This window comes from Camelina sativa, chromosome 1 (genome assembly GCF_030686135.1).
Source record: "Camelina sativa cultivar CO46 ecotype springtype chromosome 1, ASM3068613v1".
In the NCBI taxonomy this organism is placed as follows: Eukaryota; Viridiplantae; Streptophyta; class Magnoliopsida; order Brassicales; family Brassicaceae; genus Camelina; species Camelina sativa.
The window spans coordinates 15,797,401-15,857,245 of NC_141880.1; the positions used below are offsets into that span (position 1 = coordinate 15,797,401).

At 35.6% G+C, this 59,845-nt stretch overlaps 9 protein-coding genes, 1 long non-coding RNA gene and 4 pseudogenes across 20 annotated transcripts; 5 read left to right on the forward strand and 9 right to left on the reverse strand.

Annotated features, from left to right (window-relative positions):
• Positions 1-6,970: 6,970 nt before the first annotated feature.
• Positions 6,971-11,382, forward strand: LOC104792875 (MADS-box transcription factor ANR1-like). Of its 2 annotated transcripts, none has more exons than XM_087459679.1 (9): positions 6,971-7,087; positions 7,254-7,456; positions 8,261-8,339; positions 10,190-10,251; positions 10,383-10,482; positions 10,557-10,598; positions 10,688-10,771; positions 10,874-10,998; positions 11,098-11,382. In XM_087459679.1, exons 2-9 carry the CDS (start codon positions 7,272-7,274, stop codon positions 11,111-11,113), a joined length of 693 nt encoding a protein of 230 aa, XP_087315805.1. In that variant the 5' UTR covers positions 6,971-7,087; positions 7,254-7,271; the 3' UTR covers positions 11,114-11,382. The 2 variants fall into 2 exon arrangements, with proteins under 2 accessions (XP_087315805.1, XP_087315803.1); XM_087459677.1 differs by having other exon boundaries at positions 6,994-7,087; positions 7,239-7,456.
• Positions 11,383-12,030: 648 nt separating this feature from the next.
• On the reverse strand, positions 12,031-12,903 carry LOC147949977 (uncharacterized). Its single transcript, XM_087511667.1, has 2 exons — positions 12,468-12,903; positions 12,031-12,146 (listed from the first exon to the last, which is right to left on the reverse strand). The coding sequence occupies exons 1-2, from the start codon at positions 12,901-12,903 to the stop codon at positions 12,031-12,033; spliced, it is 552 nt and encodes a 183-aa protein (XP_087367793.1).
• A 7,537-nt stretch (positions 12,904-20,440) lies between these two features.
• On the reverse strand, positions 20,441-21,782 carry LOC109125094 (uncharacterized; annotated as a pseudogene).
• A 354-nt stretch (positions 21,783-22,136) lies between these two features.
• Positions 22,137-23,199, reverse strand: LOC147949978 (uncharacterized; annotated as a pseudogene).
• A 1,602-nt stretch (positions 23,200-24,801) lies between these two features.
• On the forward strand, positions 24,802-25,288 carry LOC109125873 (uncharacterized). The gene has a single exon (XM_019228599.2). The coding sequence runs from the start codon at positions 24,921-24,923 to the stop codon at positions 25,149-25,151; it is 231 nt and encodes a 76-aa protein (XP_019084144.1). The 5' UTR covers positions 24,802-24,920; the 3' UTR covers positions 25,152-25,288.
• A 1,031-nt stretch (positions 25,289-26,319) lies between these two features.
• On the forward strand, positions 26,320-30,918 carry LOC104792895 (putative protein S-acyltransferase 23). Of its 6 annotated transcripts, none has more exons than XM_087459684.1 (13): positions 26,320-26,759; positions 26,874-27,014; positions 27,179-27,291; positions 27,702-27,781; positions 28,087-28,250; positions 28,868-29,045; positions 29,136-29,235; positions 29,451-29,508; positions 29,791-29,865; positions 29,950-30,048; positions 30,176-30,254; positions 30,333-30,481; positions 30,568-30,918. In XM_087459684.1, the coding sequence occupies exons 1-13, from the start codon at positions 26,523-26,525 to the stop codon at positions 30,742-30,744; spliced, it is 1,650 nt and encodes a 549-aa protein (XP_087315810.1). In that variant the 5' UTR covers positions 26,320-26,522; the 3' UTR covers positions 30,745-30,918. The 6 variants fall into 6 exon arrangements, 5 of the variants coding, with proteins under 5 accessions (XP_087315810.1, XP_087315813.1, XP_087315818.1 ...); XM_087459687.1 differs by having other exon boundaries at positions 28,907-29,045; XM_087459692.1 differs by having other exon boundaries at positions 26,460-26,759; positions 28,087-28,224; positions 28,907-29,045.
• A 140-nt stretch (positions 30,919-31,058) lies between these two features.
• LOC104792910 (proline iminopeptidase-like) lies at positions 31,059-34,093 on the reverse strand. 2 transcript variants are annotated; one of them, XM_010519175.2, is made up of 11 exons: positions 33,852-34,093; positions 33,365-33,558; positions 33,161-33,259; positions 32,975-33,085; positions 32,830-32,892; positions 32,522-32,615; positions 32,235-32,332; positions 32,001-32,102; positions 31,792-31,905; positions 31,428-31,502; positions 31,059-31,339 (listed from the first exon to the last, which is right to left on the reverse strand). In XM_010519175.2, exons 1-11 carry the CDS (start codon positions 33,979-33,981, stop codon positions 31,247-31,249), a joined length of 1,173 nt encoding a protein of 390 aa, XP_010517477.2. In that variant the 5' UTR covers positions 33,982-34,093; the 3' UTR covers positions 31,059-31,246. The 2 variants fall into 2 exon arrangements, with proteins under 2 accessions (XP_010517477.2, XP_019084057.2); XM_019228512.2 differs by having other exon boundaries at positions 33,365-33,561; positions 33,852-34,054.
• Positions 34,094-34,438: 345 nt separating this feature from the next.
• Positions 34,439-36,034, reverse strand: LOC109127554 (putative F-box protein At3g51171; annotated as a pseudogene).
• Positions 36,035-37,888: 1,854 nt separating this feature from the next.
• On the forward strand, positions 37,889-38,405 carry LOC147949979 (uncharacterized). The gene is made up of 2 exons (XR_015562552.1): positions 37,889-38,001; positions 38,136-38,405. It is a non-coding gene; the product is annotated as an uncharacterized LOC147949979 (long non-coding RNA).
• Positions 38,348-41,051, reverse strand: LOC104792920 (LL-diaminopimelate aminotransferase, chloroplastic). The gene is made up of 9 exons (XM_087459715.1): positions 40,749-41,051; positions 40,568-40,644; positions 40,414-40,481; positions 40,209-40,325; positions 40,052-40,114; positions 39,623-39,727; positions 39,478-39,528; positions 39,072-39,392; positions 38,348-39,001 (listed from the first exon to the last, which is right to left on the reverse strand). The coding sequence occupies exons 1-9, from the start codon at positions 40,838-40,840 to the stop codon at positions 38,501-38,503; spliced, it is 1,395 nt and encodes a 464-aa protein (XP_087315841.1). The 5' UTR covers positions 40,841-41,051; the 3' UTR covers positions 38,348-38,500.
• Positions 41,052-41,651: 600 nt separating this feature from the next.
• LOC147949980 (F-box protein At2g14290 pseudogene) lies at positions 41,652-42,686 on the reverse strand (annotated as a pseudogene). Its single transcript, XR_015562550.1, has one exon. The product of XR_015562550.1 is annotated as an F-box protein At2g14290 pseudogene (transcript).
• Positions 42,687-43,250: 564 nt separating this feature from the next.
• LOC104792945 (uncharacterized) lies at positions 43,251-45,144 on the forward strand. 2 transcript variants are annotated; one of them, XM_087459730.1, is made up of 5 exons: positions 43,265-43,417; positions 43,683-43,885; positions 44,070-44,158; positions 44,362-44,635; positions 44,748-45,144. In XM_087459730.1, the coding sequence occupies exons 4-5, from the start codon at positions 44,388-44,390 to the stop codon at positions 44,995-44,997; spliced, it is 498 nt and encodes a 165-aa protein (XP_087315856.1). In that variant the 5' UTR covers positions 43,265-43,417; positions 43,683-43,885; positions 44,070-44,158; positions 44,362-44,387; the 3' UTR covers positions 44,998-45,144. The 2 variants fall into 2 exon arrangements, with proteins under 2 accessions (XP_010517523.2, XP_087315856.1); XM_010519221.3 differs by lacking the exon at positions 44,070-44,158 and having other exon boundaries at positions 43,251-43,417.
• Positions 45,145-45,926: 782 nt separating this feature from the next.
• On the reverse strand, positions 45,927-49,129 carry LOC104792954 (DUF21 domain-containing protein At2g14520). 2 transcript variants are annotated; one of them, XM_010519234.3, is made up of 11 exons: positions 48,560-49,129; positions 48,150-48,226; positions 47,971-48,054; positions 47,768-47,881; positions 47,541-47,627; positions 47,248-47,387; positions 47,078-47,165; positions 46,905-46,978; positions 46,677-46,801; positions 46,329-46,594; positions 45,927-46,231 (listed from the first exon to the last, which is right to left on the reverse strand). In XM_010519234.3, exons 1-11 carry the CDS (start codon positions 48,735-48,737, stop codon positions 46,187-46,189), a joined length of 1,278 nt encoding a protein of 425 aa, XP_010517536.1. In that variant the 5' UTR covers positions 48,738-49,129; the 3' UTR covers positions 45,927-46,186. The 2 variants fall into 2 exon arrangements, with proteins under 2 accessions (XP_010517536.1, XP_010517533.1); XM_010519231.3 differs by having other exon boundaries at positions 47,242-47,387; positions 48,560-49,091.
• A 306-nt stretch (positions 49,130-49,435) lies between these two features.
• LOC147949981 (uncharacterized) lies at positions 49,436-50,115 on the reverse strand. The gene is made up of 2 exons (XM_087511676.1): positions 49,791-50,115; positions 49,436-49,590 (listed from the first exon to the last, which is right to left on the reverse strand). Exons 1-2 carry the CDS (start codon positions 50,113-50,115, stop codon positions 49,436-49,438), a joined length of 480 nt encoding a protein of 159 aa, XP_087367802.1.
• Positions 50,116-59,845: the final 9,730 nt, after the last annotated feature.

Sequence of the window (59,845 nt, forward strand, 5' to 3'; positions counted from 1 at the left end):
TGTCGGTGCCCGAGTGGCCGGTGGTGCTAGGGTTCCGGGTGTGGGAATCCCAGCAGGTGGAGCCCCTATGGGAGGTGTGGACCTGGCGGGCTTGTTGAGACATATGTTGGAGCGGATACCAGGATTGGGTCCGGCTCAGGCTCAGCAAGTGCCACCAGTGGTGGCAGAGGAGCAGAAACTAGTGGCTGCGGATGTGAGAGCTCATGCTCGTTATTTGTCTATGCTGAAGGAGATGCATAAACTTGATACTGCGCGGTTTTCGGGTGGTTCGGATCCTATCGCTGCAGATGCATGGAGGACGAGTGTGGAACGTAACTTCCAGACTCTGAGATGTCCTGTGGAGTTTTGGGTGGATATAGGGGTCTACAATTTGGTTGGTGATGCTCAAGTGTAGTGGAGATCAGTGGCGGCTAGGAGAGTGCAGAGGGAGATGACTTGGGCTGACTTTGTGGAGGAGTTCAACCGCAAGTATTTTCTGAGAGAGGCACTAGACCGATTGGAGGTGCAGTTTCTTCAGCTATCTTAGGGGACTCGGTCAGTGCGGGAGCTGGACTTAGAGTTCAGTCGACTCCTGTCTTATGGAGGTCGGTGATGGAGTCTGAGGTGGCTCAGATCAGGAGGTTCATGAGGGCGCTTCGTGAGGACTTGAGGGTCCACTGCAGAGGGAGGAGTTATGCTACGAGGACGGAGCTGGTGGAGACTGCAGAGGAGATAGAGGATGACTTGAGGTCACAGGTAGTGGTGGTCAGTCCAGCGGTTCAGACAGAGCAGACTTTGGAGCAGAACATTCCGAGCAAGGGAAAAAATTCGGAGCAAAGGCATAAGAGGAAGCGGGAAGACACGTCAGGTATGCAGCAAGGTGGGCGAGGGTGCTTCGGATGTGGAAGCAGGAACCACAAGTTGGCAGACTGTCCAAAGAAAAGTGATCCACAAGAATATTGTCGATCGTGTTACCATTGTGGGGAGGAGGGGTACATTAGGCCTTTCTGTCCTAAGTGGAGGCAGATAATGGAGGGTGCGGCACAACCGAAGGGAGGACCGGGTGCTCAACCTGGAGTTTAGTTTGGCTTTTGTTTATTTTTATTTTCAGCTTTGTATTTTCGTTTGGAGTTGTAAACGTTTATTGCACTTGAGGTTTTAATAAAATGGAGTTATTTGGTTTTTGGAATTTGTGGACCTTGTGGAAAAGGAAATTGTTCGGGAGTTCTATAAATGGAAAGTTGCCATACATAGTTAGTTTCTAAAAATAGAAAGTTCTATGAATAGTTAGAACTTGTATATTAGTGGAGTGGGTGTTTGTAAACACCGAAGTGTTTGAGATGTTAGTAGGGAGGCCTGGGGGTGGCCATGGCAGTGGTGATATTCTTGGAGAGGATATGGTGTTGGTAGGACATTGAGATGTTCTACGCGGATCACGGGGGGTGGTCCGGGTTGGAGAAATGCTTATAGACGTTATGATCGTTTGCTAGAGGGATGGGGGGTCTTGAAAAACTCATGAGGAGATGGGGTTCTCCTGAGGGGACGGGGGGTTCCCTAGATACCGATAGCTCGAAGGACTGCGGTCCCGAGGGTGGCAGAGGAGATGGGGGTTCTCCTGAGGAGATGCGGGTTCTCCTGAGGAGATGCGGGTTCTCCTGATACCAAGATCTTGAGGGTGACGACCCGAGGGTGAGACGGTATGGCTGGAAGATAAGGGGTTTGAGAGTGTGATCGGTATGGCTTGAAGGTTACGACCTAAGAGCAGATGAGTTGGTGGCAAAAGTGTCAAGGACATGGGGATAAGAATGGTAACCGGATGTAGATTTCTGAGATTGATGGGGGTTCAATCTCAGGGTTACGGTGGAGATCAGATGCGGATCTCGGGGTTGATGGGGGTTTAATCTTGGAATTTCTGTGTGTTGATCGGGAGGGTCAGGTGTATGCTGGTCAGGGGGACCAGAGTGGTTATGATTGGGAGAGTATGGTTTGGATTGACCAGTGGGGGCAGGACTTTGTTGGTCGGCGGGGTCAGGATTGTGTGGACTAGTGTTGCCATGGTTGCGGCAGACCAGATGGTTGGATGGTACAACCCGTTGCGGCGGTGGTTTGATTAGTTTTGCGGATGGGTGGCAGTGTGTTCAGATTCGAGGACGAATCATTTGTTAAAAGTGGTTCGTGTAACGCCCGCAAACCAATTTCTGGGATTTTGGTTAGGGTGTCGATCAACACCACTTCTGGTGTCGGTCGACACCGTTTGCAGACAGTTTAATGGGTTTGATTTTAATCGTCCCGTTTGCGTGGTTGGTTTAGGGGAAGCCCTAAACTCGAGTTTAAAAGGGGAACTCGACTTATTTCGTCCTTTTAGCCGTTTTTGACAGAGAAGCAGAGAGAAGAAGGAGAAAACGTTTTTGAGAGAGATTTGTGAGATCCTTGGCTGTTCTTGAGAGATCTGTTACTGTGGAGTGAAGATCTTGTGCTAGGAACAAAGGAGAAGGCTTCTAATTGTTGGATACGTCGTGGTTAAGTCAGAATCTTCCTGCAAAAGAGTGAGTGCATGACCATGGCTTATCTAAGCCTGATAATCCTTTGTTTGATTGATTTGCTGTGTTTTGTGGTGTTTTCTTGCTTGTGGTGGTTGTGTTATGGTTGCTATAGGTTCTTGAAGCTTTTGGGTGAGTTTGGAGCGGATTGGAGATGATTGGAAATGGAGATTCGTCGATCGGCTTTGTATTGATGATGTATTGGTTTTGTATTATTAGTATGTTTCTGCTGTGCTTAATGGTTATTGCTGGTTTAATGATGAGTTGTGGTTTGGGGTGGTTAATTAAGTAGTATGAGATGCTTAATTATATATATTGTATTTATTAAAAAAAAAAAAAACGGGTCGGGTTGTTTCAGTTCGTATCTTTGTCTATGAAACGGCCTGACCCGTTTATTTTTTTTAATAATAGTAAATAATAAATAATAAATAAATAAAGTCAATTGGTGACAGCTTGTCCTGTGGAAAGGTTGTTAAAGGGTGAGGAACAGGGTTCGAGGAACGTCTGACGCAATAACCTATTGGTGGATTGGGATATCCACAATGATGGGTTAAGATCGATGTCCTGCAGGGCCATGTTGGGATCCGTTGGGACAGCTAGCAGTGAGGCTAGTGGGGTCCGCGAACAGTCCGTTGGGGCAACTAGCAGTGAGGCTAGTGGAGTCTATAGGACGGGTTGTTACAGTCTAGTAGTTAATTCTGCAATTTTTTTTTGTTTTTTTGAAAAATGCCCAAATACAATAATTGTGTTGACTGGTGAAATTTTAGCGTTATTGATAAAATATGAAGAAAAAACACGCCATGTTTTTTTATTGTACATTTTCAAAAATACTCACTTTCCCATGTTTTTTTTTAAAAATACCCATCCATGTTGACAATTTTTTAAACTACCCCTATTTATGTACAAAATGACCAAGTTACCCTTTCTTTAAATGACAACTAGAATCAAAAAAAAATCCCGCCAAAAATAAAAAAAATTCCCGCCAAAATTGAAAAATATTCCCGTCAAAAATTATTTTTTCCCGCCAAATTTTTTGAAATTTATACCTTTTAAAAACCTTGTAAACTCTTTTAAAACTCTTGTAAAATCGTTTACGAAGTGTTTAAAAATCTTTTTAAAACCTTATGAAAACCTTGTAAGAGCGTTTACAAGGTGTTTAAATACCTTGTAAACCTTTTACATAGTTTTAAAAACGTTTACAAGGTGTTTAATAAACTTTTAAAAACATTTTTAAAAACATTTTGAAAACCTTTTAAAAACCTTTTAAAAACTTTGTAAAATTTTTTTGGCGGGAAATTTTTTATAAAATTTTTTGGCGAGAACATATATTGGAAATTTTTTTGGCGGAAAAATTTTGTTTTTCTTTTTATTGAATAAAATATTTTTCATCTAAGGGTAAAATGGTCATTAAAAATAAAGAGTGACAAAAAATGACCAAATAAAGGGGTATTTTTTAAAATGTATATCAAAAAGGGTATTTTTAACAAATTCTCATTTTTTATTCACCATTCACGACTTAAATTTCACATAAAAACTTACAATATATTTAATAAAATGAGACAAACAGATAATCCTAAAACATCTTATGAAATGGGAAATAGGGAGTTTAGTCTAATTTTGCTATTATATTTATGTTTAAACTGCTTAAGAACATTATAAATAATTTTATCCTGCTTTTTATATTTACTTGTATAAGTATAAGCATTATCGGGCTTCAACTTCATAATCTAGTGTTAAATATATAGTAACCATGCACACTTTTTCTAATCTTTGAACGTGTATCATTTTTCTTTGGATAGACTCATTCATAATAAATATTAAGATACTCATCATTACTTTAAGTTAATGAATGTTTTTTTCACAAGTGAGTACAATTAAATGATTAATATATAGCCTTAAATAAATTTTGTAGTGTCTAAATTTATCATCTCCTTATAAATATTATTTGTCGACATCAAATTTGTAATATTGCATAAATGATGAAACATCGCTATATTACATGATAGAAATTTTCTATATTTGTATCTTTCTAAAATTATATGTTGAAATATTTTATAAAACTGATTTTAAAAATTATCACTTTCTATATAAATTAATACCTCTATAATTTAATAAGATGATAGAGTTATGAACTTTTCTTAACATATAGAGGTTTACTGTATTTCTATGATCTATAATGGAAACAAGCAAATTTTAACTCCTTTACGCGCAGAGTTGAAAGCTTTAATAGGTTGATAACCTACACAATACTAGCGTAAGAGTTCAGAGCCATATTGGATTTAGCTAGTGTTGGATTTCCTAATATATTGTTCAAAATTAGTAAAGATGGTGTCATATTTAGATGATTGGTCACAGACTCACAGTATTTTCAGATTGAAAGTATATTTATGGGTTTCTCTATTGTTTTGTGTTTATTTCACATTTCATACAATCTTAATGGTACGGCGGATTGTTTTGTTTGTAGTGCCTCTTTTTGTATTTAAACACTGTCATTCTGGTTTAGAAAAAAAAAAGATGGATCGGAAAAAACTAATTTTAGAACCGAATATGTGTTTAGAGTGTTGACTCTCAATCTTACATATGAATGATGAGTCTCGATGCAGCACGCCACCCATTAATATATACACTATATGAGTTGTTGGAAAACATATAAGGAGATCATGATCAAGTGGGTAGTAGAATATTACTACTATTATCCATCATTGGTATTACTAAGCCATGCTTTTTAAGGTAACCTTAAATTTGGATCTGGGACATAGAAAACGAGGTCTCAATAACAGCTTCTACATTTTCCTTTATTATCTTATGTTAGATTCTTCATCTATTTAAACTCCCACTTGCGTTGATCGTACCAGCGAACATTGGATCTAGATTCTTAATGTCTGTAATCAGCTTTGGTAAACAAATTTTCTCTTAATTTCACAATTTATATATATATGCTATTCGATTACTTATGCGGCTAGATAAAGTGGGAATATTTTTAGAATGCTTTAATCGAACTGGAAATCAAAAATTTACGATCATTCATGCCAGAAAAACTTAAATAAATTAAGAACCCTTCTGTTGTTATTAACTATATATAACATAAGTTCGAGAGATCTTCTAAGAAGTTCTTGTTTTTATAAATGCATCAATAACCACCCTAATGCATTGAAAACCACTTCAAAAATAACAAATATATAAGCAAGTACAATCACCCTCAACAATGAGTTACGTACAAAAAGAATTTGGAAATTACTGTTGCCAATACAGCAATACTTCAAGTTCACGAAGCTTTTGAACCTACTTTTCAATGTTGATGCTCATGTTACTGATATAACATTGAGCTAGTTACATGGTTAATATATATAATGGACTGAATGCAAAGAATAAAAACATCATAAATGTTATTAAATGGTACGTCATTTTGTCACTACATCCATATATTGCTTCTTGAAGAATGTCATCTTCAAAGAAAGGTTGAGTCACGGTAGTCATGCTTCATCAACAAATTTTTTAGCATTGCTACTCAAACAAATATCCTCCATCACTAACAACCAATCTAAATACAACAACTTTTGTAAAAATCGAAGAAAATATTAAAAGGTAAAAACAAAGAACAAAAAGTTAGATTATATTTTCGAATCGGACTAACTCTTGATTTATATTCATATATATACACTCAAATTTAATGTACAAATTCTAAAATCTACTCAATGTAATATGAACTTTACAAATGGAGGCAATAAGAAACTTTTGATAGCTCAAATTTTGACTCTTCCGTTAGTCAGTCAATATATATGTATATGCCACATTTTTCTATATCGTTTGAACTTAACTCAATGACCGAGGATTAAAGTTGAAGATAATATACATTAGTACATTACTTAATATAATAGTCCAAAACTGTCCTCTATCCGACTTTGTAAACCTCAGAAAAATCAAAACCAAAAAAAAGAAGATGATGCCATAAAGTAAAATAAATAATAAAAATAGTGGTGAAAGAGTTCCATCATCGGACGACAGTGCAAGTACAGCACCAGCTCTGCCAAAAGCCAAAAATACAAAAGACCTTACACATATATTGTCAAGTTTACAGAAAGATACTAGAACTGTTTAAAATAAACCCTCGGAGTATACAAAAGCATCTCTTTGAGATACACGTGTTGGTAATCTATTGATTGATTCAATACCACCTTGTATTAACGCCCCACGATTCGTGGTTGTGTACACCTGAGAGTCCAAGGATATTTTGAGCTTACGCGCTTGTGTCTACGCTTGACCGGTACTCGCTCTTCTCGTCGCGATCTTAGCTTACTTACGAGGTCAAAGGTTTGACTAAATCAGACTTGCGCTTAAAATAGCGAGTATAAAGATTTACCATACTCTCGCAAGTGGGTTTTTATTGAAACTACTCTTTGTAATAAAACCAGCAGTGGTTTTGTCTAAATCCGCTGTCTTGCCATATATACCACAAACAGAAACCACAGAAGACATCTTTTTGAGAAGGGAAAAAAAAAAAAAAAAAAAAAGAAGCTTCGCTTCTTCATCCTCTGCCTTCTTTCGATTTATTGCCAAACCCTGATCAAGTAAGTCAAATCTTCACGAATACATATGTGTACATTTAATCCAAGAAACTAGGAGGAATCTAAGAAAAAGTGGATAAATCTATAAGTCAAATCTTCTTTAGATCACCTTGACATTAAAGATGTGCATATTGTTTTATAAAATTTGATACAGTTTGTTTGGAATAAGTTTTTGAGGGAGGAGATCATGGGGAGAGGGAAGATAGTTATAAGAAGGATCGATAACTCGACAAGTAGACAAGTGACTTTCTCCAAAAGAAGGAGTGGTTTGCTTAAGAAGGCTAAAGAGTTATCGATCCTTTGTGATGCTGAAGTTGGTGTTATCATTTTCTCTAGCACCGGAAAGCTCTATGACTACGCAAGCAATTCAAGGTAATGAAACCCATATATCTTCTTCATCTATTTTTAGTACAAGTCAATGAAATTAAATATTTTGCATTTGCCTTGCTTGTTAGATTCTTCACGTCTCTTGTTTCGAAGACATGCGTGTATATACGATTGTCACTAATGATAATTTATCATCTTTACATATTAGTTTTTGTTGTTGTTGTTGTTCGTTTTTGTTTTGGTCTAAATATTATTTTCCTTGATAGGATTATATAGCATATGTTTAATCAGAAAGAGCTATTTTGGACGAAAATTTGATGTTTGTTTCTTGGTTCTTTGGAATTGATTTGAATGCAGAATATCACATATATGACCATGTGATGCTATTTGATAAATTTTGAAATGGAAATATTTTGTTTTTGGGTCAAACTTCATTTTTTTTTTTTTTTTGGTTTTCTTCCGTATAATGTAGAACGAAGAAATTTGATAATTAGTATATAAAATTACTTATCCCAATTTATGAATAGGCTAAGCATGTAAACTAATGTAAGTACATAAAGAAAATACATCATCCTTAACTTTTTTTAGAGCAATATACTAATATTACAAACATTTGTATGTACGAACTGCTGTTGTAGCATTTTGAGTGCTGAAACAATATTGGAATTCTAATACTTATCTCCATTACTGTATCTATCGCATATAATATATGAAATCAAAATTCACAAAATACAGTTAGAATTAATATCGAAAAAATTGAGTTAATTATCTTATTGTTGAGTGATTTTTAATATGTTAATGTATTATTAATTACATTGTTTTTCTTTACTTCTTTTCAAACCCGAATAGTATGAAAACTATCATTGAGAGATACAACAAAGTAAAAGAGGAGCAGCATCAACTACTGAATCATGCCTCAGAGATAAAGGTATTTCTATTAAGATTTTCAACTTTTTTTCTTTATATTATAATTTTCGCATTCCTCTTAGGTTTTTCAAATAGAATGATTTATTATTTTTTATAAAGAAAAGTATTTTAAATTAGTAATTTTAAAAAAATTAAATAGCATTATGAAAAAAGTACTAACCAATTCATTTTTGATGTACTAGTTGATGATTTCAAATGAGTAATTGAAAAAAAGATACTTTTAAATTTCTTTATTTTGTCTAAAATATTCCTAATATCATTTTAACTGTTTAGAAGAGACAACTACATAACTCTGATATTTTTTAAACGAAGAAATACAGAATAGTCTCTTCCAAATATAAAATCTAATATTAGTAAAACTATTATTTAGTATTTTTAAAAATTACTTAGAGGCTGTTACCATAATAAATAAATAGTAATAGATACATTTATATAATAACATATATATGTGACACCCAAAAAACATACATATATTTATATGTTATTCGAAATTTTGCTTCTCATACGGTTTGCAAATTGTTATGCCCAAGATTTCACTTTTACGTGGACATGCATTTCTCTTCAATCTCAGTCTCTTTTCCATATAATATATTTTTGTTAGTTTGTTGACACCATATTTTCTTTTGGTATAATTGCGAGTGTGTGTTTACGTACGTTTACACTCTCACGTACGGCATTCACTTACATGCATTCAACTGTGTAAGTTTTTTTTTTATGAGGATGTGCTTTCATAAAAATTTCACACGTACTATATAGAATTCCAAAATTTTAAAGCATTACGAAATTACCTCAACTGTAAACAGAAATTTTTCGTAAATATAAAATTGAATTAAGAGAATGTTAAATTTCTTACAAATGTTTTATATTTTGTTGGATCATATATTATAAATATCTTAAATGAAAGATTTGAAAAATATAAGTAAGCATGAATCAAAATCCGGGAATAAGTTGTTTGGCATAGGGTAATTGGTTAAAAATTTAATTTTACTTTCAAAGTATTTTTCAAAATAAGTTGTATATATACAATGTTTGTATTCAGTTGTAGTTGCCGTAGAAATTAATGCTTAAAATTCATTTTGTAAGAGTTCTATCTATCGCCGAACTTAATTATGAGTAATAATATGACGTTTAATTTGGGCTATGGAGAGTTGTGGTCCACAAATTAGTTAGAAGAAACGACACTGAGCGGTGTTTGGTTTGAGTATTTGGTTTGTTTTCCCAACATTGATGACAATAATTAATAGCACTGAGTGATGAACTGATATTTGTTTTTAGCACAACTACACCAATGCGCGTAAGAACTTTTTTTTACTGAGCTAAAAGGTTTTTGTACGTAAAATTTTACATTTACCTTAGCAATGCAATAATGAAAAAAACACTTTAAAAAATAACAGTAAGGTTATATAAATAATCTTTGAACAATTATATAACCTTTAATTGAACAGTGTGGAATACATGATTTCACCTCACACTAAAACCATGTTTGTTAGTTATCAATGCGGAAATTTAATTTATCCAATAGATTTAGAAAGAAAAAAATCATCTAATTGTTACCGGATATAATTATCTTGCATTTATATTTTGCTTTGCACGCTAAAGTTTTGTTTCAACAGCTTTCAATAAAATAGTGTGAATCTTTGAAACTTTTTTATTTGGTCAACCTAACTTTTCATATTTATGTACATCTAACTGTAAATACATTTACTATTTATTTGAATGAATGTTTTTTCTTTTGGGGTTTATATATGCACATAGTTGTTTGAGGCAAACTAAAAATAGACATTGTTATATGACCACTTTAACATATTCGTCTATATGCACATTTCATTACTTTTCTCTTTGTGTTACTAGTTTTGGCAAAGAGAGGTTGCAAGTTTGCAGCAGCAGCTCCAGTATCTACAGGAATGCCATAGGTAAAGGCTGTCCCATCTAAAAACAAAAAATTTATACCAATTTTAATTTTCAAAAACTATCACAAGAGTCTCTTGTTATAAATAATCATGCGTCACTCTAAATGCATTGCAAGATTTTTGATAATATGAAGGAAACTAGTTGGAGAAGAACTTTCTGGAATGAATGCTAATGACCTACAAAATCTTGAAGACCAGCTAGTAACAAGTCTTAAAGGAGTTCGTCTAAAAAAGGTATGGATTCATTTACTTTTCCAAATTAAGAAACATAGTTTGGACGTTGACTTAAAGTATTTTTCTTTGTGCAGGATCAACTTATGACAAATGAAATCAGAGAACTCAATCGTAAGGTCTGTAAGCTAAAGTAATCTAGATATGCATTCTTTTCTTTGATATTTTTTGTTCATTATCAAACTAACGATGTTCGATTATGTTACAGGGACAAATCATTCAAAAGGAGAATCAAGAGCTACAAAGTATGGTAGATATAATGCGTATGGAAAATATTAAATTGCAAAAGAAGGTGACGAATGCTTTTATTTAGATATAGAAAATATAAAACTCATTTACGTACGTAGAAACATGTATTCATATTAACCTAAACAAACACTTGTTGCGCCAACAGGTTCATGGAGCAATTGAAGGCAATTCAAGTTTAAATCCTATAATCAATGGAACCGAAACATGTGCACCACCGCAACTTCAACTCATACATATACAACCTCCAAAAGAAAAAACAATAAAACTAGGGTAAGCTTTCTCACACAACTCACTTCATTTTGAAACTTATTTAATTAAGCTTATATATAGTTCATAATCTTATTGAATATATATGAATATTTGAATCAGTCTACAACTTTCCTAGCAAAATATGTTGGACAACGAACGATACACAAAGAGGTTGTAGGTCATCTTCATTAACATCCAAGCTGGATCATTTTAATCTTGGTTTGTCATTCTGTTTACTATTTTGGAGTATGTACATGCCATTTCTCTCTTTGTAAAATTACTTGTCTATGTAGATCATAAAATAATGATGTGATGTGTGAGTGCGTAACATACTATATATACATCATTTTATTTTTTGTTTTCTTTTTCAAATTGGATACATTATAAAAACAAAATTCAGTAAAACTGACATTTTATTGTTTATCTAAGGCTAGATTTTAATTCTTATCGAGTTGTATTAGAGAATCACCGTTGGTAATCATCTCAAAGTGAGTTCTTAAATAATATTTTAATATAATAATATTATTTAATTTAAATTTTGTTTGTTTTTAAAATATCAACCACTTGTGATATATAGTGAAAGAGAGGTCTGAAACTGTTTATAAAAATCTAGCCTTTATAGAAATTTAGACAGAGATCTTAAGTTTCTCTCTCCTCACATTTTTCTTATTTTTTTTTTTTTTATTACTTTGACATCCAATAGTGGATAACCAATGAAAATAGTCTTATGATCCTTTACAACACTTAGGGTCTGAATGGTAACAATAGTCAAAGCGGAGCAGATACAGCAAACACAGCGGACAAAACAACATTAAAGCGGTTGGAGCGATCAGAGCGGACGAAGCGGTTGAAGTGGACCCAAAAGGCGGTTTTATGAGCCGAATGGTAAAAGGCAGACAAATTAGACTACTTTTATTCTATTCTAAATATTATTATAATTTAAAAAAAATATTTCCTTAATACAACATAATAAAAAGAGGAAAAATATGAAAAATTACAAACCCAAATATAAAATCAAATACTCTGGTTTTCCCATAACATAGTTGTGATAGTTTATCGGGTGTTCGCCATTTGTTGTCCATCTGCATTCTCTGCTTCATCAAGCTCATATGATGCATTGTCTTGATCCTCAGTTTGAGTTTCTGTAAAATCTTCCACAAAATCTGCATCTGTAAAATTTGAAATTCTAATAAAATTATGAAGACTCATTGTTGCAATAATAATTACTCTCTTTTTGATATCCATATCATATCTCAGAAAATCGGTTAAATTTATCCATTTATTCTTCCATACTCCAAAAGTGCGTTCAATGATAGATCAAAGAGATGCATGTGACCTATTAAACAATTCTTCCTTATTTCTCGGAGGGGGACCAATATAGAACTGTGACATGTGATATCTCACAACTCTATTTCGTGTTCACCTATAAGGAGCTAAAAATCTTTGATTATGAGGATATCCAGAATCAACTACATAATACTTGTGTCTACGTGGTAATGGAACTTCAGAGGCGCCATTTTGTGCAAGTGAAAGGACAGTTGTATCGTGACATGAACCCGGTGCTCCATTCCATACATATGTGAATAACATATTCATATCACAAATTTTCATTATGTTGATGCTTGCATAATCGAGTCTGTTCCAATACATGGCATGTAGCTCATGCTTTATTTTAACACACACATGAGTTCCCTCCATAGCTCCAACAAAACCACTGAAATATGGCCAATACCATCTATCAGCTTGTAGACGCTGTGGAATCCGGTGTAATTGTTGTGTTGTTGGTGTCTTGATGTAATCTGCGGCTAGAAGTTCTATAGCTTGCAACACTTCACCAAAATTTATATTCACGGTTTCTTGGTTTCTTCCAAATCGTAAGCCAACATCTCGTTGAACTTCATTATGTCCGCACACTCGTAGAAACATAGCGATACTCTCTTAAACACTTACATTCAGTGAAGGTTGTAATCCATAATTTTCTTTTAAAATAGTGCATAGTCCTGTGAAGGCAAAAAACGTCATTCTTAATAAATTGTAGACATGCAGCATGGTCATTTTGAATATGATTCCAAAGATTTTGCCACCCTAACCCTCCACCGGTTTGGTATGGTCCGAGGAAGAGATTGAGATGTTGATGCGTTTTTTTGTCCAGAAGTGTTAAATAGTCCAACTGCTCATGGTGTTTGAAACATTTGACCAGTTGGAGAATTATTGAGAAACCCTAGGCTCGGGGATCCTACTCATGGTCTTGCACTACAAGAAATGTAAGTATTAATAGCGCGTCATATCCGCTATGGTAGGATTCCATAGCGCTCTTACGGACGTTGTCTATACGCCCGTTATAAAAAGTATGAGAGTTTTAATAACGTTTTTCCTACCCGCTATATTTAGGTCTATTTAACATAGCGGTTTTAAAGTGCAATATATAAATATATAATAACGCTTTTTCTATGCAATATTAAATTTTATAATAGCATTTTTCCTATGCAATATAAAATTATATAATAACGTTTTACATGTGCAATTTTAAAAGTATAGAATAGCATTTTTATTTAGTAATTAAAATTATGAAAGTATATTATCATTATGCTATTATTTAGTGGTCTTTTATTCAAAATTAAAATTGAGAAAATCTGATAAAACACAAATTTTAAATAGTATCAAAATGTATTACAAAAGACCACTCACAACACAAAAGCAAAAAGGTTGAGCTTCAAAACAACACAATTGTAACAAGTTCTTGCATCACTTTAATTCAATCTTGTCATTAGGCCAAGCAACCGTTGTACCTATAGCATCAACAACACATTCCATTTCAGAATTTGGTCTCCACACTTTAGCATCTCCATTCTTTGACAAATCTACCCAAACCTTGCTAGCATTATGATCTAATGGGATGAAGTGTAGTCGATCATCTGGGTCAGATGAACAAACACGACCTTCTGCAACAATTTCTCCTGAACCGCTGCAATCGAACAAGATACATTTCTTTTGGGAACTTTTGGTGCTACTAGCGCTTTTACTTGTACCCTGGCGGACAAATTGTCAAATACATCCATCAGATATCTAGCAACGTCTTAAAAATGAAGGAAAAACAGAGTAAAAAGATATTAACCTCAGGTGATGATTTTGCTGAAACATCTGCTACTAATGTGTTGGCGTCGAATCCAATCTTATCAAGTGGCCATGCGATGGTCTCATTTAGAACATCACCAAGTACTGCCATATCAATACTTGGCCTCCACAAAAAATGCATCATGATGAATCACCTTGAGAACCTTAACAATTGCAGCATTAGGACCCAGAGTGATATGGTTAACCTTGTCAGTTGGTCAACTGAACAAATTACACCCTCACCAATAATTTCAGTTCCATTCCAAGCAAAGATGTTGCATTTATCATTTGTTTCATCGGATGCCTAGAGTCAATCATATATTAGTTATTATCCATAATGATATGAACAATATAAAATATGATATACTTCGAGAATTTACCTCAGGCTTATGTCCAGTTGTGGAGATGTTGTCTGAAGCCAAAATTACCCTTTCAGCTGGCCAAGGAATTTCAAGTCCGACAGCTTCAGCAATTGTGTAAAGCGTTTTGGTAGGCCTCCATACAAATGCATATGGATTTGTAGCAGTGTGAACAATAATAGCCGCCGCGTCCGGACCGAGTTGAATACGACCAATCCTATAGTTTGGGTCAGACGAGCAGAATTCCCTTCCCCCACAACAACTTCTGGCCCGCACCAAGCCAATATCTTTCACTTAATTCCTCCTTTGTTTGTGATTGAAACATTAGACTGAGCATCGAACTCTGCACCGGATGGCTAAAAAACAGAATTGGTTAATTAACCATTACCCATTATTGGCCATTATCAAAAAACAAGTGTGAAACTTACCCTTCTTCTAGATTGTAAACAACGAACTTCATTTTGCAATTCTTATCTTGCCCAGCATTTCATCTTGTGAAGCCTCAAGCTTCTGAACATGTGCGTCTCTAGCGTTAATATACTCCAGCTTGTTTAGACTAATCCCTCTGCCCATCCCTCTAACTCTTTCATATCTAGCTTTCCCTAAAACTTGACTGATATTGTCTTCCCTTAGGTAACCAAACCCATGACTTCTCCATTGTAAACATAACTCAGATCCTCCACCAAATATATAAAGTCAATTGATCAGACACTCAAATAACTAGCTAACATTACAGAACAACAATATAGAAAAACAGGGAGAAAGGATTCACAATCTTACAATTCAGAAAAAGTCTTCTTCGACAAAAGATGGATAGAATCTGTAAACACAAATTACAAAGGACATTCAGACAAAGAACATTCTGTAAATAACAAGGAAATTCAAACAAACAACGATTTCCAGTTGCAAAACCTAAAATCGATACAAAACCCAGAAATTTTAATCGAATATGGGTTATAACACCTAAACCCAAAAAAACTTATTCGGAAATGGGTTATTAGGAAGAACCCTAAATCGATACAAGAAACAAAGGGATCGACAACAGCTGAGAAATCACGGGGTACCTTAAGAACCGACGAAGAGAAGAAAACGACGGGATCGACAACAGCTGAGAAATCCACACGGTGACGACCACGATGTGCAGTGAGTGAGAGAGAGAGAGAGAGCGAGAGAGACTGAAAGATTTTTTATTAATTTTGCCCTAAGTGTTTTAGTTTTTAGTGTGAGGCCAAAAATTTTAACACGCGGGGAACAAAAAAAATGAAATCCCGGTTAAACATAAGATAACACAAAAAACACTCAGATGCAATTAAAAATAAGTACAGAGTAAAAAAAATCAAAAAAAAATCACACTTTCTAACCACACACACTTTTAATAGCATAACCAATACGCAACCGCTATTAAAAAGTAGTGTCTATCTATTTTACTGCGGAAAACAAAAAAAAAACCTATCTTTTAGTGTTATTAATACTCACATTTCTTGTAGTGTTGGTGTATAACGTATAAAGCCTAACCCTGGAGATCCAAAACATGATCCTAGAGAATATCGTCCAATCCCTATACTCGGAGATCCTACTTGCGATCTTGGAGATGCTCGTTGCTCAACATTTATTGGTGCCAAAAACTGTCGAAACCAATAGTAGGTGGATCAATTGATATACTTTGAGTTCTTTGGCTTGTATGCTTAGACATACTGCCTGTAGATGATGGATAAGATGATCGAGGTGTAGACGATCCACTCGGTGGGCGAGTGGTGCCTATATGTTCACCATGTCTTGTAAATCCTGTTAGAGACTCCATTAACAATATCCAGTAATTACGCCAAAAGAGATCAATTAATAGAAGTTGGAGGCATTTAATGTAGAAATCATTGTATCTTGGAATATCTAATGACTCAAGAATTTCGACCGGCTTTTCAAACTCGGTATAAAGGCACCAGAGCGTAGTCGTTCATAAGTATCCCTTTGAAAGTCTCTAATGGAGGACATTGTCTCTTGGATGGTAGATTCAAAATTTTGCCTTCTACGCTGTGCTCGTGTTCCTATAGGTCCCCTTGACCCAGTTCTTCGACTAGATGATGAGTCAGCTCTTTAATGTTGTCGCCCACTACGATCAGGTATCTGAATTGGTGACTGTGATTCAGTAGCATCATCTGAGAATTCATATGATGGTTGTGAATCATCATAAATGTTCACACGATACGTCTCCTCGTTTTGTTGAGTTTCTGGAACCTCATTTGGCTCTGAACCATCGTCGTTATCATCGTCATGTGACTGTTCATTTCTTATTTCAGCTCTTCTTTGTTGCACAGAATACTGATGCTGCGAACCCACATCTAATACAGCAAAGCAACGAGACTTGGTATCCCAATCTTTTGGTGGTTCTCGATTTAGACGTGCAAGTTTGCTAAACTCCTAAAATCAAAATTTTGTATAAGAATTCTATAAATTTTGAATCTTAATAATTATTAGAAAAAATAAGGACCTGTTCACAATCATTCCACCATCCATCTTCTGCAATAATCTTTCCCGTAATATTATCAACTGAAATTCCATTGTAATGTAGTAGTTGCTTCCAAAGCTTGAACTCTTTCTTCCATTGATCAATTTTATTTTTCATCGTTTCCCATACTAAACTTTCACCGTAGATTTCGTTGAACTTACGAACTATAAATGCTCTACCCGGTTGGCCAGGATCTTTAAACCTATATTGATTCATTCCTAATGCTTCATCGTATAGATTAAGTAGTGTTTTCTCTTCATCAGGAGACCACCAACATTCAGCTCTCTGCATATATATATATATATATATATATCATCAATTCTATTGTGTTGATTTTTAATATTAGATATGTCATATTTTGAAAAATTTTAACTCTAGTTTTTCATTTTATATATATTAACTTAACATATTATTAGACATATGCATCAGTTATTTAATATTATGTCATCAATATTTTAATTTATGAAATTGTAAACTAATTAAATATGAAAATTCACAATAATTAACTCATTTAAAAAAAATTAATATTGAAGCTAGATTTTTTTTTTTTGATCAAAGAGATGTTATCATTTCATTCAAGCAGAAAGTAACATCCATGATAAAGATAGTTTAAGGTACATCACATGGTAAGCTAAATCAAAGTATAGTGCAATAAAAGGACAAAGATAGATAGGGGCATTCGATGTGAAAAGCTTGAGAGCTGTGAACCACCTGCTTAGGAGCAATATGGAACTTGTGAGATCAAGACAAACCGATGCAGACTCCATGAGCAAGGCCAAGGAGTAGTGAGCCACTGTCTTGAGATTTCGAAGACTTGGCGGAGATGAAACTGGCTCGGCTGAGTTGCCAAAGGGTCGAGCAGGGGTGCTAAGGCTCTGATAACCGGTTACTACAAATGTAGTTGTTAGTCCAAGGTTGCTAGAACAGGACTTAAAGAGGTTGTGGTAACCATTCCTCCTTGGAGTGAGGTTCATAATGCCACTAGTCTTCAAGCTAATATGAGGGGACTTCAAAAAGTAGTTGAATATTGGTTTAAAGATCTTTGAGCTTAGGCAAGGTATAGGTAGAGAGTTGGTTGAAGCATCGGTAAACCCCATTCCTTAGAGGTGGGATCATAATGCCAAGCTTCCCCAAATTATCTCCTTCTAGAGGGTCATCCTTAAATGATTCTAGTAACAGGATTCTTAGCAAACTCTTGGACCAATAAAGCAACAGATGCTGATTAAGGTTCACTAGCAGTCTTCGCACTAGCGGTATCCTTAAGCTAAGCAACCATAGTCTAGAAAGGAGAAGAGTGGGATTCAGACTAGACCTAGTTACAAGTTGACACTAGAACAGTTGGGCTAACGGTAATATGTAGGGTAAAGGAACAGGGAGAGCCAGCAATAGAGATAAACCGATTGGTAGATCAACATCAATATCAAAGAGCTGCACTGCAAGCTTCCAAACCAAGCAAAAAAACTGGTCTTGACACAAGGAGGATTCCACCACAACCGAAGCATCTAGGGATTTGATACCGAGTGTAACTCAACTTGACCAAGCAGGATACAAAGATACTAATCGATTTGGTCTAATTATGCAATTAAGGTCATGGGGTCTAAGACAAATCCAGGTCAGGGATGACTTATACTTATAGTTTAACCATCGTAAACTATCTTCCAGGGTTTGAATATAAGATTGGGGAATAGACCTGGGATAGAGGATTACCGAGAGAGAAGCAGAGGCCACCAAGGAGGAGGGTTTCTTCGTCAAGTGGTTCACCGGTGCCGACGTCAATATAGAGCTTCCGTCCAGCTGCAGCCAAGCAAAGTACTTGGTGAGAGGATTTGGATCCGAGGAGCAGTAAGATGTGATAATTGACGGCTTAAGGGGGTGGTGAGATAGACGGAGACCGAGCCTAGGGGGACACTGGAGGATCTCTCGATCAATACCAAAGCAGTGAGGACTCGATGTAAAGGATTCACCGAGGGGAGTAGCCAGGTGCGGAGGCGGAAAGGATGGTTAAAGCTGATGCAACGGCGGAGATGAGATCTGGAATCTCAGCATATCTCCGGGAGGACTGAAACAGAAAGCGAGTAGACTACATAGAAAGAGGAGGCCACAGAGAAGAAAAAGCCAAGACCCAACGACGCCAATCGGATTCGGCGCCGCCGGGGGAGCAGATCTCGGTGGTTCTTTATATATTTTTTTAAAAGAACATGAATGTAACCTAAAACTAATATTGAAGCTAGATATGTCATATTTTTAATAAAAAGTGAAAATTTATTAATCTGTGTTAGTTATATTAATTAAAATATTTTTTGAACCATTAATCAATTATTTGAAAATATTTAAAAAAATTCTGAACTTATAAACTATTGATATATATAAATATTCACAATAGGCTACTAATTGGTAATTTTTTCTACTTAAATAGTTTAAAGCATATATGTATCACAAAATAATCTAACAAGCTTTAAGTTTTCTGAAAACAATTATCAAACAATATTTTTTATAGAAATTTATCTCGATTCGTGTAGAAGGTTGAGTTCCATTGTTTGTATTTCTTCTTCTAGAAGACATCACTATGATGAAGCAAAAAAAATATATTAAATCAATAAGTGAATATATAAGATAAATTTACATGATTTGAATATATATTATTTACCTTGATTAATGCTAGAACCTTTTTTTTATAATGATCAAGCTGAACAAACAATAAAGATTGTTTTGTGTATTTTCTAGTTTGTAGTGAAATTCTGTAGCAAAATATGAGAGTAAATGGTGGAAGCAGTTTGGTTCTTCCCGGTTATAAAGAGAAAATACAAGAAAAAATTAAATTCAAAAGAATTTTTTTTTGATTGGTCAGTCAAAAGGAGACCACTTTGCAGTGGACTCGTCCACTCCTCTTTTGTGCATGAACTGCTTCCAACTGCGGTCCCTCTATTTATCTGTCCACTTTTGCTTTTTCAAATTTTTTATACTTTTTTTTAAGTCTATTTTACTGAGGACAGAAGCTGAATGGTAAACAAAGTGTAGACAAAACCACAAACGGACAAAACCACTCGGTCTGTGGTAACCATTCACGATCTTAGACTATCTACAATGGTTACACATTTACAACACCAACTTTTTTTCTTTTAACACTCCACATCATCTTCTCTCTCTTCCACATCATTATGCAACACATACATAACTTTCACTCTCTACAATAGTTTTGTTAAATAAAAGTACATCACCTTACCCCACCATTTTTATTTCATATTTTTCATTTTTTTATGTTTCTATTTTTTGTGATTACATATTATTAATCACTGTTCATATCAAACTAAAATTAAGTAGTAAATATTAAATATTTATAAAATAATTTTTGTTTTAATAATTTTTGTTTTTTTATATATTATTTTTTAATTTTTTACAAATAATAAAACGAGAAATAAAAATAATCATTACTAAAACACATACAATGAACATAAATTTAAAATGCAATACAATAAGCACACAACAAGTAAGGAAACACTCATAACTTAATCAGTACAATAATCTCAACTCACAAACTTGAAAATCTTATTCACCACGGAATATTCCGAATTGTGCCTAGATGTGTTTGACTAAATATTCTTACAATTTGTGATGTACATTTGAATCACGCAACTTGGATCTAGCACGCACATGAATTGCAAATACGGGTAGCACTTCGGTCAAGAATGGTTGTTGTGTACTCGACTCACTTGCCTCAGATTGATCATAATCAGTCCAATGTTGAGCATATGTATCTCGTTCATCCTCAACAATCATATCATGCAATATGATACACGACCTCATAATGATAGCAAAATCGGTTATATCCCACATGCGAGATGGTTCGCGAATGATTTTAAATCGAACCTGCAACACTCCAGATTCACGTTCGATGTCCTTCCTACATGCCTCCTGGCGTTGTGCAAATAACTTGTCTGGTTCACTTTGAGGTAGCCTAATCGATTTGACAAAAGTATGATAAGAAGGATAGATACCATCAATATGATAATAAGCCATATTATATGCACGTTGGTTCACGAAGAAATTCACTCTTGGAGTATTTCCTTGTTCAACATCATCAAACACCGGTGAATGGTCCAGAACGTTTATATCGTTCAATGTGACTGGACATCCAAAAAAAGCATGCCAGATCCATATATCATGAGACGCAACTACTTCAAGAATAACAGTGGTGGTTCCCTTATCTCCTCTAGTAAATTGACCTTCCCACGCTGTAGGACAATTTTTTCATTCCCAGTGCATGCAATCAATACTCCCAATCATCCCTGGAAACCCTCGCATCTCACTAACACGTAAAATTCTCTGGAGGTCATCTTGAGTTGGGGCTCTGAGATCTTCGCAAGCACTTTAAAGCAGTAGTACCTCTAATTTTGATGTATTCATCCACCGTGTCAGCTGCCACACCATATGCTAACATTCGCATGGTCGTAGTCCATTTTGCTAATGGAGATATACCTTCTTTCTTGGCTGCGTCAGATCGTTGGGTGAAGTTGTTGTCGCTGCTTGATAGGACTCTAACGATCCGACGGAAAATATGTTTTCGCATCCAGAATCGCCAACGAAACATTGCATCGTCATATGTAGGTTCATTGGCAAAGTAGTCGTCAATTAGTCTTTGATTTGCTGATGCATAGTCTCTTTTGATGTAGTTTCTCTTGCTACGAGGTGGATAGTCTTCCTCTATTTTGTTTCGACGCTCCATAAACCGGTTGATGATATACCTTTCTTCAATTTCGGACTGCCTCTTGTAAGCTTCAATATCAAAAGGATATTCTGATGGATCCATTATGATTTTTTAGTAAGGTGAGATTTATGGTATTGGTACATCAATGGAAGAATGAGTTCCAATTTATAGAAAAATGGAACCAACGAATTGAATGGTTGGAGCCTTGGATTCGAATTGAGTGGTTCAAACCAAAAGTCACAGATAAGATAAGACTCTCTTTTTTTAAAGCTGAAAATCACGGATAAGATTATTAAAGCATAATATGACAATACAAATTATTAAAGGAGAAAGTGGCAAACACACGTTATTAAAGCATAATATGACAATACAAATTATTAAAGGAGAAAGTGACAAACACAAGTTATTAAAGCATGAAGTGACAAAATATAGATAACCACTTGACAATAATTAATTTCCATATAGATCTTGGCTCAATTTCTGCAACAGCTCTTTGCTCTTGTCTTCGATATTCTCCTTTTCAGTTAGCTTGATAAACATCTTCATCTTTTTAGCCTCAGTCTTTTCTTTAATCAATTAGTTTGCCTCATTTTGCATCATAGCTATTTTGTCCAACCGATCCAACTCTTGTGCCTTGAATTGTTTAAATTCATTCCACTCTTCGTTGACCACTTCTAAGGTTGCGCCTTTACCTTTCTTTTTAGCCTTTTTCTTAGCAGCATCTCTTCCCATTGGACGTGCACTAGATCCTACAGAGTTTGAGTCACTAGCATCACTCTCATGGGCTCTTTTAGATCCACTGCTTCCAGAACCAGTATTTCCTTCTACCTGACTACCATAACGTGGTTGATCACGTATAACAAGCCATTCTTTTATATATTTGAAACATCCTTTACCAGAACTTGAATATAATTCATGCACTTTCGCCAATACATCATCCTCCCACCACCTGCCTTGTTGCATACGTTTAGAGTTATCATAAGCGCCAATCCATTTGTTCACGCTTTTGTTCACGCTTCTCCATCACGCGGAGGATCAAATGAACAATGTTCATTACAATATTCAGCAATTTTACCCCAATATGACTTACCTTTTTGGTTTTTGCCAATAATGTTGGCTGTCCCAAATTTAATCCACCCACTTAACCAAATTTTGCTCAGTGGTCCATTTGGGACTTCTCCGACGAGCAGGAGTTGAATCCTCTGCATCTGGAATGGCTTCATGAATACCGATAATACCACCAAGAGCCATTTGTGTAGAAAACTCAGAAAAATCAGTTGCTCCAACATTCAAATTAGTTTCATTACCCGTTGGAGTAGAAGAATAAGGGGGTGCTTGAGATGGATAAGACATCATCGATCCATGATATAGACGATAGTTTGGAACAGCTGACAACATGAAGAAATTTGGTGGATAACCATAATTTGGGTGTTGGGTTGGTTGGGAGATTGATTTTGAAACTGATAATTGTTGGGATTTGGGTAGTTGAAAGAGTAATTAGAAGAATTTTTGATGTTAAAAGGGTTATTGTTTGGATCCATTTAGATAAAAGGATATTTAAAGCTAAAACAAAAGTTTATTGGAGACTATACTTTTTTTATTTTTCATCTAAGGACGGTTTTTTTTATGTGCCCAAATTAAATGAAAGTAGTCAATTTATAAAGACTACAAAAATTATAAATTTTTTATGTGCCCAAATTAAATTAAAGTAGTCAATTTATAAAGACTAAAAAAATTATAAATTTTGATATATTTATTTATAAACCTTATGAAATAATTGAAATTATATAATTGAGATGAAAAAAAAATATAGAAATCAAAGCAACCAATCAAAATACAACACTTGTCACACTTATCTTCTTCCTTTACTTTCAGAGTGTTGATATTTATCAACACAAAATTTGCCACATCAGTTACTTTTGATTTACCACAAATCATTGTAGTGGAAATATTTTTTTCAACAGTTGTAATATAGTTTACAACAAACCATTGTAACTAGTCTTAGTGATGTGATTTGTTTGATTGTTTCTGAAAGTTTGAATTCCTCTTGATAAATTGCTCATGAATATAATAGGGAGTGCAACCTACACGAACTATAAACAAAACCAAAATTGGACTTGGTTTAAGGTCAGTTTATAAGCTTTCCGTAGTTAGAAATTTTGAAAGTAAAAAAAAATCAAAAAAAAATTCATACTTTGTGCAAAAAGACACATTTTGAATATTTTAAATATTGAAACTCTCATGAATCAAAATGGTCTCTATAAAGATCATAAAAATCACAAGATAAAAATTTGATTTGATGAAAATGACAAATTTAAACTAAATTTCATTGTTTCTGAAAATGTTAATTTATCTCGATAAATTGCTCATGAATATAATAGGGAGTGAAACCTACACGAACAATAAATGAAACCAAAATTGGACGTGGTTTGAGATCAGTTTTTAAGTTTTCCGTAATGAAAAATTTTGAAAGTTAAAAAAATAAAAAAAAAATCCCTACTATGTACAAAAAGACATTTTGAATATCTTAGATATTGAAACACTCATGAATTAAAATGGTCTTTTTAAAAATTACAAAAATCACGAGATGAAAAATTGATTTGATGAAAATGATAAATTTAAACTAAATTTCTAAGCTAATTCATCTGCAAATTTGAAATTTAAGTAATTTATATTTTATACTAAAACTCTTAATTATTTAAAGATTTGTGAAATACTTTTTTTCCGCCGACATCACGGTGAGGGAGGGGGCCAGATAATAGAGATGATGGGGGGGGGGGGGGGGGATATTAAATTATTAATGAGAAATGGTTTTTTAGAACTGATTATTTTTTTCTGTTACAAATTATTTTGTTTTTTCTGGTGAGAACTTTATATTTATTTATGTTATTAGACAAAACCGAATAAAGTATTAATTTGTGAATGAAATCAGTGAAATGATTGAATGCATGTTTCATCTTATCCCTCATGGATATAAAAAAAATATCAGAGACGGTGTCGCCCATAGGTACTGCGTGTGCACCATCAGTTGGGAATTCTTTATATTAACTTTTTGATTCTTTCTTCCTAAACAATTCAGCGGCTCCCACAGAAAATTACTCTCATCCCTACCAATCTTTATTTTTATTTTTTTTGCATGTCTATCTGTTCCCACAACAATTTATTTAATAAATTGACCCATACATCATGCACTCTTGACTCTCCAAGCAAGCTTATCCAGTTATATTCTTGATTGTTTAAAGATCTTCTTATCCATCGATCAATGGCACCATCGGCTGCAATGCTCATACTCTCACATCCCCTAATTAGCCACAAAGCAACAAATCAGTATCCGTCGTCTCCCGCCGTCAAGTCGACACGTGTCTCCGGTATTCTTTTGCATTGGAAGGCGTCGGACGGTGAGGATCGTTCCACAGTTGGTCTCCGGCTCTTTGGTGATCAATATACACTAGAGAAGCGTTTCCAAGAGGCTCTTGAACTTAGCTGCTGGTAATTTGTACAAGATCTTGTAATCTTCTTTTTTTTTTTTTTTTTTCTTTCTTGGAAATGGAAGTTATGTAAAAATTTGATGTGGATTATGTATAATTAAAGGTAATTATGGAAAAATCAAACGACAACACTTATCTCAAATTGCATCTGGATGACCACGGTTACGGTTATCACTGTTACGGTTAATTAACCACCGGTTACAGTTAGAAATTTTGTTTAACCTTAACCATAACCGTTTAATAAACGGTTAAACAGTTACAGTTAAATACGGTTCCGGTTGAAACGGTTACGGTAATATATGGTTACAGTTATTTGATAATATAATATGGTTGATATTATTTGATGATATAATATAATTGATATTATTTATTTATAATTAATATGTTCTTTTAGTGTATTCATATTTCTTCATATCATATGATTCATATTAAATAAAAAATTATTATTATATTTTATTATCTTTTTGAAATGGTTACGGTTAATAAATTACGGTTTAACTATGCGGTTAACCAACGGTTTTGATATGGTTACGGTTAATTAACAGCTATGGTTAATATAATTTAACCATATATTTACGGTTAACAGTTACGGTTTTAAACCATTTATACAGTTACAGTCTGGTTATGGTTTGGATACGATCTGGTTACATTCCGAAATACGGTTACGGTTTAATTTTGGTCATACCTACGTGTAGCTTAGGAATGGTGAAAGACTCCTTAAACTTATTAAGACAACGAAGGCTACAATAAAACCCAATGGTGAGCAAAACAGAGCATGTGGAGGCAATATCCAAACCCAATCGGATTGACAAAGAGATTCATCTACAAACAAAAACCAAACCAAACCGAATTATTAATATTATTTTAATAATTTAGTTACCTAAAAAATCGAAAACCCATAAAAAAAACTTATAAAACCTCTATAAATTTATAATATGGGAAACACAATATTTTCTTAATTTATAAAATTATTAATTTATCGATATATTGATAGCTATCAATATATAGAGAGATTTGCCCAATTTTCTATTTTTTAAAAAAATCTATTTAAAATAAGGTTTTTTAATAGTTAATAACAAAAATTTTCTTACACATATATATTGATATTTTTACAATTTTTAGTATTAATTGTAGTTTTTTGTAATTAATTAATAGGTGTAGTTTGACTGTGGATGGAGTACTTATTAGTTTGAGGAATATTAAAAAAAAAAAGCAAATTTGAGGAATAGTCAAAGTCTAGTCTTGACAAGATCCAAGATCCACGACCCAAGATCCGAGATATACCCACCCTGATCGATCAGACGACCCGATTCGTTCATCTCTTTCTGAAGTCCTCACATTTCAATTCCTAAGTTCAGATCGTTGAGCAATCAATAATGGAGTCGTCGGAGGTCGAAGTGGTGCCTCTAGATTCAAACTCTCACCAAAGCCCTCCGGAGTCACCAACCATCACCGACGTATTCTCCGCCTCTGCTTACGGCGATCTCCACCAACTCAAGCGTTTCGTCGAACAAGATGGCTCTTCTGTTTCTATTCCCGATCCTAATGGCTACTACGCTCTTCAATGGGCTGCGCTCAACAATTCTCTCCACGTTGCTCGATATATCATGGAGGTACCGAGTTTTTTAAACTTAATTTTGAACTAGGATTCAACCAATATCGCGATTGAACTAGGTCTGTAGTGTTTCCAGTGTAGTGATGGATTTGTGATTTTGACATATTTGCAGCACGGTGGTGATGTTAATTCAGCTGATAATATACAGCAGACGCCATTGCATTGGGCTGCTGTTAAAGGTTGCATTGATGTTACAGACCTTTTACTGCAAAATGGAGCTCGAATTGAAGCTGCTGATGTCAATGGTTTCAGGGTATATCTTCTTTATTTTCATCCTTCAGTTTCTGTTTCCATGCTTAGTAATGTCATGCCGAATAGGTCACTCTAGTTACTACCGTTTGCTCATACAGTCACACCGACCACGAATAAAATTTTATTGTAAGCTATTCACTATCTTACAACATGTTTTCTGTGCAGGCAGTTCATGTTGCTGCACAATATGGACAGACAGCTTTCTTGAATCATATTATTGTGGACTACGCAGCTGATTATAATGCATTAGATAACGAAGGGAGGAGTCCACTCCATTGGTATGAGTACTGAAGAATGCTTCTAGTGTGTATATTGCCTTTAGCATTGCTCAGTTTATGCATGGAGTAGTTCTGGACATGATGTTTTTCCCCTTAGCATTGAGTTCTCAGTGGCTTTCTAAAGTTATTTCTCACTACTTGCCCATCACAGATGTTAGGAATTTGTTTTTCGGCTGCTTTGTAAACATCTAGTTTGAGTGTTTTGATGTTAGCCTTACAGAAAAATAATGATTTTTGCACATTATTTCTGTTCATAGAATCGAACATGTCAAAGACTTGATGTATTTTTTTCCATTGTATTTTGAGTATGTCTGATCATTGTTTACTTGCACTTGGTAGTTGGTACGCTGTTACTTGTCATTTGACAATTTAAGAAAGACTTTATATTTTTCCTTGTTTGTATGACTCAGGGCTGCTTACAATGGATTCACAGATACAGTCCGGTTACTTCTCTTCCGAGATGCATGTCAAAATAGACAAGATAACACAGGCAAATTGAAAACTCTCAATACTTTATTTTAACAGTATCTACTTGTCTGCTCTAAAATTAGTAAAGAATGGCTTTAAAACGGAAATTTTCCTCTACCTTATGATGTGTAAAGATAAGTGCAAAAATAAATATGACTTCCTGAACTCCATGCTTTGAGTGCTGGTAAATTTCTATATGTAGGGACTGTTATAGAATCCCGGACTGTTTTTTGACTCGCTAAAAGTGTAGAATGCTGATGCCCTGATGTATACTTTATCTCATTTTCAGAGATACAGAATTCTTACATTAGTCACTTTACTTGTCAGGCTGCACTCCTTTGCACTGGGCTGTAATTAAGGAAAATGTTGAGGCTTGTTCTCTGTTAGTTCATGCTGGAACCAAGGAGGAACTGACATTGAAAGATAATACAGGATCCACGCCACTTAAGCTTGCATCTGATAAAGGTCACAGGCAGCTCGCTCTTTTCCTTGTACGTAATTGTTTAGTGTTTCTTGCTACCCTTCTAACATCCTTAAAAGGAAGACATCTTGATTGTTCAGAATAAGGTTTTTGAAATTTGATTAACGAACCTCGCATTTTCTTGCTGATTTGCTCCTTGATACAAATTCTCCCTCTTATTTCATTTCCGTCACCATTAGTTGGACGGATATAGCTTGATAAGGTTATTAAGAAAATGTTTCAATCAATATAGCCTTTTAAAATTCTGTATTTACATAAATATGAAATAGCAATCGCATTCAACATATGAGAGTTTGATGTACCTATGGTTATAAGTGTACAGTTATTATATAAGCCTCAACGTTGTGATGTTTGCTTTTTCTTATGCAGCTTTGACTCAGATTGCGATACTATGCGTAACTGAATTGACTCTGACCTTCGGATATAGTGGAGCATCATTGTGATATAATTGTTTCCACTGTCTGTTTTAGGTCACACTTTAGTGCTCTCAGTATGATGGCTGTCTGGTTAGGGCCATAGTAGGTTTTAGAGTTCACAGTAAGAGAGATAGCTTGTTAAATTGTGGTACTGTTGTTCAAAGTTGTTTGCAGGGCTATTTGTTATGTTCTAACTGTTTCCATTTGATAGGTTGTGTTTCCTGAGAATCCAATTTCTGATATTTTTCAGTCGAAGGCAATGCGAACTCATAATAATAGTTTTGTGGACAAGATCTTCTGTGGAAAATTGGGAGAGAGTAGCTATGCTCCTATGTTGTTCAGCTTAATAGTCATTCTTATGGTCCTCTTCAGCACATCCATTATTTCAGGTGAATAATCCATACAACAAAGTAGTGTGTGTTGAGTATCTTACTAATGAATTATATATTTTAGTCCTGAAATTTTGCGTTTATGTGTAGCTTCTAATCTCCCAAAGATAACTGCTATGGTTGGTTTGTGGGCATGTTTCGGTCTTTCATGTGGCGTTTGCGCACTGATAACTTTCTATCGTGTTAGCAGGTATCCTTATTAGTTATCTTCAATGTTATCTGAAATTTTTGAACATGTGTATTTCTGTTTGGTGTAGTTATTTAATGAGTTGCGAGATATAGCATTACTTCTTCATTAAGAAATGAGGAGGTAGACATATGATTCTGTAACTACTTGTGACTCTGAGAGACGTGTTTGTGGTGTATTGGTCTTGGAGTGATAAATCAGTCATCTGTTTTGTACAGCAAAGATCCTGGGTACGTTAAAAGAACCAATAAAGCTGACAGCCAACACACTGCCCATGTAAGTTAAACTTCCTTCTCATGTTTCCCATGGTTAGAGAAATGTAAACATTCTGATTGAACTGTTGATCTGATCAACTGTTTTAGCAGTTTGGCATGCATTCTATATTCGGTTTATGCATACACATACCAAATCAGTATCAGTATGCAGTTGTTCAAGCCTCTCGTCTTAAACATGCTAATTTATGCCTGATTTAAGCACACACCAATTGTAAATCAATCGAACAGTATAGGTGTTCTTCTGAAAAGTTTTTTTTCACATATTATCTTCTGATGGTTTCAGGACCCTTTGATTGGTATCAATTTCAACAGCCCCTCATGGAAAGGAAACTGGTCCCAGCTCTGCCCTACTTGCAAGGTTCTTCCTCAGAAACCCGTTTTTTAATGTGAAACCCAACATTTTTTTTTCTTTTTCTGACCAGAGTTATCACACTTTCCTCAGATAATTAGACCAGTGCGATCTAAACACTGCCCCACATGTAAGCGCTGCGTTGAGCAGTTTGACCATCACTGCCCCTGGATTTCCAACTGTGTTGGTAAGGTAAGAGTTCTTTGCATGGCGAATCTCTCTCACTTTTTGTTATGGAAATTATTTGGCAATATCTCACTTGTGACATGAAAGCACCCTGTTATGCATATATTTCGGTTAACGATTATTCATCTCGCAGAAGAATAAACGCGACTTCTTAGTCTTTGTGATCATGGGAGCTTTGACATCATTCGTTGGTGGTACAACTGCTGTTCAAAGTATGTGACTGAAACAACTCTCCCTAGAAATCCTACCATTATATTTTGCTAATTATAAAGCATCTATTTCTGCTACAGGATTATGGAGAGGTATCCCACAGATACACCCCAGAGAATCATGGATTCAACATATAGTCATTGAACATTACGATGCTGCCGTGTTTCTCTTTTTCGACTTACTCATTTTCATTGCAACAATGACGTTGACAATCACACAGGCTTATATGGTCCGGAAATCTCAACTGAAGTAAAGAATATGCTCTCCTTCCCCCTGTGCAAATGATTGTATAACAGTTATTGTTGTCTGCTGCAGATAACTCGGAATATTACAACCAACGAATTATGGAACGCTAAAAGATTCAGTTATTTGCGGGGACCTGACGGAAGATTCTACAACCCTTATAACCACGGCTGGCGAAGAAACTGCACCGATTTTTTGGTTCATGGCTACACCAGGGACGACGAAGTTGCCCCGTCTTCAATTCTCTGAAGTTACATCTATTCATCTCATTGTTGCATGCGCAAACCATCTGATTCAATTTACTGTGTATAGATATCTCCTCTTTGATTCATATGTTGCAAAGGGTGTGCAAGTTTATTCTCCTTTTCTTCAAATCTTACACTGTAATATTTTTTGCTTTATGACTTGCCAGTTTCACCAAAACGCTACTCAACCCATTTAATCTTGGATTCTCTTTGTTAGGCTTTTAACAACGCAATGTTTTAAGGTATAACCAAACCAGATTAGTTTCCAAATTCCAAGTAACATTCATCATCCCGGTCCGGGTTTTAAAACACTGCAGCTGTGTCAATTCGTTTTTCTTTTGGGTAAAAACATCTGTGAAAATAACATTTGGTTCACGTTCACAACAAACTCTGCGAATGCCCATGCTTATGTGAATGTAATGTTAACTTTCAGAAACAAACTTGAAAATATGACAATAGGTCCCAACGAAATGAACAAAATGAGCAGCTTCATTCCATCATATGCTTCAACCCATAAGTGCTTTCATCTTTTCATTGGCAGCCACAAGTTCCGCTGCTATTCCTGGCTCATTTGCCGAGTGCCCAGCATCATCAACAATCTGCAGACCATGTGTCGTGTTACACCAACAAGCAAAAACAAACTTGGAAAAGATCTTCAAGAAAACATCGAAAAGACTTCAAGCTTACCTTGAGGTCTGCCTCTGGCCATGTTTTGTGCAGATCCCAAGCAGACATCATAGGACAGCATACGTCATACCTTCCCTGTCCATTGTAATAATCCAAACCCAGTCTCAATCCCATAATATATATATATATATATATATATATATATATAAAAAGTCTATATCCAAATCCAAGTTAAACTGATGCTTCTTAAAACCTACACAAACATATCACCATTAACAACATGAGACATGCAAGGCCGTGGATCATACAATCCTGTTGTCTGTGTTTACTCTTTCTATTACCTATATCGTTTACACAACTCGGCCTCACTGGATCAATCTCCAAACCAATGAAATCCACAATTTCCAATTTATGAAGGATGTACCTGAACGATGGTGGTCTTAATATGTCGAATTTTATCAACATTGTCTAGCAAGTATGAGTCCGATGGAAAGAAACCCTTGTTAACAAAGTAGTGATTTTCAATCCTTGCAAACGCCTGCAGAGCAAAGTGTCAACAGTTAAGAAATCAGTTTGAAGATTTTACAAGACCAAATGAATCAAGATAAGATTGGAACACTCTTAGAAACTAACCAATGAAAACTTATCATCTTCTGCCTTTTGAATGTTGTCATTATTCGGAAGAAGATAAGCAGTCGTCATTTCCCATTTGGTCCAAGCTCTTGCAGCTGCATACTATAAGACGCATAAATTTGTCAGTCCGCGCACACTCTTTCGGCTAAAACAATCCAATTTCCTTCAACAGCCAAAAAGAATAATAATGTTCAAAGCATTTTCTCGTGTAACAGTTGTAAGATCTCGACTCACTTGAGTTTCCATATCATCAGAGTCCAGTCTCTTGTGATATGCGTCCACAAGGCTACCTCTCTCATTTTCTGGAATCAGATCTCTGAACTCCTCCCAAGCTTAAAAAAACAGAGAAACAAAAACTCATCAAAAAAGAGAAATAATAAGAAGCTCTTGAGCCAAAATCTACTACTGCTGTATTTGCACATAAAACTCTAGTCCCAATATCACTAAAGCTTTATATAAAAACGTCTATAAAAGCAGACAATAGTAATCAGTAACTCCAGGAATACAAGAAAGAGAATTACCATCAGGGTATATAGCAGCAGCACCACCTTCGTAAAACCAATCAATCTCCTTTTTTCGCAACAGAAAAATCCCTCTAAGGACCAAACCAGTAACCTTGCACCAAAGAGTAAACATATAGATATATCTGTCAAGTTATGAATTAAAATACCAAAAGAAACTACTTACTTCATAATTCCATCTATTCAGATCACAATCCAATCAATCAATAACCTATTGTTCTTGTTCCATCTATTATGCAAACTAGATTCCCAACAAAGTAGAATAATATATCTCAGATGTTGTAGAATGTAAACATAACGATTTGCACCTTGTCAGGGTGAGACTGGCTGTATGCAAGTGCTAGAGTGCTTCCCCAAGATCCACCAAAAACCTGCACAAAACAGAGAAAATTAAGATACACATTTGTTCCATCCCAACAACAAGAAGCATATATTTGGAAGAAACTTCTTTACCTGCCATTCTGGAATTTTCAAATGTTCTCTCAGTTTTTCAATGTCATTCACAAGGTCCCATGTAGTGTTTTCCTCCAAGCAAGCATGTGGGGTACTCTTTCCTGCACCTCTCTAGAAGAAAACTTAGGGGTGAATATATATATACAAGTTGGAAAAAATGTAGTGTAGTGTCCAAAAGAGACCAACCTGGTCAAACAGAATAATCCGGTAGAACTCAGGATCGAAGAATCTCCTATTATTAGGAGAAGTCCCTCCTCCAGGCCCTCCGTGAAGAAAAACAACTGGCTGCAAGATGTAAATTCTCACAATTACAATGCAAAAAAAAAGTTAGAAACCTAAAAGACCAAAGAGACAAAGAGAGAGAGAGCTACAGAACATAATGACACGTACGTGTCCATCGGGTTTTCCTGATTGCTCGAAGTAGAGCGTGTGAACATCTGAAACCTTTAAATATCCAGTGCTGTATGGCTCAATGGGAGAATAAAGGGTTCTCGACTTGTTCACCACCAAATCCTCTGCTTCAGGTTCCATTAAATCACTCTTCAACACCTCACTCTTACTGCAACAACTAATCTTGCCCTTTCCTACTAAATTATCAAAGAAAGAAAGCTCAATTCAGATGATGCTGGATGGTTACTACTACTACTACTAATTGACAATTTATTTTAATTTGAGTTGCAAAAAATTGAAACTTTTAACATTAAATTGAAAACTAGAAAACTCCAATATTCCCTTTATATATTCCAAGGCATAATAAACTTGTAAAAAATTAAACGAAATCATACAAAATCTATATAGAGATAAATACAGAACACTCGATATAAGTAAGAGAAACCCTAGGAGCTATGATTAAGGATCATGCGAATGGTAGATAAACCTGGGAATGGGAGATTGAGATTGTTGTTATGGTTTTGTGGAAAGAAATTAACACAGAAGCAAGAAGAGGGCGTAAAGGTCGATGGAAGTAAGTAACTGTGCCTGTGAGGGATGATAAGCCCAAATCTCATATTTATCTCAACTTTTGCATATTTTTCGACTATTTTTTTTTTGGTAGGGAAAAAATACTGTGAGTTGATGACGTAAATGAAAGATTAAACTTTTTCTATTATTTAAAGTTATGTTTGTTTTCGTCAGATAAAAAAACAAAATGACCGTAACTGCACAGTAAAGCTAAAACCAAAACAGCAAGATAGAAACAAAAACACAATAAGCACTTAATAATGATGTCGAGAAGGTTCTCCAAGCAATAGAGGATCAAAACAATCTTATTCCGACACCAATACCATTACGCAGCTGCAGCGAGAAGATCCATAAGCCATGAAGGTTCTCCTAAAGCCAAATTAGACCGAAGTCTTCCATCCTGTGTCACAATCTTTGCAATAGCTACCGCCACTTTATTTGCTAAGCCTGCCACTGTTTGGCACTCTCATGATACAAAACTAACCAAGAAACGATGAATAGCGCCTAAACAGCACAAAACCGGGGCCAATCATGGGGTGAATTAACAGCCACCACCACCATATGACTGTCAATAGCGACTACCACCTTCTCAATGTGCAGGTTCTGTAACGCTTCAAACGTCCACATAATACATTGTAAACCCGCTCTCACAGTCGAATCTTTTCGAGAAAAACCATCTCTAGCATGGTAAACCACCTGCCTCTGCGCATCTCTGACCAACCACGCACCTCCATCCATAGAAGAACTATTAATCCAAGAAAGAGCAACATTACACTTTAAGTTTCCCGACAATGGTTTACACCATCTCTTCTCCAGCTTTCGATTCGTCTTACACCAAGCTGAGTCCATGTTGTCAAGGGTCTGCTGCGCCTCTTGCCAGAGCAGAGCATCTTTTTGTGCTTTCATAACCATCTCCCTCACATCTCCTTGTTTGCTTTGGAAAATAAAATTGTTTTTGTATTTCCACACTGCCCACAACACCCAAGTAATAGCCAACCTTGTCTCTTCAGGGAGCCAATGATCATGGGTAACTCCGTAAATATGCTCACAATTCTTCTCTATATCATTCTTAGAAAAACCGTCCAGTGATGGAGGGATGTTATGAGGCCGGCTCTGAGACTGGTATGGGAAGGACAAAACAAGACCAGGAATCATGACAACCACCCTGTTACCACAAGTACTATGCTACAGAAATCGAAAATAGTACACATGTTGATAGATAAACGTCGAAAAGAATTTTCTTAGAATATATTAAACACTTAACCAAGGTTTTTAATAAAAAGATGAACATTTCTTGTCTTATTACATCTCCTTAACAAGGATAACCTATTTTCAGTGAAAGCTTGGAGGACAAGATGATCAAATGTATCAAACGTCCGACACGGAGCGAGACACAAGGGTTTCAATATTTCCCTCGAGAAATCAAAGCATCCGATAAAAATGTCACCAGTACCCCGTCGAACATAGCACGTAGCCAATTGAGATTTCCGTTCAAGGGCACACTATATCGTTTCACGTGGGTTAATGGCCGGTCCTCGTCAGGTGTATCAATAAACTTGAATGTATGAGACGCACACTCGTAGATCGCAACTCTCTGGTGGTGGATTCTTTTGACATCACGGGACACAGAAAATACCCCAATATCTTGTAAACCTTTTCGGGTCTAGTATTATCATATCCTACGCCACAAGGCCAGAAACCTTTATCCTTGTGGTCGACCCATTTGATCTGTCTCAACCACGGATTCCAAAGCGCTGTCCCTGTTGGACAAATCCCATTATTACAAAACAAGAACCCATCGCAAGAAGTGATGGTGACATCATTAAAATTCAATTCCTGGTAAGGAATACCAGATGAGGATAGCTCATGCAACTTAATCGTTGGGTCAGCTCCATCGAGACCGATGATTTCTATGGAATAAATGTTGGAATTTGACAGGAAGATGAAATGAGGACGGGCACGAGCGAAGTGGTTCTTGACGAAACTCTTTTCAGACAAAAGAACATTCCACCCTTTGCAAACTGATCTTAACTGAAGAAGAGATTGAGGTGGAATTCGAGACAATATATCTTCCTCAACCTCCCATGGAAGAAGCGCCATTTTAAGGTTTTTGAATTCATTTTTTTAGGGGAAGCCAACCTTATCCGCCATGTGTCGCTGCCCCGAAGGAGATTAGTGTCCGCTCATGTGTCGCGACGCCGTGATGCCTATCCACTACCAACTGCTTCCACCACCAACCTAAGGAACCTATATAAACCCGTCTCCTTTTCATTTGTTTCCTCACACCAAAACCAAACAGAAAATCCTTAATGGGCGAGAGTGTGAGTGAGTATCTAGGGAGATTGGAGGGAGTTTGGTCGAGGGTCTAGGAGTCTTAGTCGTTAGGCTAAAATAAATTCTCGAAGCGTGTAGGGTAGTACATGGGTTTATTTATTTAATTAGTTAATTATTTCTTTAATTAATTATTTTAGTTATTTATTTATTTATTAGTTTAGAGTGAGGTTAGGATTTTAAACTTAGAATAATAGGGGGTATTATTCTTGGGTTATTTGCTTGCGTTATTGCATTGTTTGATTGCTTGCATTGTGTAATGCTTGCAATGTTGTTATGCTGCTTATGTGAATGTCTGATATAGCGATGCGATGGAATAGTCGTGATGCTGGACGGTTAGTCGCATTGTCGTTATACTGTCTGATGGCTATATTGTTGATTATATGCTTGCATTATTATTATGTTGCTTGATTATTTGGTAGATATAGTTTAGTGATGGTGTAGCCGTGATGCTGGACGGTTAGTCGCATTGCCGTTATGCTATCTAATGACTATATTATTGATTGTTTGGTAGATATAGTATAGTGATGGTATAACTGTGATGCTGGACGGTTAGTCGCATTAACGTTATGCTGTCCGACTGCTATATTATTGCTTGCCTGCATGTTAGTTAGTATCATTTAGATTGCATTAGGCGAATCATGAGGATCCCGTCGTCAGTTGTGCGTTGCGTGTAACTCTGTAACGTAATGTCTTACGAAGGTTCGGAGCGGGTCATGCCCGGCCGGACGCTACATGACGATGTAGTATGAAGGAATGTATATCCTCTGTAGACTTTGTGTCTAGGGGTGGGGGCATTGCCTTAAGATATCATGGATTCGATAGGGGCCCAACTTAGGAGATAGATGTTGCATGTTTAGTTATCTTGTTTGCGTATACTCGTTGTAGTATACTTGTTTGCTGTGTGCATTGCTTGTTGCGTGTTGCGTGTTGATTGTTATTTTGGGTTTTGGGGTTGGGGAATACTAACAGTAGAGATCCCGGTCTTGCTGAGTAATAATAGATTACTCAGGATGCTACCCAATTTGTTTTACAGGTAACCGTAGTGGGGAGACCTTAGGGGTTGAAAGGATGTTAGGCCAACCTGTGTAGATTTCCTTGCCTTTGTAAAGTAATAGTTTTCTTTATATATTATATATTACTCGATTTAACATTATCAATAAAGCGATGTTTTTCTAAAACCCCGTGTCTCCCAATGATATTTATTAGTCTAGTCCGGACAAATCACAACTCCCGATTCGCGGTACGGGTTGCAAAGCCTTAGGCCATGATTCGCGAGGAACGGGCATCTGCGGTTGGACGGCTTGGGCGATCGGATGCGTTCCGGGAACCTCGGTCGGCCGGCTGCGGGCGTCCTATATGTGATGTTCTCGATCTGTTCTTGGCCTAGAATGGGTCGGGGTGTTACAGTAATACTACATTTACTATTCAAATTCTAGTACTAATTAAAATTTCATAACATTTCCATTTTTTGGTAATAGTACCCATATTCAATAAGTCAAATCTAGAAATAATAAAACTTTTAACATTTTGATAAATATACTAACAAAATCTTCAAGAGTTTGTGATCAAACCATCACCTAAAATTGACTACAAAAAGATATAAAATGCAACAACCAAATTCACTATTGAAAGCAAAAAAAAAATATATATATCATAACAAAAATTTACTTACATAATGAAAACCATTTCTTTCAAACTTCTGCTATTGGTTTCTCTTCTACTCGCTGTCTTTTGTAAGTATACATACCGTACATATAATATCATTTTAAAACAAACCAAAAGAATTTTACATAAGTTAATTTACTTATATCTTAACTTTATTTATTTTATAAGATCATTTCGTTGTATTTGTTTTGTATGTTTGAAGGGCAAAATATTGCGGTCAAATATCATTGTTTAACGAATGAAGATTGCATGAAGCTTTGTCAATGTTATGAAGCGTATTGTGACATAAGATTCAATACTTGTATTTTTGGAAAAAATGATATGGGTCCGAGAGATGTCAGTTCTTCTGAACATCCTTGTATTCAAGGACATAAAAGTTGTGACGGTGGAGAATCTCCACCACGACGATTGAAATTATAATGAAAAAAAAAATGCATGTATACTTTTAAATAGACATTATTTGTTAAAGGAATGAAGAGTCTCATATCCAACAAATTTTATTAAAAATCTACAACTTTAGCTTGATTGATTTTAAATTCTTAATAGATTGGGATGATTAATGTTTCCTCATTTGTAGAGCTGTCTGAATCTTCTGCATGCCTCTAATATGTTGTCTCTGTGTCCAAAGGCACTAACACGAACAAACCCTTCACCTCCTGGTCCGAACCCACTCCCAGGCGTTGTAACCACATGTGTCTTCTCTAGAATCTCTGAGAACACATCCCATGAACTCTGTTTCGGGAACTCTACCCAAACATACGGTGCATTCCTCCCTCCATACACATTGTAGCCTAGCGAAGTGAATGTGTCGATGATTATGTTGGTGTTTTCCTTATAGAATCCAATCACTTTGCGCATTGCCTCAAGCCCTTCAGGGGAGAGGCAAGCAAGTCCACCAGCTTGGGAGAGGTTAGAGGCACCGTTGAAGCTGGTACAGACTATACGATTGAAGTCTTTAGCAACGGGGAATCCATCAGAGTACAGCAGTTGTTTTGGGATCACAGTCCAACCAAGTCTCACTCCAGTAAAACCTGCATATTTGCTGAAAGAAGATGTCTCAATCGCCACCTGCATTCCCAATCAAGAGTCGGTTTAGTGACATAACCATAACTAACATACATCAAAATCACAGCTTTACCTCCTCAGCTCCGGGGATTTCATAGATGGAGTGCGGGTTGTCATCAGACATGTACATTGCATATGCAGAATCATACACTATAATTGATCCGTTCTTCTTTGCAAACTGAACCAACTGTGTTAGTTGCTCTCTTGTGGCAGCAGCACCAGTAGGATTGTTTGGGGAACAGAAAAATATTATATCCGTTCGACCAACAGTGGATAAGTCAGGAAAGAAACCATTCTCTGGAGTGCATCTCATGTACTCGATGTTCTTATACTTTTGGACATCGGTATTAAATTGCCCTGTCTGACCCATAATAACACTAGAGTCGACATAAGCCTGTGTATCAAAATTGAAAAGTGAATCAACATTTAAAGATAGTAGAAAATTAACAGAATTTTGCTTCATGTTTCGTTAGATTTACCGGGTACGAAGGATCCTGGACAGCAATTGTAACATTGGAACCAAACATAACCTGAACAAAGTGGTATCAAGACACAACCGGTCAGTTTCTAATAAAAATGTTCTTATCTTGAATTTTGATCAGAAAGCAATACACAAAAACAAACCTGGAGACGTGATATGTCACATTTAGCACCATCAGAGACAAAAATGTCATCATCCCCTATGGTTAGGCCACCGTAGAACGTTTTAGCAATTGCAGATCGCAGTGGCTGTTCAAACCAAAAGTTTCAGTTAGTTACAAGATTCACCAAATGATGCAACATGAAACAGGATTCTCATCTCCTGTTTCACTACAGAAACAGTTTGCAGAATAGAATGCATTACACAGAAGAAATGCAAAAGCTTAACAATATTCATGGACTTATCAAGACCCAGATCATACAGTTAACACTGCTTAGGAGCTTCATGGTTCAATTCAACACATTTGACATATCCACTTGAGCTCAAATCCCAAGCTAGTACAACTATACATATAATAAATCTTCCACTGACAAATAAGAATGGACTAAAGTAGCAACGAAGACTGCACTGACCTTTGCACCTTGTTCAGCACCATAACCACTGTAACCCTCTATTGTGGACAACTCATGAGCTTTCTACAAAAAACAAAACCAAAATTGACTTCTAAATTAAACAATGCAATATTAGTGAACTAAAAAAGGAAGAGAAAAAGAGATTAAAAAAATGTACTTTTGCAATAGCAGAAGTAATGACTTCAGGAATGGGCTCAGTAGTGTCACCTATTCCAAGACTTATAATTTGTGCATCTGGGTATTTCACCAAATGTGCAGATCTTCTTCTAGCAATCTGTTTGCAAAACTCAGTGACACACAATGTCACAACAACATTTGTCCGAAAAAAAAAACCAAATAAACAGAATCCGATTATGACAAACCTCTGGAAAAAGATACCCAGCTTGGAGTTTGGACATGTTTGAATTCCTTGAAACACTTGTTTTGTACTCTGTAGATGATAAAATCAAAACAGAGGTTAGACCCAATTAGCAAAGCTCAAAGCTTTTTTCTTATGGTTTTGGAAGAGATTCACACCAATCTTTTCTGATTGAGAAGCCTCGCATTTGATCGAACTGGCCCTTTTAGCCATTGGAAGAGATGCATTTCGAGGTCTGCAGGCGGAATAACACAAATCAGATGGCTCTCTAACTCTAATCAGGACATTGAATTCATCATCAAAGTAAAAGAGGAGCAAGAGAGAGAGCGAGAGGAGTACCTGGCATGTAGATATGAAGGTACTAATAAGAATGTGGAAGAAGAAGATGATGATGAAATCATTGGAGAAGAGAGCTGATTGGTCAACGACATTTTTGTTTTCGCCTCTGACAAAAAAAAAAAGAGATTTCAAAATCTGAAGAGGTAACGCGACACAGTGTCGCAGAGTCGTGTCTTTAAGTTTTTTATGTGGTGTGAGTGGAAGATGATAAATTAGGGTTCGAGCTGGTCCGAGAGTGAAACAAACCAGTTTTTTTTTTTGTCCAACCGGTTTAACCGGATCGACAATTCTCATTGATCCAGCCTATCACAGTAAGTAAAGGATTTGTTAGCATCTTTTTTTATTTTATTTTTTTTATTTATTTTTTTTTTTGATTTGTTAGCATCTTATTATTATGTTAACTTGTCTCTCTTTTTTAAAGGATTCTGTTTTTTTTACTCGGGTTAACGTGTGTCATCAAAGTAGGACAACCCAACTTTGCTAGCGAATACTTCATATCTAAAAGGTTATGGTTCGTTTACATTTTTTTTTGGTGTGGTGAAGAAGAAACATGATAGAACGTACTTTCTTGAGTATCTGTTATTGGGTGATACCGGGTTAATCATATCATCTCCTCTCTATCTTGTGTTATTTTTTTTGTTCAGTTTACCATTTGCGGTGACCAAACAGAAGTTGATCCCACTTCTAAATGCGTGACTATTTATATTATTATTAGATGTTAATATGGAGTATACCGTAAAATATTTTTTAATAATCATTACGAAAAAATATATATTATATTTTTTGTTTGTTTTAATATTTTTTATTAATATTTAGATTTTATAATTTTAAATGAATTATACTTTTTGTGTTTGGTACCAATTATGATTATACCATTTTTTGTTAACTTATTTGATATTAGACTAAAATATTTTGTGTATAATAAACCAACTTGTAAAAAACTATATAACAATATCTATGTGTAAACTATAAAACTATATAACAATATCTATGTATGAAATGTTTTATCATTGTAAAATCCAAGTCAAGAAGCAGAGTCTCATCACCTAAAGAATCAACCTCTTCTTGCGGATTGTAGTCTATATCCTTACAGATGGAGAAGCTTACAATGTTAGTGTTTTCAAGGATGCTCTTGACCAGCAAAACCTCTCCTCTTCTTGTAACCGCAATGCTACAGTCTTGAGTGGAAGAAAACAGTTGGAATGGTTCAAACTTGTTAACATCCTCGTAACCTTGTTGTTTAGACAAATCTAGGATCCGAATGTAGCTAAGCTGCGTGCGCATGTAAAGACGGTAACCAAAGAGTACCGCATCGGTTAAGCCTTCTAACCTCCATGGTACACCGCAATGCAGCGGGATTTTAGTGTAATGATCATCACCTTTTTTGCAAAAGCCAACATTACCGCTAGGGAAGTTGAAGAACAAGACTACAACGTACTCTGCCGTCTTCTCGTCTACCCACAAAAGACCCCTTAAGTCTTCGGATTCCTCTTTATCTAAGAGAGACTCTTCTAGATGGGGAAGATCGATCCTAGTCTCGCTAAACACATCGATTATATAGAGATTGAATCGAGAATCTATCACTAGAAACCATTTACCTGAGTTTGCAAGGAATCGATTCCCTGAAAAGTCTCTCTTTGTTCTGTAAGTTCTTTCTTCTTCTTCTGGACTGAACAGCAGCACAGAACCAGAACCATCTTCTTCGTCTTCGTCGTCTTCAGGAAACAGCAACAGCCATGGAGATCTGATTTTCTTGGGAACTGTTAGCTTCGAACTCAAATTCCAGTTCCAACACACGAGCTTGGCGCGGTGGAAATCAGTAAAGCTTAGTCGATTGTAAATTGATTCCAGCAAATCAGGAGGGAGCTCCGACCAGGTACGAGGATTTTGAGTTCCCATGGTCTTGATTGGTCAACAACAAGTTTGGAGTTTGTACGTTCCTCAGTATCTTTTTGTAGTTGTGCGTTTTTTTGTCGGCTTGCTGTCTCCTTATCTTTTTTGTTTGCGTGTTGTCCTTCTTTGACTAAGTATTGTCGTGTTGAAAATCTGACATTATTTTAATTTGTTTTTTCACATGTAGTTTCAGAATTTTCATAAGTAATAAATTTATCATTTCCAAGCTAGCTTTATACACGTTCAACTCTTTACTATTTTTTTTTTTTTTTGATCAAACCTCTTTACTAATTATATAAAATATAAAAATATACTCTAATATTTTTACTGAGTAATTGAAAATTTATTACACACTTAATTTGTAGTTATAATGCCACGTAAAATTGTAAATACAAATTAAATTAATATAAAATAATTTACATTTATGTTTTATCTAAACATTTTTTTTTTACATTTGTTGTTGTAAATGCAAATTAATCGAAAGTCATTAAAATTTTCTATTTTTAATTATAGACATGTATTAAAAAGTATATTCGTGGTAAATAACTTTTTGGTATTTTAAATTTTCTTCTTTGTTAAAAAAAGAAAAGTTATATTTTAAATGTTCTTTACATATTTTATTTAAGAAAACTGTCTCTGAACCGACAAATCAAATTGAACTAATAAGGTCCGGTTTGCTAAAGAAGCTTTCTCGGTGTTCGATTCAAATCGACTCGCCAACCACAATTCTTGCCTTCGAGAAATCTTCGCGACCCTGTGAAGCTTTGATTCGTCAGGTATTTTGATTATACTTCAAATTTATTGCCTTTTAGTCCACAATTCTCAAGCAATTAGGTTACTTGTGAAACCCTAGTTTTAGAAATCTCTGTTTTTTTTTTATGATTCTTGCTCTCGAATCGAAAGATCAAGTTTTGTGGTGGGAAAGCTTTAGAATTCTTGAATTGGACTCTCATTAGCTGTTGACTCGTTTGTTTTTGGATATGCCCATAATGATTAAGGTGAGAATATACGCTGAAACGGTGTGTATTCTTGTGATTACAGAGATTTAGGGAGGGGGTTTTGTGTGGAGTTTAGAATGGATCTGGAAACTGAGAATCGAATAGCTTCAATTCTATTAAGGGAAGCAGCAGAATTGAGAAGACAAGCTGAGAAAGATGGTGTTAGAGCATATCTTGAGAAGCCTAATGTAAGGCATCGACCTAACTCAAGGTTTCTCAAAGCCACTGTTCTTAGTGTTCAGCAATGTATGCTTCTTTATTAACCCTTTCTTCATTTTATTTCCGTTACATAATATGTTCGGTTCTAGTTTAAAGTTATATTTTTTCTTCAAATTCTATCTTATGTGAACATACATTGGAAAGTATAGATTGAAACCAAATAACTCAAGTCATTGGAGACTGTTTAATCTATCTATCCAATCTGCATCAGTGTACCCTTTTGGCATTTTTGTTTCTTTGAAGCAGCAGCAATAGCTGCGGTTTCGGATGGGATTAGGTTCTTTGTTGGTTAATGAGAAGGTTGGTAACATGTGACATTTTTGGTGGTGGTTTATGGTTTAATTATCTATCCTCCGTAATAGTTTTTTTGACTTGTTCACTAGTTTTTGGTTTGCTGGAAAACCAAACATATCTGTGATAGTTTCATTTCTCGTTTACTAGAGTTTGTAAACTTATCTAGTTTACTTTTTAACTCTTACGTGTTCTGTTCCTTGACCGTACAGCAAACAAAGCGGTAGAAACAAATGAGATGTGGAGGGTTCGGAAGAATGAGATTGAGCTAGAAGATGATGTAAGACTCAAGAGGAAAGAAAGAGAGGAAAGCAGTAGTAGCCACATGAAGCAGAATGGTAGTTTCCTGAAAAGGAGTCTGGATAAGAGATGCAGCTCGGGTGATGAGAAAAAGGTTACGTGTACATCATCAAACAAGAGTTGGTATTCAGAAGATGATGATGAAGGCTTACGAGATGATGAAATTATGGCTTTTCTCCAATCACGGTATGTCCTTTCACAGTCAACCTAGCAGCATTTTCTTTCATCTTTGAGTTTGCTAGCCTATCCTCCTCATTCTTTTTCATGTATCTTAAAACGTCTTCTTAATCTCCGACAGGAAAAAACGTGGCAGAGGCTCTGTCGGTCCTATGATGGATGAAACAGGCCCTTATCTTCCCGCCAAGAAGGGACAGTTGCAAAGTTCCGATACAGGAGAACGAAAGGTAGTTCTAGGCCCAGTGAGACCACCTTCACTGAGACAAGACTCAGAGATTGAGCATGGTCAGAGAACAAGAAAGGAGGATACGAAGAAGCATAGTAAAAAGGACAAGAAAAAGGAAAAGAAGAGAAAACGAGACAGGCACTAAGAAAGGTATTCGCATGATGTTCCTTGTGGGAGATATTTGTAGGATGAAATCTTTGTTCCTTTTGGTCCGCGAAAAATTTATAGATGGTTGTGATCCCCTGTGATATATATTAACTGTACGATGAAATTATTATATATTTCATACAAAGTGGAACGCCCCTATGTCATAGAATGCGAAGTAAGATCATTTGAGAGTCCAGCAAGTGTTTTCAAACAAACATTATAATAGTGAACAAGTATCTCTTTGGTTCGTCGCTTACAAAGAAGCTCTCTTCAATTCATTCTACGATACGTCTTTTAAAGCCTTTGTATACTCTCTTTGGCTTGAAAGGAATCGGTGAAGACATGGTAACATCGTTAACCCTCCCTCCCTCGACTCTCATCAAGAACATTGATTGGATAGAAACAAATGACTAGTGACTAGATGCAGCAAAAGGTTTGTGCGAAACATCTATCAACTCGAGAATTGGTTAAAGCAAGGTTGAGAGTACAACTACAAATATGTAAAAATATTATTTGATAAACTGGAATAGAAGGTCTCACAATGTTGTCATGGTCTTGGATATTATTGATAAGCTTTCTCAAAGAGAAGATGACACAAGGAAAAAGTCTCAGTCAAGTCCCAGGAAGAAACCATAGAGCATCCTTGAGCTTCATGTTGGAGAGCCTGGAGAAGCGTTTGAGGGTCTTGGTTGCAAGGTTGAACACACAGATTTCAATGTCTAAAGTCCTCATATGGAAACGGTGACAGGCGGACTCATGACTGGTGAAATAGATGGAGTTTGGTTCGAGACCAGGCACCGTTGTATGCATTCCAAGAAGCAAGGCCTCCTCACCTAGAGAGATCACCTCAATGTAACGCTGATTCATGTCACGGAAGCTCCTATGTCTTCTCTGGGCAAGGAAACTCTCGTTTGAAAAATTACAAACTTTTCTTTTCTTTCCGATATCTAACATATATTAACAGTTCATGCTAGTAATATCTTTCTACATGTTGTACGAACAATTTGTAGATAAGGAAATAAACTATACCTAAGAAGCAGTGTTATTACATGACATATGATCTGACTTTTATATATATGACTCTTTCGAAGCAAAACTTGTCCCATGGAAACTGGATCTTCTGAGCTATATAGCACCGTGTGTATATGGTTCAGACAACTAATATTGAGCACTCGAAGTTGTGGCTGTCATGAGTCTTCAAAATGATGATCCGTCTCATCGAATATCTCTTCCTACAATCACATTCACAAACAAATGACAACTGAATTGAAATAAAACAAGAGGAAAACGCCATAAGAATTAAAGAGGTAATAGTTTGTTACTACTTGCCTGCAAAAGTTCTTCAATGACATCTTCCATGGTAATGATACCAACAGCTTCTTCCTCCTCAGCTAGCTTTGGTAGCGGATGTTCGTTAAATTGCAAAATGTCAGCGTTATTATCTTTGGACCACCTCTTGCTCGTCGACCCTGCTTTAAACGAATTTGCTCGGTTTGGAAAACTTTTCCATTTCTGAAGTGATCTCCTTCTTGTTAACTTTTTTTCCGGTTGGGATCTCTCATTATCCACATCCACTCTGACTTCATTTAGAGTCCCTATTCAAAGTAGAGAGGAAGTTATTAATCCATGTAAGAGATTTTCATCCCATTGTAACTCCCACAAAGAAAAACCAGTTACCGTTTGCAGCATCATTACTGGGTAATGGGTGGATTTTGTCACACTGTCTCACAACCACAGCCATGTGGCTGTGTCCTTTCTGAAACTCGTTCAATATATCATATAGAGGTAAGGTTTCTGGAACTCTGGAGTGCATTGGAGAAAAACAAGAACAAGCAATCAAAAGCATATTCAACAAGTCTTCAGTCGTTTACATTTGGCAATCCATATTCTAATTGGTAAAGTTACCTTGGGATTCTTCGTATCGTCACATTTTTTACTTGTATTTCTTCATCAGGGTTGATAGTCAATAAGTTCTTCACCTGATGATAAATTGAAGAGCCGTTAGTGGCAAATACAGGTGGACAATAATGTACTAAGATTCTTCAACTGCTTGAATGTATCGTGAGATGGAGATTGACCAAAACAAGTCCAATTATGTTGGTATGTTGCTCATAGTATACTGGAACCCTGCTATGACCTTTCTCAAGAATCAAATTCATCAAATCCCTGATGAAGGACAAAAGAAACTAAGTTTAGAATGACTCGGAGAATTAAGGAATCTATGCAGGGGGTTGGAACGAACCAAGACCTGTCTAGTTTTGCATTGATGTCAATCACAAAAGTTTCAGAAACTGGTGTCATTGCATCTTTAGCCATTTTACCAGATAGTTCAAGAGCTCCAGCAATGATTGTTGTTTCATCATGTGTTAATTCTCCACCTTTTCCAGCCTGAAAGAATTGGGATGCTAAGTTATTCAGCTGACAACATAATGCAAAAAAGCATAAATAGAAACATGTCATCTTGAAGGTCAGGTAAACACATGGGGACAGACAGTTGCACACAACTCATAATTTGAGACATAAGAGATACCGAAGACATGCCTCATTTCCATGCAAATCCACAAGTGTTTTCAGTTCAGCTCTGCGGAAAAGGGCTACACGACCATGACCAAGTAGAAAGTCCAGCAGCTGAAATATGTACAGTAAAAAAAAAAAAGGAGCAAAGACTGTATCAGGACAAAGACTCAATGTCCAGGGCAATCACTCTTGGGACCCTCCTGCATAACTAAAAAGCTCAACATGGGAGATTCGGGTGTGCAATCAATCACCTTACTAATCGGCCATGCAACTGGTAAGCAGATCCAGACTAGGACACGGACAAACGGAGCCACTGTTGAACCAATTGCCAAACCATGACGAGAACAGACCGACTGAGGTATAATCTGCAGATGGGAGTTAAGTCAACAATCAATTGTATCCATCATATACAGTGAAAATATTCAGGTAAATGATAAGTAAAACCAGAGCTCACCTCACCAAAGAGAAGAATTAGTGTCACTGAAATCAGAATGGCACCCCAAGCCGTCACAAGAGCGTCAAGGAAAATAGGAAGCGTCTGAAAACCAAAAGTTACAATAAGTAAATACAAGAACATACAAGAACCCAATAAGTAAGTACAATCCCCCAAATTCAAGTACTAATACTCTATACCTCCATAGCAGCTGCATTGCAAATCAGTAAAGTGCAAAGCAAAAGATGCTGATTTTTCACAACTGGCAATATCTTTGCTGCATCAAAAGCACAAACCCACTTGCAAATCATTAAGATAATGAAACAAGACATTCTAATTTATCAAACAACCATGAAACAAAGTCATTGATGTTGTAATCCAAAACTAAACATGCCAATATTAATCTTCAATACTAAATCCACAAGTTACAATTTAATATTCCTAGAAAACAATCTAAACCCAAATTATGAAGTTAATTAAAATAATTAAATCAGAGAGACTCGTGACATTTACCAAACCAACAACACATGCGAGAGATTCTGATTCCCTTTAATAATTCCAAAATTAAAGCAAAAGAAAAAAACTTTTTTTAGTTGAGAATCAAAATTACCAGCATGTATACGATCTGTGGGAGTACCGGATTTAGCAAGAACCTCAAGATCAACGAGACTCATAGACATAAGACCCAAGGTAAGACCAGACATTAGTCCAGCGAACAAGACTAGTAACACTATCACAACTATGTGTATAAAGAAGTTGGTCTCGCAGCATTCATACTCAACAGCCATAGTTTCACCCAAAGAAAAAGAACCCAGAAATTGAAAACCCTAATCTTACGTCAACATCCTTCGAAATCACGTACGGACAAAAATACACCGTTTCGAAATTAAGCTAAGAATGATAGTTGAAATCAGAATGAGATGAGCTCTGATTGTTCAGAAAGATTGTGATTTGTGACACAAGAAACACAAAAAAAAAAGAAAAAAAAAACAGAGATTACGAAGAGAGAGATCTGAGTAAATTGTAGAGTGAGTGGAAGACGAAAAGGTGATGAAGAAGACACTTAAGAAAAAAAAAAAACACATTTTTTCTTGACGAAACTTGGAGGAGATGGTTTGCGTGGCGAAAGACTAAACTGCCCACGCGATGTTAAAGCAAACGTGTTTTTTCGGGGAAGGGTGTTTTTTCGGGGAAGGGTGTTTTTAGTCATTTAGCTGATTCTTTTACTTAGGATCTTAATGGCAACAAGTCAAAGCGGAACGAACACGGATACAGCGGACAAAACAGCATTAAAGCGATCGGAATGGACAAAGCGGTTGAAGTGGATCCAAAAGACGGTTTTATGAATTGAATGGTAAAAGACGGACAAATTAGACTACTTTTATTCTATTTTTCAAATATGATTATAATTTTTTTTTTTTAAAAATTTCTTAATACAACATAATAAAAGATGAAAATATAAAAAATTACAAACCCAAATATAAAATCAAATACTCTGGTTTTCCCATAACATAGTTGCGATAGTTTCTCGAATGTTCGTCATGTGTTGTTCATCTGCATTCTCTGCTTCATCAAGCTCATAAGATGCATTGTCTTGATCCTCAGTTTGAGTTTCTGTAAAATCTTCCACAAAATCTGCATCTGTAAAATTTGAAACTCTAATAAAATTATGAAGACCATTGTTGCAATAATTACTCTCTTTTGGATATTCATATCATATCTCAGAAAATCGGTTAAAATTCTCCATTTCTTCTTCCACACCCCAAAAGTGTGTTCAATGATAGATCGAAGAGATGCATGAGACCTATTAAACAATTCTTCCTTATTTCTCGGAGGAGGACCAGTATAGAACTGTGACATGTGATATCTCACAACTCTATTTCGTGTTGACCTATAAGGAGCTAAAAATCCTTGCTTATTAGGATACCCATAGTCAACTACATAACACTTGTGTGTAGGTGGTAATGGAAATTCAGAATCGCCATTTTGTGCAAGTGAAAGGACAGCTGTATCGTGACATGAACCTGGTGCTTCATTCCATACATATGTGAATAGCATATTCATATCATAAATTGTCATTATATTGATGCTTGCATAGTCGTGTCTGTTCCAATACATGGCTTTTAGTTCAGGCTTGACTTTAACACACACATGAGTTCCGTCCATAGCTCCAACAAAACCACTGAAATATGGCCAATATCATCTATCAGCTTGTAGACGCTGTGGAATCCGGTTTAATTGTTGTGTTGTTGGTGTCTTGATGTAATCAGCCTCTAGAAGTTCTATAGCTTGCAACACTTCACCAAATTTTCTATTCATGGTTTCTTGGTTTCGTCCAAATCATAAGCCAACATCTCATTGAAATTCATTGTGTCCGCACACTCGTAGAAACATAGCTGTACTCTCTTCAACACTCACATTCAGCGAATGTTGTAATCCATAATTTTCTTTTAAAATAGTGCATAGTCCTGCGAAGGCAGCAAATAAAATTCTTAATAATTGTAGACATGCAACATGGTCATTTTGAATACGATTCCAAAGATTTTGCCACCCTAACCCTCCACCGGTTTTGTATGGTCCTTTGTGAAAATTTTGTTCATAATAATCCAATGTTGGATTTATTAAAAGATCTTCTATTTGCTCATTTTCCAAAGTCCATAACTCGAACCGTTCTACTTCAAAAAGCCTGAAATAACATTAAAATCACATAAGTCACCTGATTTCTTTTTAATTATCACAAATACCATATAAAAAACAACATATTAATAAAACATAAGTGCAAACTGACATAAATATCATAATTTTTTTTTCAAACATAATTGTCACATAAATAAATTACTCTTCATCATTTTCGCTCATGTCATTATCAAATAAGTTTTGTCGAGGAAGAGGTTGAGATGTCGATGCGTTGTTTTGTCCAAAAGTGTTAAACAGTCCCAATGGTCCTGGTGTTTGAAACATTTGACCAGTTGGTGAATTATTGAGAAACCCTAGGCTTGGGGATCCTACTCGTGGTCTTGGTGTATAACGTGTAAAGCCTAACCCTGGAGATCCAAAACTTGATACTGGAGAATATCGACCAATCCCTATACTCGGAGATCCTACTTGTGATCTTGGAGATGCTCATTGCTCAACATTTAGTGGTGCCAAAAACTGTCGAAAACCAGTAGTAGGTGGATCAATTGATGTACTTGGAGTTCTTTGGCTTGTATGCGTAGACATACTGTCTGCTGATGATGGATCAGATGATCGAGGTGTAGACGATCCACTTGGTGGGCGAGTGGTTCCTATATGTTCACCATGTCTTGTAAATCATGTTAGAGACTCCATTAACAATATCCTATCCTCATAGGTCTGAAACCGAGTTGATGACATCCAGTAATTACGCCAAAAGAGATCAGTCTTCAGAAGTTGGAGGCATTGAATGTAGAAATCATTGTATCTTGGAATATCTAATGACTCAAGTTACTCGACCGCCTTTTCAAACCCGGTATAATCTTCGCGGTCAAAGGCACCAGGGCGTAGTCGTTCATAGGTTTCCCTTTGAAAGTCTCTAATGGACGATATTGTCTCTTGGATGGTTGCTTCAAAATTTTACCTTCTACACGGTGCTCGTGTTCCGCTAGGTCCCCTTGACCCAGTTCTTCGGCTAGATGATGGGTCAGCTCTTGAATGTTGTCGCCCACTACGATCAAGTATCTGAATTGGTGACTGTGATTCGGTAGCCATACGTGAGAATTCATATGATGATTGTGAATCATCATAAATGTTCACATGATACGTCTCCTCGTTTTGTTGAGTTTATGGAACCTCATTTGGCTCTGAACCATCATCGTTATCACCGTCATGCGACTTTTCATTTCAAATTTGAGCTCTTCTTTGTCGCACAGAATACTGATGCTGCGAACCCACATCTAAGACAACAAAGTAACGAGACTTGGTTTCCCAATCTATTGGTGGTTCTCGGTTCAGACGTGCAAGTTTGCTAAACTCCTAAAATTAAAATTTTGTATAAGAAAATTTTCTATAAATTTTTAATCTTAATAATTATTGGAAAAAATAAGGACCTGTTCAGAATCATTCCACCATCCATCTTCTGCCATAATCTGCCCCGTAATATTATCAACTGAAATTTATTTTTAAATTTAATATTGAAGCTAGATATGTCATATTTTTAATAAAAATGAAAATTTATTAATCCTTATTAGTTATATTTATTATAATATTTTTTTGAACCATTAATCAATTATTTGACAATATTTTAAAATTCTAAACTGAGTAAAAAAAAGAATCTAAACTTATAAAATATTGATACATAAATATTCACAATAGGCTAGTATAAAGTATTTATCTATCAAAAAATAAGCTAACAAGCTTTAGGTTTCTGAAAAAAATATTACACAATTTTTTTTTATAGAAATTTACCCGTATTCGTGTAGAAGATTGAGATATAGTGTTTGTATTTCTTTTCCTAGAAGACATCACTATAATGAAGCAAAAAAAAAACAGTTAATCAATAAGTGAATATATAAGATAAACTTACATGATTTGAATAAATATTTATTTACCTTGGTGAATGCTAGAACTTTTTTCTATAGTAACAAGCTGAACAAACAATAAAAATGTTGAGAGGATTTTTTTTCTGTATTTTTCAGTTTGTAGTGAAATTCTGTTGGAAAACATGAGAGTGGATGGTGTAAGTTTGGTTCCTCCCGGTTATAAAGACCAAATATGAGAAAAAATAAATTCAAAAGAAAAAAGAAAAAATTTGATTAGTTGTCAAAAAACAGATTACATTTCTGTGGACAGGACCACTCCTCTTGTGTGTATGGACTGCTCCCAACTGCGTTCCTTCTCTTTTTTTGTCCGCTTTTACTTTTTTTTTTTTTTAATTTTTTTTTTAGTCTACTTTATTGTGGTCCGAAACTGAATGGTAAATAAACTATGGACAAAACCACAAACGGACAAAACCGTGGGGTTCATGGTAACCATTCACTACCTTAGTCAGATTATTTAGCAATGAGTTTTTTGACATTTTTTTAGTACAAGTTAGAGATTTGATATTTTGGTGTATTCGAGTACAATGTGATAAGGTTGTGATTGTGATTTGGTGGAATAATCTATATATACATTTTTGGAGACATTTATGAAATTAATTCTGAAGTTCAAACTTATTTACAAGTATGCCATTGACATTAATTATTAATTTAATAAAAATTTGTAAAACTTTGGTTTGTTCAAAGTACTCTCTCTTACAAAGGCCCAAGCCCATTGATATCCTAAATATTTTTGGATCCGATATTTTTCCAGATCTTACCTATTTAGTCGGTTGAGACCAAAATAAATAAATAAATCAACTTTCCCAATTATAGAAGAAGAAGACATGACCCATATATCTCTCTATAACCAAAAAATATTATTTAATTTCATTTGCTCATTGCTAACATATCTATATACACATATGTATCATAATAATAACAAAGGAAAACATTAGTATGGATCAACTGAAAGTTTTAAACGTCTAAAATTAAAAGGATTATATGCACAACAAAACTGTATATTCCAAAGTTTCTAATTATAAATAGATTAAACAAACTAAAATACAAGTGTCACAATATAGTATACACATATAATTTTAAAAATTCTAAATAATTTCAAATACTATTATCTATACATTGCAAACCAAATAGACATGTCAAAAAAATCTGTATATTTTATACTACATAAAATTTAATTAACAATATGATATCCTAACTTCACTATAACACGATACACCACAAACATACTACTTATGCACTACATAATATACACTACTAGAACACATTCAAATTCCTACCGCAAATTTCAAAGGAAAATGGAAGAAAACACGTGGTTTCTCACAATGAATTTGTTTTAAGAGGAAAACAACTTAAAAAGAACTCTCTCTCAAGAAATCGGATCTAAGCTAAAGAACAAAAGGAATTGAAATCTCTTGGAAAATAAGCTAGAGTTATGCTCAAGAACAAAGAAGAAGTAGGGTTATTTTATTATTGTTGGATGATTTACAAAGAGAGGGATACCCCTTTATTTATATGCTGTCCAAAGTTGTCTCTTCGCTCTGGAATTGCGTTTGATGAACCCACTAAGTATAGGATGGTGCTCGGCAACCTCCAATATTTAGCGTTTACACAGCCGGACATTGCTTCTGCGCTAAATAAGCTGTCACAATTCATGCATAGACCGAGTGATCTGCATTGGCACGCTGCAAAACGAATACTCCATTATTTGGACGGAACTGACTCACACGGCATTCTTCTTCGTCCTAACACACCACTTACTCTACATGCGTTTTCAGACGCAGACTGGGCCGACGACAATGACGATATGGTGTCCACAAATGCTTATCTCACCTACCTCGGATCCGCTCCAATTGCCTGGTCTTCCAAGAAACAGAAGGGGGTTGCTAGATCGTCTACTGAGGCTGAGTATAGGGCGGTGGCTAACACAACTGTGGAACTACGATGGCTCATTGCGTTGCTAACGGAACTTGGTGTCCGCTTACCAGCACCTCATGTGATCTACTGTGATAATGTTGGAGCTACATACCTTTGCGCCAACCCCATGTTTCATTCGCGGATGAAACATATTATTCGGCACCTTTGAGTTGGTTGATAGAGACACCTTGATTCTAAAAACAATGAAGCCTCCAAGTAGACATCTGGATCGTTCTTCCCAATGAATTGTGGAATTTTAAACTTCATTCCTCCAATGTCGTCATTGTTTCTTTGTCTGACTTCTCGCACACGTCTATGTCTCCTTTGGCCTCCTTGAGATGAGTTCCCACTACGACTGTAGTATTCGTCAGATCCTTCATCTCTTGGTAGTCTTAACTGTTCTCCTACTCCCCTCGGTTGATTAGACAAATTTTGTGGTTGCCTTTGATGTGCTTCTGCTTGAACTTCATATATCCTCTCATAGACGGCATTCATATCAACCCTCATCAACTGCTGCATTTCTCCCAACAACGCTTCCATTTGGATATTTTGAACTCCCCCCGGTTGTTCTACTTCATGATTGCTATTTTCTCTGTCAGCCATATTAAAGAAACCTGCAAAATGAACAAACTCGTTAAAAGTAAAAGTTCCTCACAAGTGTTTACTCTCAAGTGTTTCACTCACAAGTGTTTACTCTCAACTCTCAAAATATGTTCTAGTGACTCTCAAAGGTTCTGATAGAACATAAACCAATCAAACCCAATGTATTTTCCAAAACAATTGAAACAGAATCAAACTCAACGAGACACCAAAAGATAAAATAGAACAGATTGATAAAAGTAGATTTAAAAAAAAAAATAGAACAAAACTATTTATTTTCTCTTTTTTTTTTTTTTTTTTTCTTCTTTTGCTTTTTTTACTAAATAAAATAAAATAGAAATAGAAGATGAAAAGATAAAAATAAAGAAGATGGAAAGATAGAAAGATGATAGATAGAAGATGAAAAGATAGAAAATGATAGGATGATAAAATACCAAACTCAAAGGTGTGCTCTGATACCACTTGATATGATCCTCCCAAGGATTCGACACCTTTGAGTTGGTTAATAGAGACACCTTTATTCTAAAGACGATGAAGCCTCAAGAATAAGGATGGTGGAACGAAAGGTCACACAAGAGTTGCGGAAAGACTCTTGAAATACCGGTTTGATCTTTAAGCCTCGCACCAAAAAGATCGGATCTCCCAGCCTCGCACCAAAGAGATCGGGGTTTTGACTATTGGAATCACACCAAGTAGTCGTTTTGATTGTTGGAATCACACCAAGCAATCGGTTTTGTTCACATAGAACAGAAGAGAATCACTCTCAAAAAGAAAAGGTTTTTGATAAAAAGTTGGATGATTATTTCATTGATCTTACATAGTTTATATAGGAAAGAAATTTGGTAACAAAGCCATGTACTAATTATTCTTGAAGACTAAAACATTAAAGATAGATAGTTGAATGAAGATTCAACTCTAGGTGTTTCCCTTCCCAAGGTGACTCTTGAACTTTATTTTCGTCACTCCTCTTGGACCACAAAATAAAAGGATTATTTTGGGCTTTCTTGGACTTGAATTAGGCTCAAAGTGGGCTGGACTTGATAGGTATCATCCCCGAAAGGTTTTCCCATGCTCTCTTTGACCATAAGCTCTTGAATAAGCCCATTTAGTGCATTCCTTAGCTGCTTTGCTTTTGCTCTAGTCATTGGTCCTTCAGGTACAAGCAGTGATTCCTCCGCAACAAGCTCCTCTGGTTCAAGCTCAACTACACATTCATCAGGTTCAAGTTCTACTACAAGCTTTTTCCTCATTAGCTCCATCCATGATCACATCATCTTGACTACCATTTTATTTGCGAACATGTGCAATCTGGTGCTCTACGAGTGTCTCATGTCTCTACCAAGGACCAGCTAGCGGATGCACTCACCAAACCACTCCCAAAGGCCAGATTTCTTGAGTTGTTTAACAAAATTGGAGTGACAGAAGTCCCTCCATCTTGAGGGGGAATGTAGTATGTATATATGTAAAGGTTACAATAGTCATTAGTATAACCCTAGAGTCTCATGTACTATCTACATATAGTGTAATCTCAAGCTAACAAGCCTTCATTCTTATACTGGTTACATAAGAGTTTGACTTATAGTAGTAAAGTAGTAACTACTTGTCTTCAAAAAATAAGAGGGGGTGCGTACTCATGAGAGAGAGTTGTTCTGGCATCATTTATGTTGTCTCTAATCTCTCTGTTTCTTTTGACTGAAGTGCCGACTCGTCGTCATACTCCTTCCGTTCCTCCGTACGTCTTCTCCTTTTGTTACATAATTTGGTATCTTTCTTCAGTTGATCCTTCGATTTCTTGCTTACTTCGGGTTTGCACCTTATGTTTGGGTTAAGTCTTACCTATATGTTCCATCATTCTAGCTTAGGGTTTTGACTTACTTTACTTGTTCGATTCACCAAAAAAGGATTTAGATTTAACTTGTGGTGTTGGTTCATTGCTTGACTGCTATTATTTTTGTTTATATAGAGTGTGTGTAAGTTTGTTTTTCATGTGTGTTATAGTGTTGTGGCCTCTGGTTGTTTTTGTTAAGAAGCATCCCGGCATTGCCCTACCCATCCCCACTCTCTGCATTTCATGATCATATTCAACAATTTCAGGTATACGCTTCACTTTTTTCCTCTTTTTTTTCTCATGGTCAGCGAATACATCTGTGCAAAAGTATATATATATTTGGAAATATTAGTGATTATGCGCGTGTATACTTCTAATATATGTAAATCATTTATTTTATTTATATATGGACGAGACATAAGAAAAAATAGGGATGAAAATATATATATATATATATATATATATATATATATATATATTCTAGATAAAAAAATAATATAATGGATTTAGATGGTATATCAAATTAACTACTGAATAAAAAATTACAAAATAAAAAATTAATCTATATATAATATTAATATAAATTACACCTCTAGTGTAGATTGACATCCATCTCCAAATCCCACAATTTGGTTCACATATGTTACAAGATCTGTGCCTTGAAGTGAAAATTATTGCTCAGCTCGTGCCAACCAACCAAGTGGATCCTCACCATTGAAACTCGGCATCTCGACTTGCCGCAACACACATAGGTTATCATTGTGAGGAATTTCCAACGTAACTTGCTGCCCCATGTCGTTACTTTTAATTGTAGAAGCTGACGAGAGGTCGTGCGAGTCTGAGGTAACCCCACTCTTTTGACCAGAACCTAGCATGAATTGATTAAAAAGGGTTTCATCTCATCAAATTTGGCATATAGACCATCGATCTTTGAAGACATAACCTCATGATTCTTTTCTAAAGTTTGAAGATTCTTAGTGAAGATATTTTGATTCTTCTCTAACTCTTCCAAACGTTCAGCTTGTCGTGTCTGTGCCATTCTTCAGGCGTTCGTCTTTAGGCCGGACCAATTATTAGAGATAGAATCCCAAAACCAGAAAATATCAATACCCCTTTATTATAATAGTATTGAAACAGAACAATAAAGTAACAAGAGTAAAAACTCCCCAAAGAGAACTCGGCCTAATCCGATTGAAACCTCCAAAGCACTCTCTAGCTTGGATGAGTCTTACAACCTAGAATTCATCTCTAATATATAATCATCACACGTAAAGTAAAACTTTAAGAGAAAAGGAAATAAGAAAATAGAAATACAGTAAAACCTCTATAAATTAATAATGTTGGGACCAAGACATTTTATTAATTTATAGTGATATTAATTTATCTATAAATTAATAATTATTATTTTATAGTGTAAATTAATAATTATTAATTTATAAGTATATTTTTAATTGTTTAATTTTTAAAAAACTATGAATTGAGACAATTTTTGCAAAATAAGATTAGAATTTTGGATGTTGTAAATTTTATGGTATTGGAATTGAATTTGAAATAATTAAAAAATATTATTGACAATGAATTACAAATATTATAGACAAATTCACTTATACATATGACATAAATATTCAAATTTATGAATAAGAATATCAATTCTCGTATTTTAATAGTCTATCAAACTATAAAAATGTAAATGATGCATATTTAGAAATTGAAAATTTTAAAAAGTTTTAGCTGTTTTATGAAATGTTATAGAATATTTTATATCATTATAGTTTGAAGATACAACATAACAATTTTTTATATATATATAAGGTTTAAGAGAAACATACTTTACTATATCAGCATATATATATATTTACATGATTATTAATTTGTGATATTATTGGGACTATATTTTACATGGGGATTTCAAAAAAAATATTATCTTATTATCTTATCTAATTTTGTTAATTTTTACACTGTCCCGACTTGGGACTAGTAAAATTTATTAATTTATAGTGTTTATTAATTTATAGAGTATTAATTTATAGAGGTTTTACTGTAATCCTAAATAGCTAAATAGAAATATTCCTAACATATACAACATCTATCATCTTATAAGCTTACAGTATTTCTTGTTCTGATTTTGTTGTTACTGTCTGGTATAGGTGGAGTGCGCGTCCAGAGTTTGAAACACCCAAACATAGTATGGGATGTTAAGTTTCTGAAAAGTAGTGACATTGTTATTACTTGTTCAGATGCATCTATCCATATCTAGAGAGTAGATGATGAGATGATGAGATGCTTGTAACTAATTTTGAAAAGAGTAGCTATGCTTACCAACTCACTGAGAGTAACAGGTAATTTATATTAATGTTAGGCTTTCCTTCGATTAGATCTTTGCGTTTAGGTTTCACTTTTTGGATTTCTTGTTAACACACTCTTCAGCATATATCGTTAAGATGTACCTTATGCTTATGATTTGTGTGACTCCTTGAACATTTCAAGTGCGTGGAATTTGTGTATGTGGTGAGAAGACTATAGCTATCTCATCAAGAGACAGAAGCATTAGGATCTGGTCACTGGATCCCTCTGATCTTGGTGAAAACGTTTGTAGTCTGACTCATTATGGGAAGACTCCACTTGCATGGATTCCCCCTAACGCTCGATACCTTCAAGGAAGACTCATATCTGCGAGCTAGGATTGTTCTTTCCTTGTGTGGGACTTGGTGGACGGAAGTAAACGTCGTACTTTGATAGGTTATCAAAGGAAGTCACCGGTGTTGCTTTTTATAGGGACACTACAAGAAAACAGTCGATTTGCGAGGAAAATCTGCGACGGCAAAATACCCTCGCAAATTTGCGACGGATTTGCGAGTAGTTTGCTAGTTTAGCGAGGGTACTTGCAATTCCCTCGCACAATTTGCAACGGTGAAATCCCTCGCAAATTTGCGACGGATTTACGACAGATTTGCGACTCCGCGAAACTTCCTCGCAAAAACCTCGCAACTTCCTC

Excerpts from the sequence above, each read along its gene's own strand:
- LOC104792875 (XM_087459679.1), top strand. The coding sequence starts at position 7,272 with ATGGGGAGAGGGAAGATAGTTATAAGAAGGATCGATAACTCGACAAGT. Across the intron at positions 10,483-10,556 it reads AAGGAGTTCGTCTAAAAAAG|GATCAACTTATGACAAATGA; the intron begins GTATGGATTCAT and ends TTCTTTGTGCAG. Across the intron at positions 10,599-10,687 it reads TCAGAGAACTCAATCGTAAG|GGACAAATCATTCAAAAGGA; the intron begins GTCTGTAAGCTA and ends ATTATGTTACAG.
- LOC147949977 (XM_087511667.1), bottom strand. The coding sequence starts at position 12,903 with ATGTTTCTACGAGTGTGCGGACATAATGAAGTTCAACGAGATGTTGGC. Across the intron at positions 12,147-12,467 it reads CTCTGAAGTTCCATTACCAC|ATGCAGATTTTGTGGAAGAT; the intron begins GTAGACACAAGT and ends CAAATTTTACAG.
- LOC109125873 (XM_019228599.2), top strand. The coding sequence starts at position 24,921 with ATGGCACCATCGGCTGCAATGCTCATACTCTCACATCCCCTAATTAGC.
- LOC104792895 (XM_087459684.1), top strand. The coding sequence starts at position 26,523 with ATGGAGTCGTCGGAGGTCGAAGTGGTGCCTCTAGATTCAAACTCTCAC. Across the intron at positions 28,251-28,867 it reads GGCAGCTCGCTCTTTTCCTT|GTTGTGTTTCCTGAGAATCC; the intron begins GTACGTAATTGT and ends TCCATTTGATAG. Across the intron at positions 30,482-30,567 it reads CAATCACACAGGCTTATATG|ATAACTCGGAATATTACAAC; the intron begins GTCCGGAAATCT and ends TGTCTGCTGCAG.
- LOC104792910 (XM_019228512.2), bottom strand. The coding sequence starts at position 33,981 with ATGAGATTTGGGCTTATCATCCCTCACAGGCACAGTTACTTACTTCCA. Across the intron at positions 32,893-32,974 it reads TGAAAATTCCAGAATGGCAG|GTTTTTGGTGGATCTTGGGG; the intron begins GTAAAGAAGTTT and ends TGTTTTGTGCAG. Across the intron at positions 32,333-32,521 it reads TGCTGCTATATACCCTGATG|CTTGGGAGGAGTTCAGAGAT; the intron begins GTAATTCTCTTT and ends TGTTTTTTTAAG.
- LOC104792920 (XM_087459715.1), bottom strand. The coding sequence starts at position 40,840 with ATGTCGTTGACCAATCAGCTCTCTTCTCCAATGATTTCATCATCATCT. Across the intron at positions 40,115-40,208 it reads TTACTTCTGCTATTGCAAAA|AAAGCTCATGAGTTGTCCAC; the intron begins GTACATTTTTTT and ends TGTTTTTTGTAG. Across the intron at positions 39,728-40,051 it reads GTGCTGAACAAGGTGCAAAG|CCACTGCGATCTGCAATTGC; the intron begins GTCAGTGCAGTC and ends TGGTTTGAACAG.
- LOC104792945 (XM_010519221.3), top strand. The coding sequence starts at position 43,717 with ATGGATCTGGAAACTGAGAATCGAATAGCTTCAATTCTATTAAGGGAA. Across the intron at positions 43,886-44,361 it reads TGTTCTTAGTGTTCAGCAAT|CAAACAAAGCGGTAGAAACA; the intron begins GTATGCTTCTTT and ends TTGACCGTACAG. Across the intron at positions 44,636-44,747 it reads ATGGCTTTTCTCCAATCACG|GAAAAAACGTGGCAGAGGCT; the intron begins GTATGTCCTTTC and ends AATCTCCGACAG.
- LOC104792954 (XM_010519231.3), bottom strand. The coding sequence starts at position 48,737 with ATGGCTGTTGAGTATGAATGCTGCGAGACCAACTTCTTTATACACATA. Across the intron at positions 47,166-47,241 it reads GCAAAACTAGACAGGTCTTG|GGATTTGATGAATTTGATTC; the intron begins GTTCGTTCCAAC and ends GTCCTTCATCAG. Across the intron at positions 46,232-46,328 it reads TCATTGAAGAACTTTTGCAG|GAAGAGATATTCGATGAGAC; the intron begins GCAAGTAGTAAC and ends ATGTGATTGTAG.
- LOC147949981 (XM_087511676.1), bottom strand. The coding sequence starts at position 50,115 with ATGGACGGAACTCATGTGTGTGTTAAAGTCAAGCCTGAACTAAAAGCC. Across the intron at positions 49,591-49,790 it reads CATGTCACAGTTCTATACTG|ATGCAGATTTTGTGGAAGAT; the intron begins GTCCTCCTCCGA and ends CAAATTTTACAG.